The following is a 72,089-nucleotide window of genomic DNA, read 5'->3' as shown; positions in this document are numbered from 1 at the left end:
ATCCCACATGGTTTAATCGTGGTTATTTTGTTATAATGGATGTTGTTTTAATTATGTGTTTGGATCACGTGGGGACATGCCTTAGAAATATCAGCTTATCTTTTAAATCTAATACCTTCTAAATCAGTTCCTAAAACCCCCCTTAGAATTGTGGATCGGGAACAAATCGGGTCTAAGACACATTTGGATATGGGGTTGTCCAACATATGTGCTGAACAAGAACGCGACTAAGTTGGAATCTCATACAGAAGTAAGGTTGTTTGTAGGCTACCCCATGGGAATGAATGGTTATTTATTTTATAGTCCGAAGAATCGAGATGTCATTGTCAGCACAAATGTTAGATTCTTAGTGCAAGACTATATAATGAATCACAAACCCATGAGTAGTGTCATTTTAGAGGAACTAGTTGGAGGGACAGATAATACCCAGAAACCTATAGTACAAGTAGAATAGCCATAACAAAATGCACAACCTGTCACTAATACCGCATCAGTGCCTCGTCGTAGTGGGAGGGTTGTTCAACAGCCAGATAGATTCATATTTTTGGGAGAGTCTACAGGCTTGGTCTCTCATGAACATGATGATGATCCCAGGACATACGAAGATGCACTGGAAGACAAAGATGCAGATTTTTGGTAAAAGGCAATGGAATCTAAGATGAAATCAGTGTATTCTAATTAGTTCTAGGAGCTCGTGGAACCATCCAAAGGTATAAAACCTATTCGATGTAAGTGGATCTACAGGAAAATGAGGGGATCAGATAAAAAGGTGAAAGCCTGGAAAGCAAGACTTGTTGCGAAAGGGTATACTTAGAAAAAAGGTATCGATTATGAGCAAAACTTTTCGCCAGTGGTCATGCTTTAGTCAATATGTATTCTTTTATCTATAGCAGCTCATCTCGATTATGAGATTTGGAAAATGGATGTCAAGACAGCTTTCCTTAATGGAAGTATCTTTTATCTATAGCAGCTCATTTCGATTGTGAGATTTGGCAAATGGATGTCAACACAACTTTCCTTAATGGAAGTATTGAAGAAACCATGTATATGCAGCAACTAGAGGGATTCAATAAGGAAGGCCAAGAGCATCTTGTATGTAAGATTAAGAGGTCTATTTATGGACTTAACAAGCTTCTAGGTATTGGAACATTCATTTTGATCAGAAATTCCAGTCGTATGGATTTGATCAAAGTCCAAGTGAAGCATGCGTGTATAAGAGATGTGAGGGAAATGTAGTGGCTTTTCTAGTTCTATATGTTGATGACATTTCACTCATTGGAAAAAATATTAAGATGTTGTCTTTAATAAAGGCATGGTTGTTCAAACAATTTGAAATGAAGGACTTACGTGAAGCAGCATACATCCTTGGGATCAAAGTTATAAGGGTTCACAAGAAAGAGATGTTGGCTTTATCTCAGGAGCCCTACATAGATGACATATTAGATCGTTTTAACATGCAGGACTCCAATAAGGGTAATTTACCTTTCATACATGGAGTTTCTCTATCAAAGAGTCAGTGCCCTTCGACACCTAAGGAGATAGAGAACATGAAGGCAATTTCTTATGCTTCGGCATGTGGAGGCCTAATGTATGCTATGTTATGTACGAGGCCTAATATTTGTTTTTCCGTGGGCATGGTTAGTTGTTTTGGAGTTTACTCTTCCGAGTTTGAACCCTTCCTAAGTCCACTACTTTGATGGTCACCAGATATAGATGGAATATTTCACCTTGAATCTCTATCCATTTGGTGTAACCACACTCCATAGATGATGACTTGTCAAATGCTATGGTGATGATCTACGGCTTAAAGACGTTAATGGTCATGTCTCGATCCTGTTCATCGAATGCTTTAAGGAATAACCATTTTCTCTAAGTCCTCACAACTACATTCTCTTAGCTGGGCATCTCTAGAGATGAACTGCTACCATCTCGTCATAAAGGCTTGACCCCATTCAGAGTTCTTTAACTCTTTCCATACTTGCGGTGTTAGTATCTTAAAGGTTTATAGGGGATAGACTCCAGATACATAAGTATCAATCTAGTGTTATGGTACATCTGACTCACCGTTATGGCTTGTTATTACCATATTGAATACACTTAGAGGGATCTTCTCTCGAGTATAGTGGATTCCCTCCATAGATGAATCGTGTTGGGCTAATAGTCTCATCCCCAACCTAGAATTTAGCACTAAAACATCCTCAAGTTCTTTAGTCAAAGGATCAACTATATTATCTTGAGTAGCAGTGAACTCAATAGCAACGACCTTATGAGACAGTAAATCCCTTATAGACTTCAGTCTAACTTGGATGTGTCTTTTAGTTTTTGCGTTATACTTAGCAGTCCTGATTATGTCGATAGTTGTATGGCTATCACAATGAACAGAAATAACAGGAAGAGGTCTGCTTACTACAAGTAACACTGACAAAAGTCCATATAACCACTCAGCTTCCATCCTCTTGGCATCTAAAGCACACAACTCAGCCTCAAAAGTAGACCAAGTAATCATTGTTTGTCTAGAAGACTTGCTGGATACAGCACCACCCGCTAGGGTAAAAAATATAAAGTCAGTCCATTGTAACCGGATTTCTTAGCTATCCAACTTACATCACTGTAACCCTCAAGTACACCCAGAAATCTCCGATAATCCAAACCAAGGGAAATAGTTCCCTTAAGATATCTAACAACTCTATCTAGAGCCTCCCAATGAGTCTTGTGGATAGCTCGTGTATCTTAGAAACTTAGACACAGAACAAGTGATATCTGGTTTAGTCGCACTAGCAAGATATTGCAAACTTTCAATAATCTGAGAATACCTTAATTGAGACACAGCTATTTTGAGCAAGGCCAACTTTAGGATAGAACGGTGTACTAGAAATTTACAATTCGAATAACCATACTTCTCAAGTATAGATTTCTTGGTATAACGAGATTGTGACAAGGTTATTTCATTAGTTAATTGAGTCAACTTGATCCCAAGAATCACATTAGCTTCACTCATGTCCTTCATTTCAAAGTGTTTTTTTAAGAAATTTTTATTTCATTAACAATCTCAATATTATCCAAACAACAAAATATCATCCACATACAAGCACAACACAATACTTTCATTACCTCTAACTTTATAGTAGACACATTTGTCACTTTCATTGACTAAAAATTTGAAAGATAAAGTAGTTCATCAAACTTTTTGTGCCAGTTTACAGAAACTTATTTTAGGCCATGGATGGACTTGACTAACTTACATACTTTTCTTTTGTTATCAGAAGATAAAAATCCCTCAGGCTGATCCATATAAATCTCTTCCTCAAGGTGACCATGAATAAAAGCTGTCTTTACATCCATCCAATGTATGATAAGACCTTGTATAGAAGCCAATGCTATAAGAATTTGAATAGTAGTCATTCTAGCAACATGAGAGTATGTATCAAAGTAGTCAATGCCTTCTATTTGCCTAAATTTATTAACTACAAGCCTAGACTTATACTAATCTATTGAACCATCTAGGTTCAACTTTCTCTTGAAGATCCACTTACATCCTATATTAGAATACCCAGGAGGAAGATCAACTACCTCCCATGTTCGGTTAGAAACAATAGATTCCATCTCACTTTTCACAGCACCCTTCTACTGCCTTGACTCTGAAGAATCCATGGTCTGGAAAAAATTTAAAGGTTCATCCTCGACATTGTAAATGCTAAAATCACTTCCAAGGTCCTTAAAATCTTTGCGCGCTTACTCTTTCCAGGTTCCTCTGCATCGCTGGGAGTAGAGCTACTAGTAGGATCAAACCCCACATTTGTCATCCTTTCAACATGATCAGGAATAGAACTCGATGTGCGACTGAGATGATTATTAGAAATATTTTGAGGAATACTTCCTTCATAAGAAACACTTCCTCAAAGCAGGTTGCATCAATAAATTCAACTACAGTATTAATCACAATATTATATATGTCAGACTTTTTTACTAACAATCGCATAGCAGTTGTGGATTCACCATAACCTAAAAAGATAGTATCAACAGTCTTTGGTCATAGTTTATTCCTCTTTTGTTTAGAGACAAGTACCTTTGCAAGGCACCCCCATACTCGAAGATAAACTAGTTTTATTATTTCTACATTACTCATAAGGGGTCTATTCCATATGTTTTAAAGGGACTCTATTCAGAATATGGAAAGCTGTATTCAGAGTCTCTCCCCACAAGTACATAAGCAACCCGGAGTTAATAAGCATATTGTTGATCATATCTGAAAAGGTTCTATTATTTCATTCTGCCACTCAATTAGACTCAAGTGTGTATGGTGGACTAACCTCATGAACTATATAATTGCTTTTGCAAAATTCATCAAATGAAATACTCGTATACTCACCACCTCTATCGAATCTCAAACGTTTAAGTATTTTATCAGTTTGTTTTTCAACTTCATTCTTATACGTAATGAACTTATCTGGTGCTTCATCCTTATGTCTAAGCAAATAAACATATATGTATCTAGTACAATTATCAATAAAGGTATTTGAATATTAGGTATTATCTTTAGTCAATAAACCATTAAATGCACATATGTCTGTACGAACTAAATTCAATATTTCAGAATCTCTTACAACATTATGAAAAGGTTTTCTTATTGATTCAGAAGAGACACATACTTGACACATAGATTTCTTATCAATGGAATGCTTTTGGGATCAACTCTAAATTCATTTTATTCTTTAGAGCACCAAAATTTAAATGACCAAGACGACAGTGCCACAAATCAGATAATTCAACACAATTAATAGAAGAAGCAGCAATTTCATTAACTAAACCATCACACAAGTTCAATATTAATTAAAAATAAACCATCCGATAAATAACCTTTGCCAAAGAATACACCAGTATGAATAATAACTACATTATTACACATTAAACAAAGTTCAAAACCATCTTTAACTAAACAAGATCCACTAATAATATTTCTACGAATGTTAGAAACATGATGCACTCTAGTCAGGGATAGAACACGCCAAGAAGCAAACTTCAAGTCCACATTACCTATTCCTAGAACTTGTGCAACACTAGCGTTCCCCATCATCAATGTCCTTCCATGAGCCTATTGATAAGATATTATTAGAGTTTTTTCAGCACAAATGTGCACATTAGCTCTTGTATCAATCAACCAGATATTAGACAGATAAGTGGATAGTAGTGCAGGCTTATATGTAACATACCCCTCAATGGTTACAAAAGCATGTGCTTAACAAATAACCATATTAGCCATAGGCACAACAATGGTTCCATCCCCAAGCACAATATTTTCCTGAGCCACCACATCAGATTTCTTCTCTTTCTTTTTAGGATGGTCCTTACTCCAATGACCTACCTGTCCACAAGAACAACATGATTTTTTTTATCTTTGGTTTCTTAGCCTTATTATTTTTATTGTCAGGTTTACTGTTACTGTTATTACAAGCTAGTTTTCAATTCTGACCATCTAACACTACGTTTACCTTCGCACTCCCAATTTCAACCGTATCGCATGTCCTTGTTTGGACTTGTGCTACACAGAGATATCTGCCTCCTGTATTTTCAGGGAAAGAACAAACTTTTCCCAATACTGAGATAGTTTTTCAATCACTGACATCACCTAAAACTTTTCAGGCAGATCAATATTGAACTCCTTCAGAACATGGACAATCATCTCAACTTCGTGCACCTGCTCAGTCGGGGACTTAGACTCCATAATCTTGAAGTCAAGAAACTTAGAAACAGAATACTTTTTCAGACCTTGTGAGTCAGTAGTATGTGTCTGATCAAGCTTTTACCACAGTTTAGCATTATAGACATCTGATGAATAAACATCAAATAGAATATTCGATAATTCTATAAGAATAACATCCATTGTCACTCTATCTTTCTCTACCCATATAACATAAGATGGTATAGTCTCAGCATTACCTTGATCAACAACATGTGGGTTATACAGCACCACCAGCCATAGACCCTTAATCGTTAACCACGATTTCATCTTCTTCTACCACCGAGAAAAATCATAACCCCCATTGAACTTGTCAAGCATAACCAAAAGATCAATGAGCTGTGGAAATGATACGTTGTTAGATATATTTGAGATGTCATGTCTAATGTGTTTCATGTTTAGTTTTCAGATCTTAACAAACAGGAAATATCAGTATTTACTGAAATCAGCACTTACTGGAAGTCAGAACTTAAGGATATCAGTACTTAAATTATCATGAGATAATTATCTGAAGATGGATATCAGAACTTAAGTGCGGGAGGACGAATAGTTAAGGAAAGGCTGATTGAAAGAAAAGAAGATCAAGACTAAATAAAGAAGAGATATGCATGGAGAAGATTTCTATGGAAAATAGAAGACTTGGAAAAGAAGATATCTAATTGATATATTTTAGGATACAAAATCATATTCAATATCAATTAGAGATTATCTTATAATTGTGTAGTATATAAACACAGACATAGGGTTTACACTATAAGTGTTATCATAATCGAAGTTATTATTCATTGTAACCCTAGCAGCTCTCGTGATAAGTTGTTCATCATTGAGAGAGAACAATTCCATATTGTAACAGAGTTTATTGTGTTAAATAAAATATGTTTTTTGTGTTCTTATTTTCGATTTGATTGTGATAAATACTGTATTCAACCCCCTTCTACAGTGTGTGCGACCTAACAAGTGGTATTAGAGCAGATCTGTTAACATAAAAATAGTTTAAGATCCAAAAACAATCATGTCTGAAGAAGAACAAACTCCAATCAAGCCCACCAAAACTGAAGAACCTCCAAAGACTTAAATCCATAGTCGATAGGAGACTATTAGAGTTCCCATACTGAAACCATCTGAATATCCCATATGGAAGGTGAGGATTTCGATGTTTCTGGAAGCTACTGATCCAGAATACCTTGACAGAATCAATGAAGGACCACACAAGTCAACCAAACTATCTGTTGTAGTTGCAGGTGAACCAGCAAAGTCTGTACCAAAGGAGAAGAGTGATTACACTGCTGAAGATATCTCATCAATTGCTAAGGATGCTAAGGTACGACACTTGCTGCATAGTGCCATTGATAATGTAATGTCAAACAGGGTAATTAACTGCAAGACTGCAAAGGAGATATGGGATGCCTTAGAGAAAAGATGCCAGGGAACTGATTCAATTAAGAAGAACAGGAAGACTATACTTACTCAAGAGTATGAACACTTTGACTCAAAGCCTGATGAGTCATTAACTGGTTTGTATGACAGATTTGTCAAACTCTTGAATGATTTGTCACTAGTTGACAAAGAATATGATCTTGAAGATTCAAATCTTAAATTCCTATTAGCTATTCCTGAATTTTAGGATTTGAAGGCCACCACTATAAGGGACAACTATGCTCTTGAAGAAACAACTCTTGATGAAATTTATGGGATGCTCAAGACTCATGAACTTGGATGGAACAAAGAAGCAAGAGGAATGGAAGAAAGTCAAGGACTGTTGCTCTTAAGGCTGAGGAGGAATCCCCCAAAGCAGTTGCATCAAGGAAAGGCAAGGGAAAAGATCTCATTACTAAGTCTGATACTGAATCATCAAGTTCTGATATTGATGATGACTCAGAAATTGAAAGCTTACCTGAGATGGATCCTGATGAAGAGATATTGAAGCTGTGTGCTCTTATGGTAAAAGGAATCACAAGGATTGTATACAGGAAATTCAGAAAGGGAAAGAAGTCTTCCAGGAAAGGTGCAAGTTCTGATAAGAAGGGTTTCAGAAAATCTGAAGGCAAATGAGGAAAGTCTGACAGAGGAGAATACACAAATGTCAAATGCTACAACTGTGGTGAGAAAGGCCACATATCTCCTGATTGCAAGAAAGTGAGGAGTGACAAAGGCAAGGATCACAAAGAAGAAAAGCTGGATAGACACTTCAGATTCTGAAAGTGAGGTGAACTATGCCTTGATGGCAAATGCTGATAGCTGTTCTGATACTGCTGACTTAAGGTACCTCAAACTACTTATGTCTTTCATACTGATGATATTAATGAGTTGAGAAGATATCTTAAAACCATGTTCATTAGTTATAGAGATCAAACTTTAACATGTGAAAGATTAACTTCTGAAAATCTTGCTTATAAAAAGAGGAATGATTATTTAGAAAAAGAGTTAGTCATGTTCCATCAAACTCAGAAAGATAGAGATGATGCTTTCTATGTTAGGGATGAAGTACTTAAAATGAATGAATCTCTAAAAACTGAGTTAGAAAAGGAAAGAGAAATTATCAGGACTTGGACTAACTCCGGTAAAGCAACTCAGGATATTCTTAGTAGTGAAAACTGGAAAGAGGGCTTAGGTTATGGAGATGATAAGAATGATAAAGGAACTGTAGAGATTGAGCCTATAGTTGTTAAACAAACGCCAAAGGTAAATCCTGTTAAGTTTGTAGCTGTAAAGTCTGATATTGATAAATCAGAAGTTAAAGAGAAATTAACTTCTAACAAACCAAAACAGGATAAGCCAACTGAAGTTAACATAGCCTTAATGACTAAGAAGCAGCTTCAGCATAAGCTGAAAGATGTTAAGAATGTAAACAAGGTAAAGCCATCTAGGAAAAATAGGAATGGAAAGGAAGGTGTGAATAAAAGTAATGATTATAAGCCTGTTCCTAATGCTCCTAGAAAGAAATGTTACAACTGTGGAAATTCTAACCATATGGCTTCTTTTTGCAGGAAAAATAAGAACATAAACTCCTTACCTTCAAAGTCAGGAGTTAAGAGTCAGTCTGTTAGATATAGGCCACAAAATTCTTGTTTTCATTGTGGTAGTTTATGGCATTCCATTTATACTTGTAAGGAATATCATAGTTTGTACTATGATTATTATCAAATAAAACCTTCTTTAAAGAAAGTTAGCATTATTCCTTCTAGTGTAAGTTCTGATGCAAAGTCTGATACTGTAAATGCTGATAAGAAAACTGTTAACATAAATTCTAATGCTAAATCCGCTGCAAATGTTAACAAACTTAATAAGGCCAAAGGGTCCACGCAAGTTTGGATCCTTAAAACTAATCATTAGTGGTCTTTGTGATTGCAGGGCAACAGGAAAAACATCATAGTTCTGGACAGTGGATGTTCAGGACATATGACTGGAAATAAAGCCCTGCTATCAGACTTTGTGGAGAAAGCTGACCCAAGTGTTTCTTATGGAGATGGCAACATGGGAAAAACTTTGGGATATGGCAATATCAATCGGGGGAATGTTATCATTGAAAAAGTAGCTCTAGTCTCAGGACTTAAACACAATTTGCTGAGTGTTGGTCAAATATGTGACAGAGGTTATCATGTGGATTTCTTTGAAGAACACTGTGAAGTTATAAGCAAATCTACAGGCAAAGTTGTTCTGAAAGGATACGGGCATGGTAACATTTATGAAGCCAAGTTTTCAACAAGTACTGATGGTTCTACAATATGTTTGTTAAGTAGAGCATCAATTTAAGAAAGTTGGAATTGGCACAAGAAACTCTCTCATTTAAATTTCAACAATATAAATGAAGTAGTCAAGAAAGATCTTGTGAGAGGTTTGCCAAAATCAGTATTTGCTCCTGATGGCCTTTGTGATTCCTGTCAAAAGGCAAAATAAAGAAAATCTTCATTCAAGAGCAAGACTGAATCTTCAATTCTTGAGCCTTATCACCTATTACATGTTAATCTATTTGGTCCAGTGAATGTCATGTCTATTGTAAAGAAGAAATATGCTAAGGTCATAGTGGATGAGTTCACCAGATACACATGGGTGTATTTCTTGCACGCAAAAAGTGAAACTGCATCTATTTTGATCGATTATGTCAAGCAACTGGATAAATTGGTCAAAGATTCTGTGAAGATCATAAGAAGTGATAATGGCACTGAGTTCAAGAATTTGATCATGGAAGAGTTCTGTAAAGACCATGGAATAAAGCATGAATTTTCTGCTCCTGGAACTCCACAACAAAATGGATTTGTTGAAAGAAAGAATAGAACTCTTATTGAAGCTGCACGAACTATGCTTGATGAAGCAAAGTTGCCAACCTACTTTTGGGCTGATGCTGTGCAGACTGCTTGTTTTACTCAGAATGCAACACTCATTAACAAGCATGGAAAAACACCATATGAGATGGTGAAGAAAAAGAAGCCAAATCTGAAGTATTTTCATGTATTTGGATGCAAGTGTTTTGTTCCTAAGACTCATCCTGAATAGCTATCCAAATTTGATCTAAAAGCTTATTGTTGGATATCCACTTTCCACAAAAGCCTTCAGAGTCTACAATTTAAGAACAAAGGTTTTCATGGAATCTATCAATGTCTCTTTTGATGATAAGAAGATTACAGGACTTGAAGATTTCAATGATCATGATCAGCTGAGATTTAAGAATGAAGTTTTAAATTATGATACTGTAAATCCTGACAGTCTAAATCCTGACACTCTAAATCCTGATACTGCAAACTCAGATAGATTAAACTCTGATGTTATTGAAACTGTGGTGACTACGCCAAAGAAAGATGCACCTGTGCAGGGGGGTATACTGAAGATACAACCACATCTCAAGAAGCTTCAGAACCTACAACAGGCTCTTCAAGTTCTGATTCATCAAGTTCTGATGGGCCAAGTTCTGATAATTCTGGAAACTCAAGTGCTAATAATTCTGAAAACTCAAATTCTGAAGGATCCAACTCAGAGAGCATAATTTCAGGGGGAGCGTCAAAAAATGTTGATGAAGACAGCATGGATCATGGGGGAACATCCAGTTCTAGAGAAAATCTTCCATCTGCAAGGAAGTGGACTAAAGCACATACACCTGACTTAATTATTGGAAATCCTGATGCAGGTGTCAGAACTAGAACAACTACATCAAATGAATGTCTTTATCACTCTTTTATCTCTCAGACTGAACCAAAGAAGTAAGAAGCTCTTCAAGATGTTGATTGGGTGCAAGCAATGCATGAAGAGTTAAATGAATTTGAAAGAAATAAAGTCCGGACCCTAGTGCCAAGACCAAAAAACAGAGCTGTTGTTGGTACAAAGTGGGTGTTCAGAAACAAAACTGATAGTGATGGCATAATTACAAGGAATAAAACAAGGCTGGTTGCAAAAGGATATTCTCAACAGGTGGGAATTGATTATGATGAAACATTTGCACCAGTTGCTAGATTGGAAGCCATAAGGATATTTTTGGCTTATGCTACTCACAAAAAGTTTACAGTCTTTCAAATGGATGTGAAAAGTGCTTTTCTCAATGGAGAATTAGAAGAGGAAGTATATGTTGAACAACCTCCAGGTTTTGTAGATGTAAAATTTCCTAATCATGTCTACAGACTTGACAAAGCACTTTATGGCCTTAAGCAAGCTCCAAGAGCATGGTATGAGACACTAGCTCAGTTTCTTCTGGAAAGTGGATTTAAAGAGGGACTATTGACAAAACATTGTTTTATCTCAACCATGAAAAGGACTTACTTTTGGTGCAGATATATGTTGATGATATCATTTTTGGTTCTACCAATGACAAACTTTGTAAAAAGTTTGCCAAGCTGATACAGTCAAGATATCAAATGAGTATGATGGGAGAACTCGGCTATTTTCTGGGCCTTCAAGTCACGCAGAATGAAGAAGGAACTTTTATTTGTCAATCTAAGTACACCAGAAATTTGTTGAAGAAATTCGGAATGCAAGATTGTTCAAGTACATCCACTCCTATGGCCACTGCAATAAAATTGGATAAGGATAATGGTACATCAGTAGATATTACTTATTACAGAGGTATGATTGGCTCATTACTCTATCTAACTGCAAGTAGACCTGATATCATGTATGTTACCTGTCTTTGTGCAAGATTTCAAGCAGATCCAAGAGAACCTCACTTAACAGCTGTGAAAAGAATTTTCAAGTACCTTAAGGGTACAGCTGACCTGGGATTGTGGTATCCTAGAGAATCAGACTTTAAGCTAATAGGTTACTCAGATGCAGATTTTGCAGGATGCAAAATTGACAGGAAAAGCACAAGTGAAAGCTGCCAATTTCTTGGAGGCAGATTAGTTTCTTGGTTTAGCAAGAAACAGAAGTCAATTTCCACATCAACTGTAGAAGCAGAATACATTGTTGCAGGAAGTTGTTGTGCACAGATTCTTTGGATGAAGAATCAGTTACTGGATTATGGGTTAGAAGTTTCTAAAATTCCTATTTACTGTGATAATCAAAGTGCTATTGCTATGACAGATAATCCAGTTCAACACTCAATGACAAAGCAAATCAGCATTAGGTACCACTTCATAAGGGAACATGTGGATGAAGGTATAGTGGAATTGCATTTTATTCCAACAGATCAACAACTAGCAGATATCTTCACAAAATCACTGTGTGAAGCTACTTTTACAAGATTGGTAAATGAACTTGGAATGGTTTCAGGTTCTTTCTCTAAATCTGCTTAGTTTATGTTCTGATACATCAGACTTTATGATCAGTATTTTACAGATATTGCTATCTTTGTGTATTCTATGCTTAATTAGAAATTTTCTAAGTGTTGATTGTTGTCTGATGTGAATTTCTAAACTCTGATAGTGATATGACTATTTCTGTGACTATTCAATCCAATGAGGATAACTGTGCTAGATGCTGACCTAGTAGTCTTTAATATACTAAAGATCCCATATTTGAAGTAATTATTTATGTGGAAATCTTTTAACACAAGCAAATTCTGATATTGAGCTTAGTTAAAGTTTACTTTGTGTATCTTGTTACTAAGTCAAAAACTAGAATAGTGCTTCTTATCTGTTAAGTTCTGATGTTGGTAAATCTGATGGATGTACTAAGTGCTGATAAGCCTCACTTATCAAAAGAAAATGAAAAGAAAAGAAATAAAAATCAGGTACTCCTTTGAGATCTAGAGTAAAAATGTGGAATGGAAGACCCAAGTGCATTGCTGGTATTAAGTTATATGCATTAGAAAAGCAAAATAAAATTTTCTTGGTGACTTTTCACATTCTCTGATTACTGGAGAAATACTCTGATAATAGCATAAATTCTGATAAGCAGTCGTGACTCACTTACACTGAGAAGCCACTGTAAAATGGAATTTCAAAAGATGCATAAAATGAGCACAAAACAGTTGAGGTGGACTCATGCATGAACTCATTCTATGTAGACTTCAGAATAATGACAGATTTTGAGCAAAGTTCTTAGTTATGCCTTATTTCTAAGATATACTGAAGTGAATCAAACTTTAATCTTTATCTGATATTTAGCTTACTGCACACACATACACTCCATATAAATGATGACAATTACTGTGGTGATAAATGTTATTTTAGATGAACAGTTTCAGTGTCAGTTGCATAAATTTTTAGTACAAGTTCTGATGGAAGTTCTGATGGAAGTTCTGATGATTAAGTTTTGATGAAACCATATCAGTACTTGTGTGAAGAATTACAGGAATAAAACATTCACTTTTCGAGTTAAGGAGCCATATTCTGATGACTTTTAAATTCTGATAATAATCAAGTTCTGATGCTGACGTGGCAATATTTATTTACTTGGTTTATTTTTTGTCATTACTTGAACAGTCATATTTTACAGAATATTGGTTTATGAGAGATAAAGCAGTAATAATCATTTATTTAGTGGGAACCGTTTTTTTAAAACTGAACGTGCAAAGTCATAATTACTTGATTAATAGGATTACTTGGTTAGTGGGACGGTTTTTCTCCTTGAAAAACTGCATGTGATAAGTAATGATTACTGAATACCCGTGCCCATTAATTATTTTTTACTGCTGCATGCCTGACAGGTGTCCAAAGACCTTTCATATTTGTCTCAACGGTTTTCTTTTACCAAGTATAAGTAAAAGAGAGAAAAGATTGTAAAATCTTTTATTCACTTTTATACTCTATCTCTCTCTTTTTACTCTTATACTCTTACTATTTTCTGATGATTTATCACACAGGCATTTTCTCGAACACCTTTCAGCCACTCAAATTTTTCACTGATTTCTGAATGGCACCTAAAGATATTATCTTCAATGGAGCAAAGTTTGTTCCTAATAACTATGTTGCCATTCTTTCCACGCAAGAAGCTCCGTCAGAACTTCACTTTGTTCAGGACTTCTTAGCTAATAGTGAAATCGGATACGCTCTGACTCAACCATCAAGTTTTTCTGGATCACAAGTGCTGACATTTTGGAGAACAGGGGTTTATGATGATGGTGGTAGGCGTGTATGTCCTAGTATTGTCTTTACAGCAAATGAGGAGGATTATATTGTTACTCCAACAGTGGTTCGCAGGGCTCTCCATTTACCAGAAAATGTTCAATTTAGTGATGCTGTTGAGGAACTACTACTTCAGGAAATGATGGCTGATTTGGGCTATGAAGAAAGTTTAGCAAAAATGGGTCAACTCAAACATGCACACATGCGCCGAGAATGGAGCTTTTTCTTTGACTGCATCACAAAGCCATTCGGTAACAAATGTACAAATTTTGATGCCATTCCAATCTTGTCTCAACAAATTGGGTATGCTCTTCTCCATCAGTCTCATTTTGATTTTGCTAGAACTGTGTTATGCTTTATTGGTGACAGAATGAAAGAGGATAGGAATATTGTTTATTTTGCTAGATTCTGTCAATTAATTTATAGTCACTGTACAGAAGATGAATCTATCTTAGCCAGTGACCTGTTAGAATCCTTAAAGCTAGCCAAAAGGGCTTTTTTCTGATTTACTAAATGCTGATAAAAAAAGGCAACTTTGAGACCTCTTAGAACTCCCTTAGTTGTCAAACAAGCCCTGGTAAATGTTGATCCTGCCAAATACTCTATAACTTATCCTGATGTACCACAACCACAACCTCAACCACAACCATCAGAACCTACTCCTATCCCTCCTCAAACACAAACATCAGAATATGCACATATCCATCAGCACATACTATAGTGCAGCCTTCTTCTGCTAGAGCAACAACATCAAGATCTAAAAAGGTTTCACAGCAGAAATGAAGGAGGATCATCTTGAGAGATGAATCAGATGATGAGGCACAGGTTCAACCTATAGAACTTGTTGTTCCTGCAGCTGAGAAAGTCTCTTCTCAGAAATATCCAGAGACTGGGAGTTCTAGGTCCCTGAAAAGGCCTAGAACAATTAATTCTGATGATGCATCTCTTACAGTCTCTTCAAAAGCAAAAAGATTTAAAACATTAGCAAAAAGGTCTGCAGATTCTGGTAAAGGAATGGAAGCAGCAGCTAAGGACGGGTGTCATGAATCTCTGATCTCACACGACCCTGTTGAAGCTCACAATTCTCCAAGTGCTAATCCAAACCTTCATACAACTCATCACTCTCCACTTCATGAGCCAGAAATAACTCATATTCCCACACCTCCAATATTTCCAGTACATGCTGATAACCAGGGGCCAAGTGATGAAATTGACATCCATAACTTGGAAGTGCCTCAGGTTTTGTATCCGGAAGCTCCACCAACTACACAACTTTCTCAGCACACTCATCTAGCCACTCCAGTGCTAAATTCTGATGATCTTGGAGATGGATCTCCAATTGGTTCTCATACAGTCATTTTATCAGAAGATGATGATAGTGAAGATTATGCCACTTCTGTTGCACTGCCTGCTGCAAACTCTGATGTAGCTGATGTTAGTGTAGATGCTGATGTAGCTGGTCCTTCTGGACATGCTCCTCTACCACCAGCTTCTAAGGTTGCTTTTATCGAGAAGTTTGTAGAAAGGGCTCCTCCAGTTCCTTGGAGTGAGACTCAAAGAGGGCAATAATGGATCAAAGACTGGAATAATATTGAATTTGTCCCTAATGCAGCTGTTCTTTCTGAACATCTGACAAAGGCTGGTGAGATGTTTGCCAATGATGATTTCAAGACACATCTTAGAGTTACAACACTGAGTATTAGGCACCTTCAAGGCCAACACTCAGCAACTCACGACCAGCTGGACAAAATTCGAAATAAATTGCAAGAGGATGCGGAGAAGATCAAAGTAGAGAAGCAGAAGTTTTTCAAGCCTAACTTTGACCGTTTAGCAAATATTGAAAAGTCTCAAGACAAGAAGCAAGCTCAAATTTCTGATCTTTTACAAAATCAAGCTGCTCAACAAGTTCAGCTTAATGAACTTCAAAATTCTGTGGAATTGCTTGTCTCCCTGCTTCTTCCTGATGATGCCAAAAAGGGGGAGAAAGTAATTAAGTCCAAATGCAAGTCTACTAAATCACAGAAAGAAAACGATGATGAAAATGAAGATCAGGGAAACTCTGAAAAGGGTGGAGGTCAAAGAAAAAGCAAAGGCTCTTCATTACAGAAAGATAGAACTATAAGTCAAAGGCCAAGTTCTGATGCTGGCAAGAAATCAAGCTCAGGTAAACAAGTTCTAGTCAATCCTGAAGATCTTGATGAAGAGATCTCAAAGAAGCTGTTTCTTAAAGAAAATCCAGGGATGGATCTTGAAATGCTTGAAGAAGAAGAAGCTAGACTGAAAGCTGCAATTGATAAGTCACAATCTAGGTCTAAAGCTTCTGCAACAGTAAAGAAACCTCCATAGGCTAAAGGCATTGTGATTAAAGAAAGAACAAGTGATGAGGCATCTAAAGTCAAAATCACAAGTGGAGTATGATCCAAAGTTTAAGGGAAAAGGTAAAGTTGATGAACCTGTAGGGGTTTACATGCCAACTATGGATGAACAAATAGATGTTGATGAAGATACTGATCTGATTTTAAAGAACAAGAAAGATTCTCAAACAACCTCTGACAGAGCTCAAGTTGTTCAAAGTTAGGAGTTAGTAAATTCAGATGATACAAGGAAGCAAGAAACCTCTGACATAGCTCAAGTTAGCTTGACATCAGGAAATAAGGGAATAACCTCGGTCATTGCTCATGTTAAACCTTCAACTACTCTACCAGGATTCACCCAAGCTAAACAATCTGCTCAAACTCTGAAGAGTACATCAAGAGGTTTTCAGAGTAGATTGCTTCTAGGAAAGGAGGCAAGAGATAAAACTGGTTTGGGAAATGCTGATGAAAGAAGAGTAAGCAACACAACTCAAGATCCTACATCTCTGTCTGAACCAGGAATAGGCACAACTCCTGAAAGATTGGATCAATTAGAGTCTGTATAGATGGTTTACCACTCTGCACTGAAAGAACAGGTTATGTTATATTTCATGACAGATGGGAGGGTATTCCAGATTAGGCAAGATGCTATTAACTTGAAGTACTATGAAGAATTGGAACATGTGCTATATTTGCTTCAAGTAAAGAACAAGTCTACAGATGATGCTGCCAAATTCTTAAGGTCTAATATTGAGAGACAGAAGAAACTTTACAGGATAAAGTCTGACAGCTCATACTATCCTAAGTACAGAGCTCATGATGGAAAAATTATTGAAATGAAGCCTAACACTGCAAAGATTGTTACTACCTTTCTGGGTTATAGGGCTGTTGAATTCAACATAGAATCAGAAAAAGCCTATTATATCAGACTTAATGAGGATATAAGAAAGGCAAAGATCAATGATCTCAGAGCTGCTATCTTTCAGATAAGTGAAGATACAGCTGAGCTAAAAGAAGCCAAAAGGAGGATGTTGAATGAACTTGTATATGCTGAGAGATGTCTTTTGAAGAATTATCTCAGGACAACTCCTGATATTAAAGAGATCACATAATGAAGCCAAGTCAGGGACTGCAACTGTTAAATTCTAAAGAACATACAGGCTAAAGCTGATATAATAATTTAAGGATGGTAAACGCTACAAGTACTGTAAGTTGTAGTTTCTTAGTCAAATTCTCATGTGCATTTGTACTTAATGTTTTTGACATCATCAAATATATATTGAACTTGTATATTATGCTAATTTATAAGTTGGAGGAGATTGTTAGATATATTTGAGATGTCATGTCTAATGTGTTTCATGTTTAGTTTTCAGATCTTAACAAACAGGATATATCAGTACTTACTGAAATCAGCACTTACTGGAAGTCAGAACTTAAGGATATCAGTACTTAAATTATCAGGAGATAATTATCAGAAGATGGATATCAGAACTTAAGTGCGGGAGGACGAACAGTTAAGGAAAGGTTGATTGAAAGAAAAGAAGATCAAGACTAAATAAAGAAGAGATATGCATGGAGAAGATTTCTATGGAAAATAGAAGACTTGGAAAAGAAGATATCTAATTGATATATTTTAGGATACAGAATCATATTCAATATCAATTAGAGATTATCTTGTAACTGTGTAGTATATAAACACAGACATAGGGTTTACACTATAAGTGTTATCATAATCGAAGTTATTATTCATTGTAACCCTAGCAGCTCTCGTGATAAGTTGTTCATCACTGAGAGAGAATAGTTCCATATTGTAACAGAGTTTATTGTGTTAAATAAAATCTATTTTCTGTGTTGTTATATTCGATTTGATTATGATAAACACTGTATTCAACCCCCTTCTACAGTGTGTGTGACCTAACATACGTAGTCCAATTAATGATGGGTACAGTACCACCAGTACCAGAAGAAGGTTAACCATGTTAGATATATTTGATAATGTCATGGTTAATATAATTTATGTTTAGTTTTCAGATCTTACTTAAACAGGATAAATCAGTACTTACTGGAAGTCAGGACTTAAGGATATCAGTACTTATATTATCAGGAGATAATCATCAGAAGATGGATATCAGAACTTAAGTGCTGAAGGACGTTCAGATAAGGACAGTAGCTGATTAAAGGAAAGAAAATCGAGATAAATATAAGAAGAGATATGCATGAAGAAGGAATTCTATGAAGAATAGAATACTTGGAAGAAAAGATATCTGATTGATATATTTTAGAAAGCAGAATTATATTCCATATCAATTAGAGATTATCTTGTAACTGTGTAGTATATAAACACAGACATAGGGTTTACACTATAAGTGTTATCATATTCGAGAAGATTATTCATTGTAACCCTAGCACCTCTCATGATATTTGTTCATCACTGAGAGGTAACAGTTCCATACTGTAACAGAGTTTATTGTTTCAATAAAGTTTGTTTTCTATTACTTGAGATATTAAAGTTTGATTTGATTATACTTTACACTGTATTCACCCCCTCTACAGTGTGTGTGACCTAACAAGTGGTATCAGAGCCTATCTCTTAATGCACATACAGTTAAAGATCCAAACACAATCATGTCTGACATAGAAACTCCAACTAAGCCTACCAAAACTGAAGAACCTCCAAAGACACAAATTCAAAGTCGGTATGAAACCATCAGAGTTTCCATACTGAGACCATCTGAATATGCCATATGAAAGGTGAGGATGACCATGTTTCTGGAAGCTACAGATACAGAATATCTTGATAGGATCAAGGAAGGACCTCACAAACCAACCAAGCTCGCTGTTGCAGTTGCAGATGAAGCAGCAAAGACCGTACCAAAGGAGAAGAGTGATTATACTGCTGAAGATATCGCATTAATTGCTAAGGATGCTAAGGTACGACACTTACTGCATAGTGCCATTGATAATGTAATGTCAAACAGGGTAATTAACTGCAAGACTGGTAAGGAGATATGGGATGCTCTGGAAACAAGGTGTCAGGGAACTGATACAATTAAGAAGAACAGGAAGACAATACTCACTCAAGAGTATGAACACTTTGACTCAAATGCTAATGAGTCATTGACTGATTTATATGATAGATTTGTCAAACTCTTGAATGATTTGTCACTGGTTAATAAGGAGTATGATCTTGAAGATTCAAACCTTAAATTCATGTTAGCTCTTCCTGAATGTTGGGATTTGAAGGCAACAACAATAAGAGACAACTACAGTCTTGATGAAATAACTCTTGATGAAATTTATGGAATGCTCAAGACTCATGAACTTGAGATGGAACAAAGAAGCAAGAGGAAAGGAGGAAAGTCAAGGACAGTTGCTCTTAAGGCTGAAGAAGAATCCCCCAAGGCAGCTACCTCAAGGAAAGATAAGGGTAAAGCTCTTTTCACAAAGTCTGATACTGAGTCATTAAGTTCTGAAAGTGATGATGACTCAGATTCTGAAAGCTTGCCTGAGACTGATGCTGATGAGGAGATGATGAAGCTGTGTGCTCTTATGGTGAAAGGGATCACAAAGATTGCATACAAGAAGTTCAGGAAGGGAAAGAAGTTTTTCAGGAAAGGCACAAGTTCTGATAAGAAGAATTTCAGAAGATCTGAGGGCAGAGGAGGAAAGTCTGATAGAGGAGATTATACCAATGTCAAATGCTATAACTGTGGTGAGAAAGGCCACATATATCCTGATTGTAAGAAAGTGAAGGGTGACAAAGGCAAGGCTCTTGTCAGAAAGAAGAAAAGCTGGACAGACACCTCAGACTCTGAAAGTGAGGAGAACTATGCTTTGATGGAAAATGCTGATAAAGAGAGTGCTGAGAGCAGTTCTGAAGCTGCTGAAACAAAGGTACCTCAGACTACTTATGCTTTTCATATTGATGATATTAATGAGTTGAGAAGTGTTAGGTCCCAATGTGTTTGTAGAAGGGGGGGTTGAATACAAACAGTACCGAATAATCGAATTAAATGCGGAATAAAAAATGTGAAACAAAATTCAAGTTAAATAAAAATATTATTAAACTTGAAAGGTGTTACAACAACTGTATCGATTACAAGGAATTAATCTCAAATTAATTATCACAAATCTAGAATAAATTCGACATGAACTTTTTCTATTTTTGTAATAAAAAGATTCAAATGCTAAACGCAATTTGAGATTAAGTTCTAGGGATTTTGATCCGCTAGATTGTTACACAAGAACAAGATAAATAATTCTAGTGGTTTGGATTTAACATTAACAAACTAGAAATTGATCTTGAATTTCTGCAGATAAAGGATGATATTTTTCAGAGGCGGCTGCTTTCTTTTTGTTCTTGTCTTGATTGAGATGATTAAATGATATGCTGCTTCTCTGCTTCTATTTAATCAATCAGCTGAATCAATTGAATTGGAATGACAATCCTTTAAGCTTGCAAGACTTTCGGTAGGACAATTGAATGAACTAGCAAGACAATCTGAATGAACTAGCAAGACAATCAGAATGAACTAGCAAGACAATCAGAATGAACTAGCAAGACAATCACCCTCCTGATGTAACTTTCGGTATGACAATGTAAAATGGCCTAGCATGACAATCGGTATGACAATCCAGATTGTCATGCTAGTTCATTTTCATTTGTTTTGCTGATTTAAGCCTTAAATTTAATCCAATTAAACTTCTGAAAATTCCTAAAATTCCTAGAATTAAATCAGAATTAATTAATCAATTAATTCAATTAATAAATAAATTATTCTTCGCAGATATAATTTATTTTCTTAATTAAATTAGATGAATTAATTAATTAATAGAGAATTAATTCTAGTCTTGAGCAGCAACCATTCTTCTGCAAATCTTCTGAAAATCACTGAAAATTATGAATCAATTCCACCACTTCAACGTTGACACTCGATGTACTGTCTGGTTCATGAGTGACTAACTTCCGTGACGTTTCTTCATGTCTTGACTCTGACACTTTGATTTTCTTCAGATTAAATCCTTGTAATTAATTGATACCCTGACGAGATCTCTGTCACTTGATTAAATCCACGATCTTGATTTATATCACTGAGGCATGATCAACTTCTTGAACTTCTTCCAGTGAATTAACTTCTCAAGTCTGTAGATGAACCTTGTTTCTGAATCCTTTGACAGATATTACTTTGCGAGATCTCTCTGACGGTAGATCCACTATTTACTTATTACATTCTTATTTGAGTTGAGTTGAATCCTCGAATATACAAATAGGTCTATGACATATGACTTACAATCTCCCCCTATTTGTTTGTTAGACAATAACACACAAATACCTAGAGGATAACTCAACTAACAAATAAGAAAAAGATATAAACATACATGCAAAGTAAATAGTAGAAAAGTTCTGGATGAGATTTAACATTTTCCAGATTCCAAGTAGATGTTCCTCTAGACTGAACATATCTTCAAGTAGTTTCATCTTCATTTGTACAACCACATTTCCTGTTGAGAAGCCCATATCTCGTGCTTCTCCCCCTATGAGAATCAACTGATTAAAGAAGATCACCTTCGTTTTACCACCTCTCCCGTACAATAGGATCCGCAGATAAAAACCAATGGTACTCCCCTAACAGCTTCTTCCCTTACTAGGAAATCACCTTGTGTTTACCACCTCTCCCGTACAATAGGATCCGTAGTTAGAAACAACAATGGTGTGGTGTAGTGTACATTTAGGATCTTTTTCTTCCTCCTTGCTATTTCTCCCCCTTAGTTGAGGAATCCTCCAAACTATTACTTAAGCTTTTATCTCCCCCTTAAAGAAGGAATTTATGCCGTCGTCTGAAGGAGTTCTCATATTTCACTTGGATGGAAAAGAAATAACAAGTAGTTTCTCTTTCTTCCTCACTGTGAGTGTGTGATTGTGTTTTAGTGTACCTCACATGTGTTTCACTCTTCTCTCCACTCGTGTTTACACTCATTCTCACAAGTGTATCACTCTTCTCTCATAGCTCCATAATCCAGCTGTACCTGCAAGGAAAATCACCTTAGCCATCCTTAAGGAGGTCACAGGTGGTGCAATGGGAGTTCACAAATCCCCATCCTTGTTAAACTCGTCAGATGAATCTGAGTCATAATCTACAAGTTGCTAGTTTCCCTTTTAGGATTCCAGATTTGAATTCTGGGAAGGTAAACAATGATCCAACGAATTTAGCATAAAGATCAAAGTTCCCTTCTAATGTCTGTGAAGACATTTCCTTGTGACTTATCAGGTAATATTTGAATCATTGTCAACAAGTTGCCGATCTGCACCTATGTCAGATCCACTATCCGCAGATGCATCCAGGGGATTTAAGCCTGGGGAGGTAGACACTGACCATTGACATATGGCTTTTGGATCAGTATCCTCTCCTAACACCTGTAAAGGCAATTGGTCCACTAACGAACCTTGAACAATCGAATCTGACCTTAAAATGGTCGAAACTCTTGTTTCCGTCAACTCATCCTTTGTGTGTGTAACCTCTCCTTGTGCATCAAGAATTGATTATGTTTTGAAGTGGTGACACTACATCGGATACCTTGGCCGACAGGCAAAATTCAATAGACGCACCCTGTTGAGAGAATGAATCTAGTAACTGTTTTTGTGCCTTTTCAGCCATTACATCTTTTTGAGAAGATGTATGGGGGCTAGCAGTTGTCTCGGTTTAAATACTACTCATCTATGTAGGAGACAGAGCTACTGGGTTGACTACAGAACCTTCCTTATGTGGTGCACTAGGCACTATCTCCCTCACGCTCATTCATACTATATTTAGTGGTAAGAGAGTGTTGGTTGGTTCTGTTTTTGTGTTTGTCTTTACAGTCTGGGATAGACGTTGTGGGTTTTCAACCTCATGACTGTCAATGAAAGAAAGTCATTGGAGACTGAACCTGTAACACAGAATATATGGTAATAGAGAGAAAATGATTTACAATAGTGATTTCAAAAGATTTTACATGAAATAAGAAATCACTAATGTAGAAAGAAGTTTAATTTTGTTTTTCAATATGAATGAGTTTTTGATAAAACATTGATCACTTAGGGTAAAGTCTAAGTAATTCTCATTCATGTCAAAAGCTTATAAATATCTGCAACATAATGTTAACAACATATCATTGACCGATACTTGTCAAGTACTTTAGATACTAATTGTTATGTTGCATAATCAATATACCACTGCACATATAAAACAATATGATTGTGCTTAGTGATAAGATAGTTATTAATATGACGACTCTACTTATTCATATAAAATTATAACTTCTGTTAGAGTGTCATACCATGTCCTTGACGATTGCTTGAGCAGTATACTAGTTCATACCAACCTGAAGTGAGATTGTGAAGAAGAAATTGCATAGTCCAATAGATCTGCAGCTGCAAAGTCCATGAACTGTGGTACATTGACTTCCTCTTTTGACTTACCAACCAGGAGTACACTTGTACACATCTTACTAGAGTACAATTCCAAGTGTAATGTGCAGCAGGTGTCTGATATGTCGTAATATTCTCAAGTCTCGTCACTGGTGCTATATGTTAGATACTGCTTCCTGATAATAACCTAGCACAATATACAAAATTACAATGATAACATTCCCAGCTTGCAAACAGCCATATCCCTCAGATAAACCTTTGCTGTTATCTCCAAAGGTAATCAGGGGGCCAGCTTTCTCAACCACATTTGATAGCAGGGCTCTATCTCCGGTCATATGTCTTGATGATCCACTTGTCAAGAATCCACACTACCGGTTACACCTGTATACTGCCCTGCACTTCAAATGGATTAGACCTTCTTCGGAACCCAAACTTGGTTGGGCCCGGCATACTTGTAGAACTGTCCTTTGTCAGACAAAACAACATTTTTAATTTTAGTTGTCTCAACTTTCTCAATGACTGAACATTTGACCTTGTAAACAGCCTTAACAAATTTCTGTTTAAGCTTAGGCACAAATGTCTCCTTTCTAGCCTTAGAAGGACTAGCAGTCTTAGACCTATCATGCTTCTTGTTATTCACATGCTGACGAGGAGTAGTCTTATCATTAGACACATGCTTACCATTAAAATAAGCATACATCATATTAAAAGCACAAGACATACAATTAGCAACACCACATGCTTTATGAGAGTGATTAACAGCAGGCAATTTATGCATGGTAGACATGGCATTATTGTTATCCAACTCATGTGTGTCTGAGTTAGTCTCAGTTGCTTTCACAACTTTGACTGGAACTTTCGACTCACTTGACTTGGAAACAATCTTCTCATAAGCATGATCCTCAGCACGTATTTCTTCTTGAATAACAGAAGAGGTCGCATCAAATGGTTCAGCAATTGATGCTTTATAGAGGGGTTCATTAACACCCTTAAGCACATGTGGTACTTCCCTCCCTTTAGCACAGACATGGGGAGGGGAGTTTATGCCTAATTCTCCAATAGCAGCATTGTAATCATAACCTATTCCAGATGTTTGATTAACAGCTTGCTTACTGTAGAACTCTTTAGCCTTCGAACAAGAATTGAAGTAGGCTCTAACCTTAGTCTCAAGACCGGTGATCTTGTCTTTGAGAATAGTTTCGAGTTTTCTATAACAGTCAACTCTATTCTCTAGAAAAGATACCTGTTCTTTTAATTTGTCTTGATTAATGTGCACAAGTCTTAATTCATTGACCTCTTTCTCAAGGTCTGTGATCTGTAAACTTAACAGTTCATTATCACGACGTGCACAATCTAAGTTACCTCTTAGATGATAAACCATTTCAGCATCAGAAAGTTTTACCTCTATTCTTGACGATGAAGCTTTTCCATCAATAGCCATAAGAGCAAGATTTCCTTCATCTTCATCTTCACTGTCAGTATCATCCCAGCTTCTTCCCTTTGCCAGATAAGCCCTTTCAGAGTTCTTTCTTACTTGCTTTGGCTTCCTACATTCTGTGGCAAAGTGTCCCAACTCATTGCAGTTATAGCATCTAATGGTGCCCCGATCAACCATCCCTGTTTGGTATCCACCACTGCTGGTGTTAGAGGATGAAGATCCACCTTTCTGGAATTTGTTGTAGTTGGACTTGTACTTCAGCTTGGGATTCCTCTTGAATCTGACATGGGAGAATCTCTTGACAATTTGGGCCATTGACTCGTCTTCCAATTGCTCCAGCTCTTCCAAGGAATAAAAATCATCACTTGATTGATTTGTAGTAGGAGGATCATATTCTGCTACTAACATATTTTCCTCAGCCTTGGAATACTGTACCATTCTCTCCAATTGTTGAGATTGCTGTTGTTGTTGACCTTCAGCTACAAGTGCAGTAGATGTGCTGACCATTCTATCCTTCCCGTAGACTTCCTTCTGTTGAATCTGCTCCAACTCATAAGTTTTTAACACTCCATAGAGCCTGTCCAACGAAATCTCACTCAGATCTCTAGCTTCTCTAATGGCAGTGATTCTATGTTCAAGATGAGCTGGCAGTGTTAAAAGGAACTTTTTGTTGACCTCCCTGATTGAATAATACTTTCCATTGATGTTCAGGTTGTTGATCAACGCATTGTACCTCTCAAACACTTCAGTAATTCCTTCTCCTGGATTTGATTTGAAATGTTCATATTCAGAGGTTAGGATTTCCAACTTGTTCTCCCTAACTTCCTCTGTGCCTTCATTAATCACCTCAATAGTTTCCCACATGTGTTTGGAATTTTTACAGTTCATCACATGTCTGTTCATCAAGGGATCAAGGGAATCAATTAATATTAATTGAAGGCTGGCATCCAAGGAGGCTTCTTCCTTCTCAGCAGGAGTAAAATCTTCAGGCTCTTTTGGATAGGTTTTAGCTTCAGTAGTCACCACACCATCTATTATTACCTCCGGTTCAATAACCATCGGAGTTTTTATACCCTTCTTTAACAAGTTTGAATATTTGGGATTTGCAACTTGTAAAAATAATAGCATCTTCTTCTTCCACATGATATAATTCTCTTTATCAAATTGTGGAATTTTAACGGTTCCAACTTTATGTGAAGTCATTATGAATTTTTGAATAAATAAAAATTCAAGGAGTTGAAAAATCACAAAAGTCTAGGATCTTGATTAGTTCGTTAATCAGAAGGCTCTGATACCAATTGTTAGGTCCCAATGTGTTTGTAGAAGGGGGGGTTGAATACAAACAGTACCGAATAATCGAATTAAATGCGGAATAAAAAATGTGAAACAAAATTCAAGTTAAATAAAAATATTATTAAACTTGAAAGGTGTTACAACAACTGTATCGATTACAAGGAATTAATCTCAAATTAATTATCACAAATCTAGAATAAATTCGACATGAACTTTTTCTATTTTTGTAATAAAAAGATTCAAATGCTAAACGCAATTTGAGATTAAGTTCTAGGGATTTTGATCCGCTAGATTGTTACACAAGAACAAGATAAATAATTCTAGTGGTTTGGATTTAACATTAACAAACTAGAAATTGATCTTGAATTTCTGCAGATAAAGGATGATATTTTTCAGAGGCGGCTGCTTTCTTTTTGTTCTTGTCTTGATTGAGATGATTAAATGATATGCTGCTTCTCTGCTTCTATTTAATCAATCAGCTGAATCAATTGAATTGGAATGACAATCCTTTAAGCTTGCAAGACTTTCGGTAGGACAATTGAATGAACTAGCAAGACAATCTGAATGAACTAGCAAGACAATCAGAATGAACTAGCAAGACAATCAGAATGAACTAGCAAGACAATCACCCTCCTGATGTAACTTTCGGTATGACAATGTAAAATGGCCTAGCATGACAATCGGTATGACAATCCAGATTGTCATGCTAGTTCATTTTCATTTGTTTTGCTGATTTAAGCCTTAAATTTAATCCAATTAAACTTCTGAAAATTCCTAAAATTCCTAGAATTAAATCAGAATTAATTAATCAATTAATTCAATTAATAAATAAATTATTCTTCGCAGATATAATTTATTTTCTTAATTAAATTAGATGAATTAATTAATTAATAGAGAATTAATTCTAGTCTTGAGCAGCAACCATTCTTCTGCAAATCTTCTGAAAATCACTGAAAATTATGAATCAATTCCACCACTTCAACGTTGACACTCGATGTACTGTCTGGTTCATGAGTGACTAACTTCCGTGACGTTTCTTCATGTCTTGACTCTGACACTTTGATTTTCTTCAGATTAAATCCTTGTAATTAATTGATACCCTGACGAGATCTCTGTCACTTGATTAAATCCACGATCTTGATTTATATCACTGAGGCATGATCAACTTCTTGAACTTCTTCCAGTGAATTAACTTCTCAAGTCTGTAGATGAACCTTGTTTCTGAATCCTTTGACAGATATTACTTTGCGAGATCTCTCTGACAGTAGATCCACTATTTACTTATTACATTCTTATTTGAGTTGAGTTGAATCCTCGAATATACAAATAGGTCTATGACATATGACTTACAAGAAGATATCTTAAAACCATGTTTGTTAGTTATAGAGATTAAACTTTAACATGTGAAAGATTAACTTCTGAAAATCTTGCTTTTAAGAAAAGAAATGATTTCTTAGAAAAAGAGTTAGTTATGTTCTATCAAACTCAGAAGGATAGAGATGATGCTTTTTATGTTAGGGATGAAGTGCTAAAAATGAATGAATCTCTAAAAACTGAGTTAGAAAAGGAAAGAGAGATAATCAGGACTTGGACTAACTCTGGCAGAACAACTCAAAATTTGCTAAGTAGTGAAAATTGGAAAGAGGGCTTAGGTTATGGAGAAGATAAGAATGATAAAGGAACTGTAGAAATTAAGCCTGTTGTTAAGCAAAAGCCAAAATTAAAACCTGTTAAGTTTGTAACTGTAAAGTCTGATAATGAGAAATCAGAAGTTAAAGAGGGATTAACTTCTGACAAACTAAAAAAGGAAAAGACAGCTGAAGTAAACATAGGCTTAATGACTAAGAAGCAGCTTAAGCATAAGCTGAAAGATGTTAAGAATACAAACAAGGTAAAATCACCTAGGAAAAATAGGAATGGAAAGGAAGGTGTGAATAAAAGCAATGATTATAAGCCTGTTCCTGAAGCTCCTAGGAAAATGTCATAACCGTGGAAGTTTTAACCATCTGGCTTCTTTTTGCAGGAAGAATAAGAACATAAACTCCTTACTTTCAAAGTCATGAGTTAAGAGTCAGTATGTTAGATATAAGCCACAAAATCCTTGTTTTCATTATGGTATTTTATGGCATTCTATTTATACTTGTAAGGAATATCATAGTTTGTACTATGATTATTATCAAATAAAACCTTCTTTAAAGAAAGTTTCCATTGTTCCTTCTAGTGTAAATTCTGATACAAAGTCTGATAGTGTAAATTCTGATAAGAAAAATGTTAACATAAACTCTGATGCTAAATCCGCTGTAAATGTTAACAAACTTGATAAGGCCAAATGATCCAAGCAAGTCTGGGTCCTTAAAACTAATCATTAGTGGTCTTTATGATTGCAGGGCAACAGGAAATATATCCTAGTTCTGGATAGTGGGTGTTTAGGACATATGACTGGAAATAAAGCCCTGCTATCAGACTTTGTGGAGAAAGCTGGCCCAAGTGTTTCTTATGGAGATGGCAACATTGGAAAAACTTTGGGATATGGCAATATCAATCGGGGGAATGTCATCATTGAAGAAGTAGCTCTGGTCTCAGGACTTAAACACAATCTGCTGAGTATAAGTCAAATCTGTGACAGAGATTATCATGTTGATTTCTTTGAAGAACACTGTGAAGTTGTGAGTGAATCTAAAGGTAAAGTTGTTCTGAAAGGATACAGGTGTGGTAACATTTATGAAGCTAAGCTTTCAACAAGTACTGATGGTTCTGCAATCTGTCTGATGAGTAGAGCATCAATTGAAGAAAGCTGGAATTGGCACAAGAAACTCTCTCATTTAAATTTTAACAATATAAATGAGCTGATCAAGAATGATCTTGTGAGAGGACTGCCAAAGTCAGTATTTGCTCCTGATGGCCTTTGTGATTCTTGTCAGAAGGCCAAACAAAGAAAATCTTCATTCAAGAGCAAGACTGAATCATCAATTCTTGAGCCTTGTCATCTACTACATGTTGATCTATTTGGTCCAGTGAATGTCATGTCTATTGCAAAGAAGAAATATGCGTTGGTCACAGTGGATGAGTTCACCAGATACACATGGGTGTATTTCTTGCACACAAAAAGTAAAACTGCATCTATCTTGATTGATCATGTCAAACATTTGGATAAATTGGTCAAAGATTCTGTGAAAACCATAAGGAGTGATAATGGCACTGAGTTCAAGAATTTGATAATGGAAGAGTTCTGCAAAAACCATGGAATTAAGCAGGAATTTTCTGCTCCTGGAACTCCACAGCAAAATGGAGTTGTTGAAAGGAAGAATAGAACTCTCATTGAAGATGCACGTACAATGCTTGAAGAAGCAAAGCTTCCAACCTATTTCTGGGCTGAAGCTGTGCAGACTGCTTGTTTTACTCAAAATGCAACACTCATTAACAAGCAAGGAAAGACACCATATGAGATGGTGAAGAAAAAGAAGCCAAATCTGAAGTATTTTCATATATTTGGATGCAAGTGTTTTATTCTCAAGACTCATCCTGAACAGCTATCCAAATTTGATCTAAAAGCTGATGAAGGAATCTTTGTTGGATATCCACTTTCCACAAAAGCCTTCAGAGTCTATAATCTGAGAACAAGAGTGGTCATGGAATCTATCAATGTCTCTTTTGATGACAAGAAGATTACTGGACTTGAAGATTTTATTGATCATAAACAGCTGAGATTTGCAAATGAAGACTCAAATTCTGATACTGAAAATCCTGACAATCTAAGTCCTGATACTGTAAACTCTGATGAATTAAACTCTGATGTTATTGAAACTGTTGGGACTACGCCAAAGGAAGATGCACCTATGCAGGGGGAGCATACTCAAGATCTTACCACATCTCAAGAAGCATCAGAACATACATCTGGCTCTTCAAGTTCTGATTCGTCAAGTTCTGATAAGCCAAGTTCTGATAGTTCAGAAAATCTAAATTCTGAAGAATCCAACTCAGAGAGCATAGTTTCAGGGGGAGCATCTGAAAATGAAGTTGAAGACAGCATGAATCATGGGGGAGCATCCAGTTCTAGAGAAAACCTTCCATCTGCAAGGAAGTGGACTAAATCACATACACCTGATTTGATAATTGGAAATCCTGATGCAAGTGTCAGAACTAGAACAGGTACTTCAAACGAATGTCTTTACAATTCTTTTCTTTCTCAGACTGAGCCAAAGAAAGTGGAAGAAGCTCTTCAAGATGCTGATTGGGTGCAAGCAATGCAGGAAGAGTTAAATGAATTTGAAAGAAACAAAGTCTGGACCCTAGTGCCAAGACCAAAGAATAGACCTGCTGTTGGTACAAAGTGGGTGTTCAGAAACAAAACTGACAGTGATGGCATAATTACAAGGAATAAGGCAAGGCTGGTTGCAAAATGATATTCTCAATAGGAGGGAATTGATTATGATGAAACATTTGCACCAGTTGCTAGGTTAGAAGCCATAAGAATATTTTAGGCTTATGCTGCTCACAAAAAGTTTACTGTCTTTCAAATGGATGTGAAAAGTGCTTTTCTCAATGGAGAATTGGAGGAGGAAGTATATGTTGAACAACCTCCAGGCTTTGTAGATTCCAAACATCCAGATTATGTCTACAGGCTTGATAAAGCACTTTATGGACTTAAGCAAGCTCCTAGAGCATGGTATGAGACTTTAGCTCAGTTTCTTGTGGAAAATGGATTTAACAAAGGAACTATAGACAAAACACTGTTCTACCTCGACCATGGAAAGGACTTACTTCTGGTCCAGATTTATGTTGATGATATCATTTTTGGGTCTACAAATGACAGACTTTGCAAGAAGGTATCAGATGAGTATGATTGGGGAACTTAGCTATTATTTGGGCCTTCAAGTCAAGCAGAATGAAGAAGGCACTTTTATTTGTCAAACTAAGTACACCAGAAACTTGCTGAAGAAATTTGGAATGCAGGATTGTTCAAGTGCATCCACTCCCATGGCCACTGCAACAAAACTGGACAAGGATACTGGTAAATCAGTAGATATTACTGATTACAGAGGTATGATTGGCTCTCTACTCTATCTAACTGCTAGTAGACCTGATATCATGTATGCTACCTGTCTTTGTGCAAGATTTCAAGCAGATCCAAGAGAACCTCACTTAATAGCTATAAAAAGAATATTCAAGTATCTTAAGGGAACAGCTGATCTGGGATTGTGGTATCCCAGAGAATCAGATTTTAATCTAATAGGTTACTCAGATGCAGATTTTGCAGGTTGCAAAATTGACTGGAAAAGCACAAGTGGAAGCTGCCAATTTCTTGGAGGCAGGTTGGTTTCTTGGTTTAGCAAGAAACAAAAGTCAATTTCCACATCAACTGCAGAAGCAGAATATATTGCTGCAGGAAGCTGTTGTGCACAGATTCTTTGGATGAAGAATCAGTTACTGGATTATGGGTTAACATATTTCAAAATCCCTATATACTGTGATAATCAAAGTGCTATTGCTATGACAGGTAATCCAGTTCAACACTCTATGACAAAGCACATCAGCATCAGGTATCACTTCATCAGGGAACATGTGGATGAAGGTACAGTGGAATTGCACTTTGTTCCAACAGATCAACAACTAGAAGATATCTTCACAAAACCATTGTGTGAAGCTACTTTTACAAGATTGGTAAATGAACTTGGAATGGTTTCAGGTTCTTTCTCTAAATCTGCTTAGTTTTGTTCTGATGCATCAGACTTTATGATCAGTATTTACAGAATTTATTCTCTTTGTGTATTCTGTGCTTAATTGAAAAATGTGCTTAAGTACTGACTGTTGTCTGTTTGTGCTTAAGGACTGTAAGTTGTAGTTATCTAGTCTAATTCTCATGCATTTGTACTTAATGTTTTTGACATCATCAAATTTTTGTTAAACTTGTATATTATGCTAATTTACAAGTTGGGGGAGATTGTTAGATATATTTGATAATGTCATGGTTAATATGATTTATGTTTAGTTTTCAGAATCTTACTTAAACAAGATAAATCAGTACTTACGGGAAGTCAGGACTTAAGGATATTAGTACTTATATTATCAGGAGATAATCATCAGAAGATGGATATCAGAACTTAAGTGCTGAAGGACGTTCAGATAAGGACAGTAGCTGATTAAAGGAAAGAAGATCGAGATAAACATAAGAAGAGATATGCATGAAGAAGGAATTCTATGAAGAATAGAATACTTGGAAGAAAAGATATCTGATTGATATATTTTAGGAAGCAGAATTATATTCCATATCAATTAGAGATTATCTTGTAACTGTGTAGTATATAAACACAGACATAGGGTTTACACTATAAGTGTTATCATATTCGAGAAGATTATTCATTGTAACCCTAGCAGCTCTCGTGATATTTGTTCATCACTGAGAGGTAACAGTTCCATACTATAACAGAGTTTATTGTTTCAATAAAGTTTATTTTCTGTTACTTGAGATATTAAAGTTCGATTTGATTGTACTTTACACTGTATTCACCCCCTCTACAGTGTGTGTGACCTAACAAACTACTAGGAGTAATCACAGTTTCGTTCACCATCTTGAATTATACGATTAATAAAATATAATAAATATCTCTTCAAGATTGTTCGAAATTTTCTAACACATGCAACAATAGGGAAATTACATTCAAATCAAATCAGAATTCAAGAACAGGCAATCAAAACCAATTAACAAAATAAATCACGAAGGTCAAATTAATTTGATAATCATAAACAACAATATTAAACAATAACGAGAAAGAAAGCTTATCTATATTGTAACTTTAATATTGTATAATTGTTGAGTCACCAAATCTTGTAAAAGACACGACTGTTTTTAAATAGATATTTGTCCTACTTATGCCGTGTTGAGATACCGCGAATTCACTTACTAGATAAAATAACAACAGAGCAATCCGTCACAGGCCGGCAAAGCTCAACAACGACGACGCCTAAATTTGCCCGAAAAATCTATGTATACAAATGTATATTTGGGAGATAGAAAAAGAGAGGCTAGCCATGATTCTAGTTCTTATCCTTCATCTTTTTCTTTTTCTTTCAAGGAGAATATATTGTTATATAGAACTTGACTATATATATATATTAGAGCCTAATTATTATTAATTAAATAATAATAATCCTTACTCTTATTTATATATTAATATAAATATATGTATATGTCTATTCAGGGCAAGACTTTGACTCAAAACACAGATCATTTCTGTTAAGACCTTGATTCTGACGGTCAACGCCTTTAAAACGCTTCCGTTTGTATCAAGGCCTTGAGGCAGAATCTCAAGCCTTGATCCCGACTTAGACAATACACAACACATGTACTCCAAACAAAGAAATATTTTTGTACTTATTTATCAGAATTACACTAAGTAAATTACTTAAACTCACATATAAAATTTCTAAAAAATACGTGACGAACCTTCCATATTAAAACTCCAAATTTTCAATTTTCTAACATGTACTTGATTAATTTTTAAAATGTGAATACAAATATCCTAGATGTGGGTCGGTACATATTTGGAACCGAACATTCAATATTTATATTTTGGACAATGTAATCCAAAAATGGGTTTTCGGATACAACATCCAAATAACTAGTATCATTATCCATACTTAATTTTTACGAAAGTACTTGAATACGATAAATTCTAACTGTAATTTTTGAAAATAAAATTTAAAATCAAGGATGTTAAAAAATTCTCACGTTTGTGTGTATAATGTTAGGTAACCCAAACGTCCCCAACCCCAGCTCCTTCCAATATATGAAATTATGATTAGACAACAGAGCAGTGGAAACACTATTTTTTTTTAATCTTCGTGACTTCATGCATACCCGTATCGATATTTATACTCCCTCCGTCTCTCCCAATTGTTATCGCTTATAAGAGAGTGTTCGACACGCATTTTAAGATGAATAGAAATTATAGTTCTATAACCTTTTTTAATTTTTTTTTTCTGAATAAAAGTTTAAATATTCTATTTTTATTCAGAAAAAAAAAATTTAAAAAATTATAAAACTATATTTTATATTCATCTTAAAATACGTACCGAGTACTCTCTTAAAAACGATAATAATTGATTGGGACTGAGGGAGTATATAGAACTTTATAGTGACATGATAATGGAAAGAGAACGTACGTGGAAAATGTGAGAACATAGAGAGTGGAGGTAGTTTATTCTTTTAACTATTCTTGTGATTTAGACTCCACTCATAAAAATATTATTTTAATAAGTTTATTATTCTATTAAGACTAAAAATATATTATAAGAAGAAAATTAATTTATCAATTATTACTTTATCGATTTTTAACTATACTATTTTTTGTTATGTTAACATTAATGATAGCTGTATTGATTTGTTTATTTATTGAAATCAAACAAAGATCTGTTACCTGATCATGTACTCCCTCCGTCTTCCGAAATGTTTTTACATTTGGGTTGAATAAGGAGTTTAAGAAAAATGGTAAAATTATGAAGGAAAATTAAAAAAGTAAGTAAAATAGTGAAACTGATTAATATTATATATATAATGAGTATAGTGGAGAAAAGTAACAGATGTATTATTTTAAAAATTATAAAAACTTTACTATTTTTGGAAAAATTTGGAATATAAACAATTGTAAGAGATATCTAAAAGAAAATTGTAAACAAATGATAGGGATATAGAGATGACTTACTTTAGTACTTAATATAATAAGATATTTTATCATTAATATAATTTTATTTTCCAATTTTATCTTTTATTTATCTAGCACTACTATCATTTAATACTAATACTTAGGAATTGTGTAAATATAATACTCATATTTAATAAACAGGGGTATTGAGGTAGAAACAAACCTACTCATATTTAATAAGATAGAGGAATTTTAAACGAGGGTCAACGTCCGAACGAACATTAACAGTGGCAAAGTTAAGTTGATCGTATATTTAAATGACCAAATTAACTTGCAAATTGCAAACATGTATGCATATAGTTTTTCTGAAAATTGAATATAAATTATGCATAGTCGTTGTGACTTGTGTGTGATTACTCCTTAAGAATAAAGTAATGAAAGGTTAAATTATGAAATGTCAGTTGTTGGAATTTGATTTGGCCGTGTGTTTTATTGGTTTTTGTTTTGTCACAAGGAAAAAATAATTACATGGATATATATAATACACATTGTTCGGTTTTTTTTTGCCAGAACACATTGTTCGGTTTGGTTGACTTTTATTAACCTAAATTGACCGACCCTAAAATAAATTGACAGACCCTAATTACAGTTAATGTGGTAAAAAGAAATATAATCGGACTTAATCAGTAGTGGAGACATCATTGAGTGATTAATTGAATAATTGAGAATTAATCATCAGATCAATAATTGAAACTAATTTAATATAATTTTTATTTACAAACAATAATATATGTAATTATTTTACTATTTTGACTATATATAATTATTATAAATATTCATACAAATAAATGTAAAATATTTAATATTATTAAGATAAATGTAATTCGTAAAATCTAACTTATCAATTCAGGTCAATATGAGATGAAAAAATAAAAAAATTATTATATAACCATTTAAAATAATAATTATGTAAACAAAAATAATATATTTCTTTATTTTTAACAATTGTTTTATATTATTTTTTAAAAAAATTAATAATGAGACCAATTTTTAAGCGATAAATCCGATTTTATCCTGGTTTTGACCGATTTTCGTTTAATCGTTTCATTTTTTTACTGAATACCAATTAATTGACAATTTTTACTAACACTATTACATTTAAATTTATAATTTATGATTTCATACTATTTTAAAATTTGCAAAACATTAGTTGCAAATAGAATGGAGACACGTATTAATTACTAATAATAAAATTAAATTTCTATCGGTAAAACATACTAAATAGACAATAACGCAACAAGTGATTATCAATAGATTGAATCGACTGCAGGCAAATGATTTCTACAATTATATCTAAGTCGAGAGTCAGACAGAGTATACAGAGAGATAATTTGTTTTGTTAGGTTATTTTGTGTTTTAGTTGTCTGTTGCTTTAATAAATAACTATTAAATATTATTATAACTTATTTTTTATTAAATATTATTATATTAACTAAATTTTGTTATAAATATAAATAACTTTTGAATTTATCAATATATTTTTAGTAACTTAGGATTATTAAAAATGGGATACATAAATAGGGCTGAGTTCTATGGAGTCCACCTTTTTATCGGAGTCTTCGGAGTCCATCTACGTTCTGCAAATAAAATATATTGTAAAACGTGTTATTTTGCAAAACATGTTACACAAATAGCATAACTTCAACAAAATCATGCAAATCTCATATATTTACGGTACAATATGTATGTTCTGCAATATGTTCTGCAACATGAACATTTATGTTCTGCAAACTAAACATGTTTTGTAGAATATATATTTTTGCAATGTTTTGCTTGTAAAATGTATGCAATCTACAAGATTTTTGATAGAATAGTGATGTTTGTCGAAAAATAATATGTTTTGCAATATTTTAAGCTATATTTTACTTGCAGAACATATATGGACTCCGAGGACTTCAATTAAAGGTGGACTCCATAGAACTTTACTCTACATAAATATAGCATTCTTAGAAAAAGTCAAATAAAGGGACTATTGTCACCCCAATAAATACTAATAGATTTGCTAAATCTGTTTTGTGAATCAGTGTGTGTATAGAAATGTTTGATAGCACTGACTAGATGTATCAAATATATTTCATGGTGTTTACATTATTCAAAGTTCCGAACATGAACAAGTATTTGTAGTAGACAACAGAATGTCTAAAATCATAACATAATTACAAAATATTCAGCTGTCATTTTGCAACAATTACAATTCTGTAAAATTTAAATTTTGATGAATGAGATTCCAAAGCATACGTACTAGAAGCTTTATAAGCATACTTAATAGACGCTTTTGTTGAGGCTTCAAGCTAACAAGAGCCGTTGATTAATAAACCCTATAAACTAGAGAGACAAAAGGATTGTACAAACTTAGTTTGGAACAAAAATACTAATGTGATGTACTTTTCAAAACTTTAGTAAAAATGTCTGCTACTTGATTCTTAGGAGAAATATTATGTGGACTTATGAAGTTTGAACCTTTTCTCGAACGAAATGACAATTTAATTCAATGTGTTTGGTGCAAGCATGTTAAACAAGATTATTACCAATATGAACTGCAGCCTGGTTATCACAATACACATGAACAACATTGGTAACAGGAATAGGAAGATCAGCAAGTAAGTATTTGAGTCACATGATTTCAGTAGTAACAGATACCCACGTACGATACTCTGCTCCAGCCGTGCTTTGAGATGTAACAGACTATTTCTCGGCTTGCCAGAGATAGTATAACCCCCAATCACTATCACAGTATCCAGTCAAGATTAGAGGATTATTGACAGGAAAAAACAATCATAAACCAGAGGTGCACTTGAGATAACAAAGAACCTGAATCAAGGCATCAAAATATTTTTTGTCGGGGAGCATGCAAGAACTGACTTAACAGATGGACAGATGGACTGAATAACTAATACCTGGTTTAGTAAAAGTTAAATACAACATTTTACCAACCAGACTCCGGTACACGGAAAGATTTGAAATCAAAAATCCCAACTGAATGTTATCAAATAACTTGATATTCTGTTCTAGAGGAATGGATAAAGGCTTAAAGTTGATTAAATTGGTGACAGCCAAAATGTCGAGAATAAATTTTTGATGACTTAAAACTAGGCGCGTCTCATTTCTAGAGATCTCCAAACCCAAGTAATATTTGGCCTGCCCTAGATCCTTGATATTGAATTTGAAATTTAAAGCTAAAAGAAGGAAAAGAATCTAAAACGGGAAGTGGCTGAAACTCTAGTTGAAATAATCCATTAATAGAATTTACAGTAGCCAAAAATTCTTTACAACAATTTGTACTTAACTCACAATGATAAAAAAAAACATTGCCACCCGAATAAGATATCATTTTGAGACACAAAGAAGGTTGTAATTGAATTAAGGAACAAAAAGCACATTATGCAGAACCAAATATGGATTAATGGTAAAAGTCCCAGTCTTGGTCACAAAAATAGTAGCTCCAATGGGTAAAGCAAGATTAATAGGAACAGCTAATGGCTTGATATCAGTAAGAAGTGATAAGGAGCAACACATATGATCTGTTGTTCCTGTATCTATGAGCCATGCATAGGTAGAACGAGAGTTTACAACTAGATTAGCAATAGAAGTGACCATACCTGCAAGATGATCTTCTGGACTGTTTAAACCTTTTCCAACAAAATAACTCATCATTTGACTAAGCTGGTTAATTTGTTGATGCATTTGTGTGAACTGATCAGAAGAAGTTGTAGTGGCCACATTTGCCGCATTGATTTGATTGCCTTTAGGTAAAGACCTAAATTGTACAACATGTTTGGACCAACAATATTTGGAGCAATGGAACTAGAATTTCCAGAAGTTATACCAGAAAAAACATTACCATAAAAACTTGATTTGTCTTTCGTCTTCCAGTTTGGTGGATAGTCGATCAGTTTATAGCAGTTTTCTTTGATGTGCCCATTAAAATTAAAATAAGAACATTTAATGGTAGTCTGGCTGATCGAATGGCATTCGTGGATAGTTTCTTAAAACCAGAGCTAAGGTTTGCAGCTGCTGCAACATTAGCAGAATTATTGAATAAGGCATTGGCATAAAATTACGCACAGCAACAACACTTTGATATCATTGTCTTGCCTTCTCAACTTGTTTGACATAGGCATAGGCTTTAGAAACAGAGGGTAAAGGACTCATCATGAGTATCTGACCACATATAGTAGCATTACTATCATGTAATCGCATCAAAAACTGAAGTAGCTTCCTCTTTTGTTCCTTGTCAACTTGAGTCTTCTGTGCACCACAAACACAGCTAACAATAGGTTCCAATACCGAATGTTCATCCCATAAGCCTTTCAACTTATGGAAATATACTTCAACAGACTTATTACCCTATTCTAGACTGTGTCATTAACACCTAAAAATCTCTCATGTGATTCCTTCTAAACTTCACTAGCAGTAGTTACGTAATTCAATCCATCACTAATTTCCTCTGGTATTGAATTAAGAATCCAAGTGACGATTAAACCATTCACTCTTTCCCATTGTGCATATATAGGAGAATTCATATTTGGATTACTGTAAGAGCCATTAACCAAAACAAACTTATTTCTAGCATGAAGAGTAATCTACATAGATCTACTCTAAAGGAGCGTAATTATACGGTATGACTAATTTCTTCACAATCAAAACCAAACCGGGATGATCAATGTTATGAATGAATAAAGAATGAGAATTGTTATCAACTATATTAGGATTATACACATGAACATGAGTTTGTGTATTAGTTTGATGATTGTTTTCACTAACATCATTTTCAACATGTTCGTCATTATGGACATTATGTAAAGTATTACTAATCTCAACTTCTTGTACTGAATTAGCATATGTATAACACATCGTGACTGAAAAACTAGGGTTTCAAAATGATAAAATTAAAATTGAACTAAGCGAGAATTCTCGGAGAACAACAACGAATGAACATAATAGCAATCACAATTATCTAATTAAAGAAAAGTACCAAAAATGAAAAAAAAATCAAAAAATAAAATCTGAAATCAAGGTTCCAAAATGATCAAAAAAGGTAAAAACTCTGACTGTACGGAAATGAAGCTAATCGCCGGTGAATATGTCATCGTCGTTGCACAGCAAGTAGTCGAAACAGTCATTAAAGCTCTCATACCATAGTAGATTTGCTAAATCTATTTTTTGAATCTTTATGTGTATAAAAATGCTTGAGAGTAGTTACTAGATGTATTGAATATATCTCATGGTGTTTACATTACTAAAAGTTCGAGAACATGAACATCTTGTTAAGTATTTATAGTATACTACAGAATGCCTAAAGTCATACAAGAATTACAAAATATCCAGCTGTCATTTAGAACCAAGTAAACTCTGTAAAGTTTTGTTGACTTGAGAATCCAAAGCAAACGTAATAAAAGCTTTATATATGTTGAGGTTTCAAGCTAACAAGAGCAGCTGGATGTTTATTACTCGCATCATTACTCGTAATAAAAACACTATAATTGCCTCTGCATACAAATGTAGTACCATACAAGACTTCTTATTTCTTATCATGATTACATATTTCGGTAATCAATGGTTTATATACCGATTTGTGATTTATTGAGCGAGTTTTGAAAAATTGAATAATTTTTTTAAAACAATAATTTAGCAAATTGGTCAATTTATCAGCGATTTATCTGGTAAATACAGTATCTTCAAAACCATTATCCAAGCCTGCTTCACATACGAGTACATTATCAACGAAACCAGCTTACATTTCCAGCTTTTCAAATTCTTCGGCAGACCTCTCTTTCCCTCCTTCAAATTGAAGAAGCATGCCTACATCCATCTAAAATGTGTTCTTTGATATAACGTCTTCATTTTCTGTCAGTTCTTCAAGTATCATCTCTATTATCACCACTTTTCTGATAAATGGAAAAGCTTCGTGATATTTCTTTAAAATCTTTACACTTTCTTCGTTATTCCAGTCATGAAGTTAACCCAGTATAATTTGGATTTATTAATTATTGATAATTTATTAATATTTTTAATTAAAAAATACTAGAGCTAACTTCGCACATACGTGCAACAATATGGCTTTTCCGGAACAGATTGAAACATCTCTCCTCTAATTTGAGTCACACTTTATAATTAGAAATATATTTCTATTAAGTTGGAAACTTAGTAATTAATCCTAGAAGGTTTGTTTCAGGTAAATTAACATAAATATATAACCAAATAAATAATGCAAAACACATACACATTATATGACGTGAAAACCCACATCCAAACTTATATTATTAATCCAAACAATTATCAATAATGTAATAAATCTCACCAAACGATATGTACTCACACGATACTTATTCCAAACAATACTTAAGCATACATCAAAATAATAATATGACTATGTTATATAGCCATCATAAATTTAACCACCAAGACTAAGAACCTAATCTCATTATAATAATAATTATCTACCCATATAATTATTATTTAATCCAATTATGATAATAATTATCTACCCATAAAATAATTGATCAGTCAAATTATATTTTCTATCAACAAGCCCTTACTACCTATTGAGTTTAACTCTAACAATCCTCCCTTTTAACCCAATACGGCTTCATGCACAACCGAATTAACGGTCACCATCAAGCCACAGACGTCGATCCACCAGTGCCTCCCCTCGAACAATAACCGCTCTTTCTAGCACAAAAAGATTTCTCTTATCTTTTCGACCTTTGAGTATCATAAAATCCTTTTTAGCTAGTGAACTCCAACATACTGTTCTTCATCATAATAGTATATCCCGAATAAAATAATTTATCTCATGAAATTGGATTTTAATTTAACTCCAGTATGCAGAAATGACTTGTTGATATCTCTGAGATCTCTATATACAGAAATGACTTGTCGATATATCTGAGATCTCTATATGCAAAAATGACTTGTCGATATCTCTGAGATCTTTACATGCACATTTTGACTTGTCGATATCTCTGAGATCCTTACATGCAGAAATGACTTGTCGATATCTCTTGGGATTTTTCTACAAGTCATTTTGGAGTTCTTGACAGACTTCTCGATATCCCTTGATCTGTGACTTGTCAATATCTGACTTAGAACACTTTTTCTAGAACAGTATTATTCAAATCCAAGCTGCTACACTTCTCTCTGAGGCATGATCAGGATTTGATCTTCTTCCATAGTTTATTCCCTAGCTTGAAGGCTATTCACAGATAAATCCCACAGTCTAATCCACTAAACATTTTTACAGACTCAAGGATTACAATTACAGAATACAAATATAGGTTATCATACAACTTATTCTCAGTATTGTCAATTTGAAATAGTCTTGTTATGTACATGCATGTCTTGCACAACAATCTCCCCCAATTTGTGAGAAGATTGCTTATCACAAATTTATGCCTGATAACAAGACTAACCCCAAGCTAAAATCAATGATAATAAGACTGTCAGATTGACAAAATACACTTTTTATACATTTATCAGTTACATCAGTTCAAAATTACAAAAATTAGGTAAATTTCTCATAACCAGGTTCTTTTTTAATGAGGTTCTTGATTCTGACTAGTACTTCAAGTTCTTCTCAGTCCCTCTTAGAGCTTCCACTAGTTTGAGCCATTCTTCTAATGAGTAACTATTAAGAAGATGAATTATAAATCTTGAAACTCTCACAACCTTAAATTCTCTATTCAGCAAAATAAAGGTGCCATATATGTAGTAAATTATGACTTCTCCCAGTAAAACAACACAAACTTTGACTATCTACTCATCTAATTGTTGATGACATTCATTATCTGTTATGCTCTTAGAAATCGGTAGAAAGTCATCTTGATTGAAGCAGTTCCAAATAACACCAGCATCAACTTGAATTTATTTTGCTTTTCTTCCAGCTATCTTGAAGTGAGTTTTAGTTGAAGGTTTGAATGAAGGTGGTTTAGATATTTTCTTAAGTGAGGTTTGGCTAGTTTTGATAGGTATTTTGAGTAGGGAATTTACAATTGGCCTGTATAGGTACTTGGGCTTTGAGGTTAGGATAGGTTGCGTGTTTTTTGGCTAGGTTTAGGGGTTTGAGTTGGTAGCGTTTTTGATACTTGAGCTTCTTGGAAATTCTATTTCTTTTCTCCCCTTCTCCATCATTCCTCCTTTTTTCCCATCATCCTGCCCTTTCTTGTCATCCTTTCCTTTCTTCTTATCATTCACCTTGCTTCCAGTTGCTTTGCTAGATTGACTTGGATTTGAGCTAGAAGATTTCTGATCATCTTTCTTCTGCTCATCATCATCCAAGTTATCTTTTGTATTAATTTGAGCTCTTGGAAACATGGATTCAACATTTTTCAAATATTTAGCAATAATCTTCAAGGATTCTACATATTCAAAAGTCTTATTTTTCTTTGACTTTAGATCTATCTCTACGATCATCAACAATTTCTTGTTCCCCATGACACAGTGCTTTGGAATCTGAAAATGTTTGCACTATTTAGTGTTAGGACAGATGTAGGAAAATTCTTTGCTTGATTGAAGGAAGGCTTCTGGAAATGCAGCCATTTGACCCTTCTTAAGTTTATTGAGCAAGAGAGAGTCCTCTAGAATCACCCTGTTCACCTTGTTGATAAAGATGTTCAGCTTAGATGCTCTTCATGATCGGAGATAAGAAAGAGACACCTTATGCATCTGTCCATACCTGAGTTATTCACATTTGTAACAATCCTCTTCTCCTTGAAATTTTCATTAATCACCATCACTACCCTCAGAAAATTCAGGTTCTTATCCAAAGCCTTCTTATATATGAAATGATTATTATTTAGATAGATTCTGAGGGCTTTGAGGAGTTCATCAAATTCCTTATTAAAAAAGGTCCTTCAGTTGCCTTCATTAGTCTGTTCATTCCAACATCATCTTTCTTTTAAATTATAGCTTGGCTTGATTTTAGCTCTAACTGAGACTCCATCTACCCCTTAGTCTTGATAACAGGCACAGTAGGTGTAGATATAGGGATTTGGGTTCTTACAGTTTGAGAGGTTTCCTGAAGAGGGATGTTTAATACACCCATAATAGCTCCCAAAGATACTAAATTCTATTTCTGTAGATATTTGTGGGAGTCTATTAAGGACTTGATATCCTGTTGCTGGCTTTGTATAAGAGGAGTTATCTGAGATTTGAGACTTGTATTTGTATATTTTGGATTCGAAGGTTGGTTGAGGTAGAAGGTATAGGTTGTGAACTTGATGCAGATAAAGTGCCAAAAGAATTATGAACAACATTCTTGATCTCCTCCATTACCAAAGCTGATGGTTCATACCTAGCCTTGTACAAATGATCGAGCTTGACCTTGGAGTCATTATTTTGAGTTATTTGCTTCTGGATCAACCCATGCAAGGCTATGAAATATTCCCTCAGTTTTGTAACATTTTCGTCAACTGGTGCAAGAGAGAGAGAGCTTGAAGCTTATCTAAAAACTTGTTGAACTTTGACTTCATATCTGAGAAGGTAGGCATAAATTCATCAATTCTTTGATTTATCAATTTCTTCACAGTAAATTGATGACCATCAAAAGTTTTCTTTATTGCTCTGCCAATGTGATGAAAGGGGTTGAGCTTTGTACATTTCAGTGATGACATCATAAACTTCTTAAGGAGTGGGGACCTTGGAGTTGCTTCCCAAAATGGTGATGTACTCTTCTCTAAACTTAGCCAACGCCTCCTTCATGCTCACCGTGTAATTTGTTAGGCCCTTAATCAACTATAGAGGGGGGGTGAATACAGTTAATACAATCAATTGGACAAAGCTTCAACAGAATCAAAAGTTTTTATATTAACTCATAAAAACTTATTACAATCGTACTCTCTCAAAAAGGGTGAACAAATTTCCTTGAGAGATGCTAGGTTATGCAAAAGATATAACAATATCACAATGCTTATATCATTAATCTAATCTGTGCTTTATATAGAGCACAACTACCAATGTATAAGGAATCATATTCTATTAACAACAAGAAAATCTATACAATTTCTTCTGAGATAAATTCCTTCACCGACTTGAGTTGTTGTTTCCTTTTCCTCCTCAAAGATCAACTGATGTGACAAATTATAATTTCATCATTTGTTGACATCATCATCCGTTGATATTATTAACTGTCGAATATCAACATCCTTCGATGTCATCATCATCATCCATCGATGCTTATAATCATCATCCATCGATGCTTGTAATCATCATCCGTCGATGCTTGTAATCATCATCATCGATGCTTCTAATCATCCATCGATGCTTGTAATTATCATCCTTCAATGCTTCTGATAGTTTCTGTTTGATATCATCAATTGTTCCTAACAATCTCCCCCAACTTGTTCATTATGGAATTATGGACAAGTTCCAATTGATGATATCAAAACTATCTAAATGCCGGAATCAAGTATGCATATTCAATCTTGCTTCAGTGAATATCAGACTTTACTCTTCATCCCGAACTACTTCTTTAACTTGAGCAATGTTAGAGGTTAATTCTACTTCCTCAGCTCAGAATGCTTCAATAATCTTTCTTTTTCTTCTTTTCAACAACTTTGCCTTCAAACTCTGAAAACTTTGACTTCTATCCTATCTTCTCTTTTCTTTTATACTTCAAGTCAGCAGTTACTGTAATTTGTGATCTGAAATCTTCTACTTGACTGATTTCCCTTATAACTATACCTCTGGTTGTTTAGTTAGAAGGATCATCTTCATAAAGTACTTGAGAAATTACATCAATTTCAGCATTTGCTTTCTTCATGGAATTCTTGAAGTCTTCCTCCATTTGCCTTAGTTGTTGTCTTCCAGAGATTGAGAAATTTAACTTTCTTCAGCACCAGCTTCTATCTCTAGAATACCTTGGTCTTTGTCGGCAACAATTAAATATTCAACTCTTCATTTGATTCCTCCTTTGTCTATCCTTATGTCCCCCTTATTACCTCTATCAGAATTTTCAGCATCAGTACTTTACAATGACAACTGTTTGCATTTAGATTTAACAATTTCTCCCCCTTTTTGGCATCATCACCAAGCAGTAGAGAAAGTATCAGCTCCGTTGAATTCTGTACTTCTGTAAGTTGATAAGACATTTGATCTTGTTTAGCTTCCAATCTAGCTTGACTGGATTCAATTGAAATTTTTCTGGCAACTATTGGTGAAACTTATTTCTGAATTTCCTGATGAGTAGTCAGCTTTGAAGCAATCAAAGATTCTTTAATCTGATTGATTTGATTAGTAGTTGCTTCATGAGCTGTGTGTAAGGATCTGACAACTAAAGTTGATATCTTCAGATAATTCAGCATATCAAGATTTGTAATCTTTTATTTTGTTATTTCCAGATGTGCAACAGCCCGTGTTTAGGAAATAGGATATGTATTATCTTTCCAATAAGCATTCCAGAGATTATCAGAATAATCCTTTTCTTTTGTAGCATCTAACTCTTTCAGTTTCTGTTGTCTCACATGCATAGGCATATCTTTAGGGAAGAATAGATCATCCTTAGGATCTATAATAGTATTGGAAACATTAGCTTCTTCACCATCGTTAGATTCTTCAACGACAACCGGATTTTGCACTAATGGCTGAACTTTATCACCAGCTTCAACATGAAGATTTGAATGAGAAATTGGTGCAATATATGATCCAGTAGTTTCAGAGGCTTCCACACCTTTAGCAATTATCTCCACATCTTCAAGTATTGTAGATAAATGAATTGGAGCTTCAAGATTATCTTCCAGAATTTCGGTTCCTGTAATATGCTGTGGTGATTCTGAAATGGATGAAAGTTTATAAAAGGACTGTTGTGCTACTACATCTTCAACAATAACAGGCATTTCCTCCGATGATGGTAAAGTAGAGTAAATGGACTATTTTTCAACAAAAATAGGGATTATCTCATATGGTGGAATAGTAGAATGTATGGACTGCAACAAAGTATCAGTACTTAGACTTGCAGGGAGATTAATAGCCTTTGATACATCAAAGTTTCCCTGAGATTCAACAGACTGTTGTTCAACATCTAATCCTTTAGTAATCTGAGCATCTGTAAACTTATAGCATATAAAACTTAATCTCTCTATTCTTTTACAGTATTCTCACCACTCATCACACCACACATCTCATGACTTTCAATAGTCAGAGCTTCCTCACAAGGATTACTAAATCATATCTCTCATCTACCTCTCCTTTTTCCAGGAAGGATCCTACCTCTCTTAAATTCTATTATTCTCTTAATCTTTTCACACATCTCACAAAAAGGCTCATAAAGATTGTCCTCCATAAATAAGAGTGGCTAAAGAAGGGTGATCTGTGGTCATACAACTAGAGGTAGTCCTTAAATAAGGTCTAGTAGTAATCATGCCAACATGATTTATATTATGAAAAATATACTATAAATGCTGAAAGAACTAAATCAGTATTTAAAATAAATGTTGATAAAGTAATAATAGTATTTATACCTTGTGAATACACAATTTAGCTCACAGTTAATACTGTGGTTATGACAGTTATTGTTCATCAATAATGAGAACCTCCATTTGAATTGGAGAGGATTTGATCAGGTTACTGTTGTAACGCCCTCCAGACCCGGGGTATAAGTCTGGGGGTTACTAGCTAATCTCCAATTCTGTACAACCTGTACAAAAAATTAAGCATAGATATATCTAAACCCCTTTAATACTAATCAGGATCTTTTTAGGTTAAAGTATGAAAACAAGAACCACTATCTAACTTTATTACAAACCAAATTTAAAGTCTCATAAACTCTCTTTATTATAATCCATTGTCTAATAAGTTTTAAACTACTTTTCTCATTTATACGAACATACTCATTAACTATCTACACTACACCTTCAAGCAACTCAAAGCTTTATTCCTGGATTGGGATCAACACCTTTGGTATGAGAGGGTCCCGCGGCTTGACTCACTTCTTTACCACTCGAAACCTGATAAGTTTCATATTCCTTCTTAACTGAAAATAATAAGGTGAATAACAACAAGAAGAGGGGTGAGCCATAAGTTGCTCAACAAGTTCGCAATATATCAACAGTGTTATAGTAAGTTAAAAGAACTGGTAACTTGATTATATCTGCAAAGACATAAGCTCGCAAGAAAAGAATGAAGACCATTATTGGCAAATACAAATAAACTAAACTGGACACAAGTTCGCACCTATATCCTACTGATCAGCCAGGATACAGTGCAGATCTATATCTCACTATATAGATCCATTCGGGTACCCAGGCTCTACGACCCAACTCAAGGATCCGGTTAAGTCCTGGTACTTAAGATCAAGTGTATACTTAATCACAATCGTCACTATCTAGTCCATAGAGGAGCAACCGGAACAATCAGTATACTTTGATATATTCCAACACCATAATATATCTATATATATGTATAGTTATTGGAATATGAATAGAGGATTCAACGAATTAGGAGAAATCATGAATCGAAATGAAATATGAACTAAGGAATAACAATTGTGTATTAGTGTTTGTGAACATGAATCAAAAGTGTGCAAGTGCGATAAGAATCTGAAGCAATTTCACTATTCTGAAATTAGAATAGGGGAAAAACTTTCTTTTCACGCCATCTACTCTAAGTACTTCACCGTCGTCTATCTCCAACTCGACTCGCCTTGTTGGTTTCGCTTCTATCATAGAAATAGACTTATTTAGTCATCCTGTATCTCAATCGCGTCTCAAACCGACTTCACATAGCCCTTATCGTCTACCCATACGGGTATTACTAACCCGTATATCAAGTAGTAACAGATAAGATTCGATTAACCACGTAATACACATAAGCACATAGCCATGCTAGGTTTAAAATAATTTTTGGAATCGAAATCAACTCGATATTCGCTTAACTGATCATTATTTGACTCATTTCCTATTTTCAGAATTTATCGGACTCGTCTTTATACGCGATACGGCTTACAAGTAATGAAATATCAAAATTCAACAAGTTTCTAAAAGAAACTAAAATTTAAAACTGTTTTCAATAAAAATATGTCATTCTTCTGAGTCGACGGGCTTTCGTTACGCTCGAATCGGATAAACAGTTTAATTATTATTCGATAAATACAGATAAATCAATTTATTATTCAATATAAATAATTATTACTAATTATTGAACCCTAAAAATATTTTTAAATAATTATTTGGGAAAAATCAGAATTAAAAATGATTTTTCCATAATTTTTGGAATTAAAATAAATTTATTATGATTTATTGAAATTATTTGATTAATTATAAAAATAATTAATCATTTTTAAATAATTAATAAATAATAAATAAATAATAAATAATTAAAGAAATAAATAAATCTGATTTTTAGAAAATATTTTAGAAATATTTATAATAAAAATCAATTAATTAAATAATTAATTAATCAATTTATAAAATAAATAAAAACTGATTTTTTAATTAATAAAAATGAAAATAAAAATAACAATCCAGAAACACTTGTCAGAAAATTGTTTCCGACATAAACATATCAAAAGCGGGTAAAAAACAGGTTGGGGAAGAACATCCCGGGTCGAGATGAACTTGCTGGAATCAGCCCAGAATCCGGCGAGTCCCCGTACTCCGGTGATGCTCCGAAATCGATCAAACAAGTACCGTTTGATAGTATTTTCGATGCCAAATCATTCATTATCACTTCACCAATCTATTTATGGCAAAAAATGATCGTAATCATCCTAGAATCAAACTCTCCGACCAAACTTCAAAGTTTTCCGATCAAAAGTCGAAATCACAGATTTGTACAAAGAAAATTATGATTTATAGCTTAAAATAAAGCTTGTGACATGCGAAATCAAACCCCTATATCCATATACACCTCAACTATCTTTAAAATCAAAAAAATGACTAACTGAAAATTAATCATAAACCCTAGAAATCGAATTCATCTATTCAGGTATCGTTTGTTAAATTAGTTGGTATGAATCGATTGCTTACAACACAGAGAAGCTATATCATACATCAAAATCATTCAATAACCCCCAGAACTAAAAACCCCAAATCTCAGTTAAGAACCCTAGAATCGAAATAAGAGATATACTAATCAAAACATGAAATTGATGATATCAACCGAAAGAACAAATCACTAGCTTCATTTGAGTACTTACATGACTATAATTGATGCTAGAAATCGATCAAAATCACTGCTTGAATTCTTGACCCGAATCGCAAAACCTAACCCGACTGCAGAGAATTTTCTGATTTTCTGATTTTTAATTAATTAATAATTAAATACAAATTAGGCTATTTATAGTTTAATATTAATACTCCTAATTAAAATTAAGGCCCTAATTATACATCTTTTAAAATTAATTGGTCCTTAATTTTATAATTTTTGAGTATTAAAATTTAATTTTTAAATATTTTATATAAACAATATATATGCCAAAAATTCTCAAATTTTTTGAATAATTCAAAAATGAAAAGAAATGGTATAAATGAAAGTTTTATAAATTAATAAAAATAAAAATATGATTTTTGTGGGGGTTTTGACACCCAGTGAGGCCCGGAAAAGTCATTTTCGCGAAACGAGAAATTTTATAAAATATCTAGATGTTTAGAATAACGCGATGGTACAAGCCGTTTTATGAAAAATAAGGCTAGTTATTTTATTTGAAATATCAGCTATAAAATCATAGTTCGGGTCGTATAACTTTTGATACGAAGGCTTTAAATACGAAATAATATATCCGAAAAATATCCTGAAAATACCCGGACAATACGGAATACATATAGCACGTAACAATTAGGGTTTTATAGCTAATTGCACATAAATGATATATTAAACACATAATTTATCATTAATATGATATAATAAAAGCGTAATTTTCCAAGTATTACAACTGTCATGTACCATGATCTCAAACCTTTGTTCTTCTTGCAAAGAACTAACCCCTGAATGTGTTTATTAAAAGCTATCACAGAGTCTTCTGTAAAAACTGATGAAACCTCTGTGTCTCTGTTAGTATCATCAAGATCCACCTCAGCAAGTAGTCTCTAACCAACTTAATGTTGTTTCTGAGTGGTGAACATAATTCAAGAATTATGTCACTTGATTTTTGACAACATTTGAGAAAAGAATTCAAGTGTTTCAGTTGCGAGAAGAAATTTAAGATATAAGATATATGAAATTTGAGATTGAGTGTGGACAACTTTCTTGATCAGAAAAAGAAAGTTTCAACAGATCTTGAATTGTAAGCAACACTCAAAGATTATAATTCTGAATGAATAAGAATTAAATCTTCCTTAGATTTTTCTCTTTAACAACATTTACTTCCTGTAGTGCTCAATCTATACTGAAGTGATCACATGAACTTAAACAGAGATTAGTTTATGCACATGCACTATTATAAACATTCAAAATTTAGCATGCAGTACTGATTTGAATTTAACAATTAAGAACATTCAAGCACATATAAGAAAGCAAACAAGAAGTCATTTAATGAAGCAAAAGAAGATAATTTATATTCATTCATTCATTAAGAAGTAGAATACAAGATTTCCATAGAATTTTAAAATAAAACCCTAAACAATCTAACTGTCCTAATTTCTTCTTCTTTTCTTCTCCCAACTTCTTCAATGTCCTTCGATGGAAGATTTGTGACATTGAATTTGCAAGAGAAATAATATTCTTTTGTAATGCCAGCCATACGAGACAGCGTTGTTCTTCCTCAAGAGGGCGTTGTGTAGCCACTTCAGCTCATCTCATCTCTTTAAAATAAACGTCTAGTCTAAAGAGATGAAAGGACTCAGTATCATTTGAGTTCAGTCGATCAAGAATCGACTGAGGAATCACAAAGTGATGATAATCTTGGCCGTGGAAGACTACTCTGAGCCGACCAATGTCGAAATACAATCTCCCGTAATCAGGATTTGGTACTGGACGGTAGACCCCGTGAGAAAGGGAATAGACGGTGGCCATAGATTAAGAATAAAGAAATTGAGTGTAATTGGTATTTGTGAGTGAAAGAGTAGTGAGAAGTTTTGAGAGTGGAGGGTTGTATTTATAGAAAAGAAAGTAGAAACTGAAAAGACTCTTTGATTGACCATGCAATAATTAGACATAATAAATTTACACGATTACGCGTATCTAGGCAAGCAAAAAGTAATCTCTCTCTTCATATTCCTATTTCCAATGTAAATACTCAAGTATTATAAGATACTTGCATGAGAACTAACCCATTTAAGCAACTAAAAGATATTCCACTATCTCACTGATTAATTAAAAATACTGCTTAACAATCTATTTCGAACAAGTTCAAAATAATCAATAAAGTATAACAATCAATCAACTCTTGATCATTATCAGCATTTTAATTATAATTATAAGGACTTATTAACTACTGACATAAACTATCAGTCAAAGCAAGTTTAACTAATAACATAATATGTAAGAATAATCAGTAGTTCAACATGAAATTTTCACATAAGATCATTTAGCACAATTTGCATGTTATCATGGCATCAAGCATTTAGCATAAGAATCAGTATCTAACAAGTACTGACAAATAATAAGATACCATGATTCAAAAATATCAGCAGACTTAATTATCATAGTTTGAGAACTATCCTGAAATCATTCCCAATTTATTCACTAATCTTATGAATGTAGTTTCACAGAGAGGCTTGGTGAATATATCTGCTACTTGCTGATCTGTGGAACAAAGACCAATTCCACTGTACCAGCTTCCACATGTTCCCTTATGAAATGGTATCTGATACTGATGTGCTTAGTCATTGAATGCTGCACTGGATTTCCTATAATTACAATAACACTTTGATTATCACAATATAGAGGAATAGAAGAATAGTCTAACCCATAATCCAGTAGCTAATTCTTCATCCAAAGAATCTGAGCACAACAGCTACCTACAACAATGTATTCTGCTTCTGCAGTTGAAATGAAAATTAATTTTTATTTCTTGCTATACACAGAAACCAATCGGCCTCCAATAAATTGGCAACTTTTAGAAGTGTTTTTCCTGTCTATTTTGCATCCTGCAAAATCAGCATCTGAATATCCAATTAGCTTAAAGTATGAATCTCTAGGATACCATAATCCCAGATTCATGGTGCCTTTGAGATACTTAAAAAACATTCACAGCTAATAGATGAGGTTCTCTAGGGTCAGCTTGGAATCTTGCACAGAGATAAGTAGCATACATGATATTAGGTCCATTAGCAGTCAAATATAGGAGTGAGCCAATCATACCTCTTTAGTTAGTTATATCTACTGAAAAACCAGTATTTAAATCTAACTTGTTTGCAGTGGCCATAAGAGTTGATGCAGTTGAGCAGTTTTGCATTCCAAATCTTTTGAGTAAATTGCTGGTGTATTTGGATTGATTTATGAAGATTCCTTCATTAGTCTGTTTGACTTGTAACCTAAGAAAGTAACTCAATTCTTCCATCATACTCATCTGATACTTGGACTGCATTAGCTTTGCAAATCTCTCACAACGTTTATCATTAGTAGTACCAAAAATGATATCATCAACATATATCTGTACTAGTAGCAAGTCCTTACCATGGTATTTATATAAGAGAGTTTTATCAATTTTACCTCTTGTGAAACCACTCTCTAGCAGAAATAGAGCAAGTGTTTCATACCAGGCCCTTGGATCTTGCTTCAGTCCAGAGAGTGCTTTATACAGTAAGTAGACATGATCTGGATACCTTGGATCAATGAACCCTGGAGGCTGTTCAACATAAACTTCCTCCTTGAGTTCTCCATTTAAGAATGCACTCTTCACATCCATTTGGAACACCTTAAACTTCTTGAGAGCAGCATAGACAAGAAAAATTCTTATTGCCTCTAGCCTTGTAACTGGAGTAAATGTCTCATCATAATTAATGCCTTCTTGTTGTGAGTAACCATTTGCAACCAGTATTGTTTTGTTCCTTGTAACAATGCCCTCACTGTCAGTTTTGTTTCTGAACACCCACTTTGTGCCAACTACAGATCTGTTCTTTGGTCTTGGCACAAGAGTCCAGACTTTGTTCCTTTCAAATTCATTGAGCTCTTCTTGCATTGTTGTGACCCAGTCATCATCTTATAGAGCTTCTTCGACCTTTTTAAGTTTAGTTTGACATAGAAAAGAATGGTAGATACATTCATTCTGAGTGGCTTTTCTTTTTTATACACCACTGTCAGGGTTTGTTCTTACACCACTGTCAGGGTTTCCAATGATTAAGTCAGGTGTGTGTGACTTAGACCATTTTCTTGCAGATGGAAGTTGACTCCTAGAAGACGAACCTCCCCCTTGATCCATGAGTTCTATGTTATTTCTTTAAGTAGTACCACTGTTGTTTCCCGATGCTCCCCCTGAATCAGTGTTCCCAAGGTTATCTGTACTTGACTCATCAGAATTTAAAGAAGTTGAGTCTGATGATCTTTCTACTGATGTCTCTTAAGATGAATCACTTGTTGTAGTCTCTGGATATGAGTTATGTTTCTCCCCTTCAACATATGCTTCAGTATCAGAATAATTTCCACTTTCTTGTGGACTCTCAGAGCTTTGAGTAATATCAGGACTTACTACATCAGAGTAAGGATTTAAAGTTCAGCATAAGGTACTTCAATTTCAAATCTCAAATTGTCATGGTCATCTGCATCTTCTAGACCTGTTATCTTCTTGTCATCAAAAGATACATATGTATAGATTCCATGACTGTTCTTGTTCTTGGATTGTAAACTCTTAAGGATTTTGTAGTCAACGGATAACCTACAAATATTCCTTCATAAGCTTTCAGATCAAACTTGGTCAGCGGCTCCAGATGAGTTTTGAGAACAAAACAGTTACAACCAAAAATATGAAAGAACTTCAAATTTGGCTTCTTTCCCTTCACCATCTCAAATGGTTTTTTTACCATGCTTCTCAATCAATGTTGCATTTTATGTAAAGTAAGCAGTTTGCACAACCTCATCCCAGAAATAGGTAGGCAATCTTGCTTCCTCTAACATGGTTCTTGCAGCTTCTATCAGGGTTCTATTCTTTCTTTCAACAACTCCATTTTGTTGTGGAGTTTCAGGAGCAGAAAACTCTTGTTTTATCCCCTGGAGTCTGCAGAACTCTTCCATAGAGATATTCTTGAATTCAGTTCTGTTATCACTTCTGATGATCTTTACTTTGTATGTTAATCATTTACCCAGCTCCCTCACATGATCAAGAAGAATGGATGGAGATTTATCCTTGGTGTGCTGAAAATACACCCATGTGTATCTTGTGTATTCATCAACAATTATGAGTGCATACCTCTTTTTGGAAATAGACATAACATTCAATGGACCAAAGAGATCAACATGAAGTAGATGATATGGTTCAAAAATTAAGGATTCAGTTTTACTCTTGAATTTTTTTTCCTTTGCTTGGCTTTCTGGCATGAATCACATAAGCCATCTGGAGTAAACACTGTATTGGGAAATCCTCTTACAAGATCTTTCCTCATAAGTTCATTGATATTGTTAAAGTTCAGGTGAGAAAGTATTTTATGCCAGTTCCAGCTGTCTTCCATAAATGCTCTACTCAGTAGACAAACTTTTGAATTATCAAAACTTATGGAAACCTTGGCTTCATACAAACTACCATGTCTCACACCAGTCAATGTGATATTGCCATCATACTTACTGACAATTTCACAATGCTACTGCAACTAGAGCTATATTTTCAATGATGACATTCCCAACTTTAATTTTTCCATATCCCAAGATTTTTCCTAAGTTGCCATCTCCATAAGAAACGCTTGGGCCAGCCTTCTCCTCAAATTATGATAGGAAGGATTAATAACCAGTCATATGTCCTGAGCATCCACTGTCCAAGACTAGAGCATTCCTCTTGTCACCCTGCAATCAGCAATTTGAATCAGCTAGTGTTTTTAAGGACCCATACTTTCTTGGATCCTTTGGCCTTTTTAAGTTTGTTAACATATGCAGTAGAGAACTTTTTATCAGAATTTATGTTAACATCATTACTATCAGTATTTATACATGCAGAATCAGATTTTTCTTTAATTAAAGAGGGTTTCAGTTTATAATAATCATAATACAAACTGTGATACTCTTTACATGTATAAATAGAATTCCAAACACTTCCATAAAGAAAATAAGGATTCTGTGGTTTATATCTAACTATTTTATTCCTAAACTCTAATTTGGAAAAAACAATATTTATCTTTTTATTCTTCTTACAAGAATTATCAAGATGATTAGTGCTACCCCAGTTTGAACATGTCTTTCTAGGTGCATTAGGTGGGGTTACATAATTTCCATTCTTATTAACACCTACCTTGCCATTCCTATTTTCCTAGATCTTTTCCTCTTATCTTTCAAGTGTAGATCCTTCAGCTTTTGCTTAAGCTATTTTTGAGTCATTGAACCAATATTTACTGAGTTTGTGTGAACTTGTTCACTCTTTTCAGTAATTAAGTTCGATCTAGATGCTGAGGTAGTACCTTCCTCATGAATTGACTTAACCGAATTAACACTAGAATTAAACTTAATGGTCTTTGTTTGAACCTTGTTCAATTTGACCTTGCTATCAGTTTTTATTGGTTCTATTGTCTTAGTTTCTTTTCCTCTTTCCTTATCAGAATTAGATCTATTTCAGTATCCTAATCCTGATTCCCAACAACCATTCTCTAGAATTTCCTAAGTTGATTTTCCAGAGTTAGTCCAAAGTTTAATGACTTCTCTTTCTTTAGCTAACTCCTTTTCTATATAAGCATGTTTTTCTAATAGTTTTTCTTTAATATAAACAACATTATCTCTTTCTTTTTGAATTTATAGCATGGAAAGCAACTCAGTTTCTAGATAATCATTCCTTTTCTTTAACATAGAGTTTTAACTTTTAATTCTATTGTACTCTAAGGGTCGATCCCTAAAACTAACATGCAGAGACTTAAGAAATAAACTTAACTCATAGATATTATCATTATCAAAAGCAAGAGTAGACTGAGGTACCTTTAATTTAACATTATCATTCTCAGCATCAGCTTTTTCCATGAGCGTATAATTAACTCCATCATCTGAATATGATGAATCATCCCAGTTTCTCTTCCTTGAGATCAAGGCTTGTTTCTTCTCACCTCTAGGTTTTCTGCAGTCAGCTGCAAAGTGTCTAATTGTATCACAGTTGTAACATCTCTCTTTTGACTTGTCAAGTTTTCCAGATCCCGATTCCTTATTTGTAACAACCCAAATCCGGGGTCAAGATTTGGTGTCACTAAACAATATTTACATAAAATAAAAGGATATTCAATTAACCCCTTGAATCCGGATCGTTTACAGGTTATGGTATGAAACAAGAATTTAACCTTCTACAATTCACAACAACTACAATACGAGTGTAAATACCTTTATGCTAACGTTCTTATCATATTTTTCTAACGTCTTCATACTCTCGCAGCGGAGATCTCTCTAACTCCTGCTGTCTAAGGAAAACTATTCACTTTAATCCTTATCTGCTTCTGAAAGAAATAAGAATTTACAAAGCAAGAGTGAGCCAAAAATGCCCAGCAAGTATATAATTTGAGTTTCAAGCATCAGTTTCAAAGAAAAATTTCCGGACAAAAGCTTTAAACAATTTTAACAATTCTATTTATTTGAAGGATTTGAGCGAATAAATATTGGCTGTTACTAGCCTTTAATTTAAATCCAAAAGTGACAAGCGATTCCCCAATCCATCTCCTGAATCAGGGTTTTGTCCGGTTTTGGAATCATAAAACCTTTTGAAAGAGAATGTCGTTAATGGCGATCAATAACAAATTAGACTGGACACTAATTCACACCTATATCCTGCTGATCAGCCAGGATACAGTGCATATCTATATCTCCCTATATAGATCCAGTCGGGTACCCAGTCTCTACGGCCCATCTCAAGGATCCGGTTATATCTCGGTCCTTAGGATTAAGAACACTTAATCCCACACATCACTATCCAGCCCATGGAGTATTTTGATGTCAAAATCGCAAATAACCCGAAAGAATGGGTATTTGCTCAAGAGAGCAATCGAATTATAGGAACAATAATGAAAAGAACATGCATAATAAGAGTAATTGCAGCGAAATGTAAAACATTTAACTATTTAGAACTTAGAATAGGAACGAAGAAATAATTGCAGTATTTTAAAAGAAAGTTCAGGAATACTTTCCTCAATAAGCTTTAATCGTTATTACTGGTTGACTTTGGTTCGAATTGAACGTTCGGCTTTAACGTCAAACTACTATCCCACTTTGGATACGATCCTAACTCTAAGGCCCTTCGATTGGAACTTCGTTGATCTCGACGTCTAATCACTAGATCATTCCTAGTCCAACGTCAAATCTCGGGTCTTCCGACTAGGACCTGCATAGTTAAAATACCCTAATTCAGATAATCGTTTCACTTAACATCACACCACTATCCTAATCTATCCATACGATTTCATAACCCAACTCATATTTATATGTATTATTGGAATACACATATCAATTATGGTTCACATCTTCGAAACTCGGTTCGGTGTTTATTTTCGGAAAGTATGAATATTCGTTGTTTTGAAAATAATAGGGTGATTATAAAATATTTTGTTACCACACATAACTAGATTCGTATAACATAATTATATACCTTCGTTCGACGTCTCCGATAATTATAGGTTACGTTCCCGTATTTTCGGAATTAATTTCCCGAAAACCGGGAAGCGTCTCCTTTGTTTATCGGCCTACGTGTCAAAGCAATTCGACTTCAATCCAATCAAAACGACAACATCCATTCACAATTCACAATTCCCAGTCACCGGTACAACTCAATTATTAATTATTATTATCATTCGTGTTTTTATGTTTTTATTCATATTTTTCATTTCGCAATTTATTTTATCAACTAATTTTATTTAATTATAATTTAGGACTCAGAATTAATCATCATTGTCCACCGTTGGCTCACCGAGGCTCATCGCCGACAGCTGTAAAATTCGCGGGTTTTCGTTTATCGGACATCCTACGCGAATTTCCCCGATTAATACCACTCATTTCCGCACGAATAAACATTTATATCACGCATATATATATATATATTATATTTCTTTTTTTTCAATAATTCCTGCAGAAATATAAAATAATAATAAAAATTCAGTCAAAACAACTGAACAGAGCACAGAGACACAGAAACATATTCACAAACGCGCGCCATGCCCGCCAATCGGATAAGGAAAGGAAAATAAGCACAACCAGGAGCTTAACCATGGCAACACACACAAACCACACACAGATAAAACACACACACACACTCACACATACACATATACACACACACGCTTGTGTATATACAGTCGAAGGGGAGCCACCAGGCCTCACCGGAATCAGGCGGCGGCTTGACCGGAATGACAGCCATGGATGGGGAGGAACACAGAACATCCGAGAAGAAACGGGAAGGAGGGAAAGGTAACAGAGAGAGAAACGGAGAGAGAGGTTGATTGAGAGAGAATTAAGAGTAATCGAGAAAGGAGAGTTTAAGAGAAATTGATGTCGAGAGAGAGATAAGATCGATGTTGCTGCAAATGGAAAAAGGGAGATAAAGAAAAATAAAAGAGAATAAATAGCCTATATTAATATGCCACATTTCTGTCTGGTTTGTAAGGATTAAACACATGTCCTGACTGCCCGAACAAATATGATTTGGTTCCGAATTTGCAATTTAATGAACCAAAATGCGTGCAAATAAAATTCCAACAATTATCAAAATAATTCTAAAATTTTTGGAATATTTGAAAACTAATAAAATAAAATTTTCATAATTTTTAAATCATTTTTAAAACACAACTCATACCCGCATTTAACGATCTAACGAACAAATGTGCAGGTGAATTTGACTCTAAAAATTTCTGAAATAATTTTAAAATTCTCGAAATATTCTAAACTTAATAAAATATGAATTTCATAATTTTTGAAACATCATGAAATTAAATATTGAATTTACACTTAAATGCAATCAGAAAATCATTTTGGAATAAATAATCAATAAAATATTGATTTCTAAATTATATAAATTCCCAAAAATAATAAATAAAATTATAAAATAACAAAAATAATTTTAGAAACAATTTTAGCATCTATGAGAGTAAATATTTAATAAAAATCATTTTAAACACTACGCCATAAGTGCACATAGGCAACGGTTTTTAGCCAACGTTGCACAAAAAGCGTTGCATTATCTACAAAGTTATCATTCTATTGCAACACAATGGAGAAAGCGTTATAATACATTGTAGCTACCGTTGCTCAAAGATGTTAGTGTTGCGCAGCATGCAACAATAGAGTTCCTAGTGTTGCATTAATTTTTTTTTTAATTTAATAAATTTAAAAAAGCTGACATGTCACGCTGACCAGGCATGGGGACCCACTTTTGCTGACATGACATGATGACGTGGCATATGGGTCCCCTAAAAGTGGGTCATATCTGTTGACGCGTCATGCCACATGACATACTGACGTGTCATGCTGACATGACATGTATGGGCCCAACAGTTGACCCCTATTTGCTGACGTGGCATGCTGACGTGGCACTGCCAGTGTTGCATTTGCTCTGCAGTGTTGCAATAGGTTATTTAGTGTTGCCTTAGTAGATTGGACTAATTTTAACAATATTAGTTATATTGAGGTTTCAATTTTTTTTAAATTCTTGTTCGACGATCCAACCGTACGGATGATGTTATCTACTAATTTTACAGATGTGTAATTTTTTTAAAAAAAAAATAGATTTTATATCATGTATTTTTTTAATAGTCAAATTACGGTGAACACGGGTTCCCTTTACCAAGTCCTATCCCGTGTGCTGATTCTATTTTTTTAAAATTCTTCTTCGATGATCCAACCTTACGGATGATGTTACCTACTAATTTTAGAGATTTGTAAAATTTTTTAAAAAACATTTAGATTTTATATCATCTGTTTTTTTAATAGTCAAACTACGGTCAACACGGGTTCCTATTACCAAATCTTGTCCCAAGTAGTGATTCAATTTTTTTAAAATTCATGTTCGACAATCCAACCATACGGATGATATTACCTACTAATTATAGAGATGTGTTAATTTTTTCAAAAAAAACATTAGATTTTAAATCATGTGTTTTTATAATAGTCAAATTACGGTCCACACGGGTTTCCATTGCCAAGTCTTGTCTCGGGTGATAATTCTATTTTTATAAAATTCTTGTTTGATGATCCAACTATACGGATGATGTTACCTACTAATTTTAGAGATGTGTAATTTTTTTAAAAAAAATAGATTTTATGTCTTGTGTTTTTATAATACTCAAATTACGGTCAACACGGGTTCCTTGTAGATTCTTATCCCGAATAATTTCTATTTTTTTAAAAAAATTCTTCTTCGACGATCTAATTATACGAATAATTGTTCCAATTGATTTTATCATTTTCGTGTTATTTTTTACATATATTTTACATTAGATATACAATTTTCTTAAAATATTTAAAATTGTAAATGTTTAATAAAAAACTGAAAAAATATTTTCAAGAAATTGAAACACAGATCTGCACACTTCCCCATGCAAAATGTTTTGGCGGCTATTTTCCCCCCTTCACTTTCGTTTCCTTTTTAACTCACTTCACTTTACTTTATTTTCTCACTCTCTCCTTCTCAAATTGTATCTGTAAATCTAGGCGGCCAAATATCTTTGCACAGGAAGGCTGTTCTTTGGATTCTCATTCATTTTCAAGGTGGTTGATTCTCATTCATTTTAAAGCTTTGATTTGTAATTCTGGGCTTCGTTTGATAAATATAGAGTTGTCTATGTTATCTTCCTGCATCTCGTACACCTTACAATATAAAAGAATTTGAAAGTTATAGGAATTAGAGTATTATTGGCTCTCTTCTCTTCCATGTTTTTTAAAACTCTACTGTGTTTTTTATGAAAACCACATATTTGATAAAATGTCCATGACAATTTTTTTGGATTTCTGAGTTTACAAGCTATACTCAAATGATAATTATCAGTTTTGATGAGATTCAGGAATTGGGTTTGTATTTTGCTAGGGTATCTGGAGAAATTTTAGTTTCGAAGTGCGAAGATGAAGAGGAAAATAGTTCATATAACAATAGTTTTATCGATGACATGATTTACCCAACAACAGGATGTACTATAGCTGAAGATTGTGGAGATTTTCAGGTTTTTGACGAGCTTTAACTGCAATCTGTACTCTTTCTTTGTTCATGTAAAACATTTCTTCCTTTTTCTTCAAATCTCTATTTCTTTATAATATTATGTTCTGTTGTAGCAAAATATGGCTTCCTAGTAGTGATATAGAGCTTGTCTATATGCATAGGTGGGTGATGCAAACAAGGACCATGTTTGCTGGGAGATACCTGAATATATGGACACTGAAAGAACGGTGTTGAAGATTGACGATTATTTTTGTCAATCTTTCTGACCAAAAGCTGCAGAGAGAGATAACATAGATGAAAAATCCATTATTATTAGTGATTTTTCTAAAGAACTCAAGAGTGTATTCTTCGACTTCGTATTGTGTCAAGGAGAGAAGAGCTTGTGTTGGTTAGGTTGATGAATATTTCAAAGACTGTTTGGGTGACACCAGAGACAAACTCTCATTTGCTTCTGGTATGCTGAGTTTAATCAGCTGGGGAGTTGCTGAAATCCCACAGATTATCACCAACTTTCGCTCTAAATCTAGCCATGGTGTCTCTCTCTTTTGTTCCTCCTCACTTGGATTGTCACCAACACAGTACTACACTGCCCTGGTATTAATCTAAATTTGTTTTAATATTTTCTATTGCAATTTACTGAGTACAATTTTCAGCAAAAGTTTGAGTACTTATTCAAATTTACTAGAGACTAAAAAGGCATTAGTAGCTATTTAAGAGTCCGTTTAGCAAAAAAAACTTGCTTTGATTCGGAACTATAATGTATCTGGTTTCAACTTGATGAAAAGATAATGTATTTATTAATTTCTGTCATGATATTTTTAATTGTTTAGCTCTATACAACAAGTTCAACCAATTCCTTATTTTCATATCTTATCTTAATGGTCCTTGTAGTCTTGTTTTTACATTTTGATAATATAAATTTTGTATGTTGTTTAACAGATTGAAGATGCCAAGAAACCTCTAAAGCCAACAAAGGAAAATTATGATGATGGCTCTGCAATTTCAATAAATGATGAACGCAGAATTCCCACCAACTTCTATTTCACGTATGTGGTAACGTTTTTGATTGTTGTTTTGAAATGATCAATTGCGGACATTTTATTAGTTCAATTTGAATACTCACCCACTGGTAAATTTTAAATGATATACTGTAGTTCTACTCTAGTAATGCAGATTGTGGATAATAATTTTACAGATCAGCAACATCTATGGTGGGAAGTGCTACACCGCCTACTCGATCTTATTTATAGACTTCAAAAAGTGGTCCTTCAGCATTGACACTTGATGCCTACTTTTCGTCTGATGACGAGGCTGATACTTCTGCAACAGCCAACAAGAAATCCAAAACACAATCCAAGCAAATCTCGCGTTCTCTGAGTACCTAAATATTACATTCTAATTATAAAATCATTATATCTAGCTCGACATTGGGTCTTCATGTACCTTGTTGTGAATTGTGATTAATGATCATGTGTCTAATACCTTTACAATTGTTAAAAAATTTAGTTGAATGTTTAAGTGTGTCTTTAGACAACTAGCATTGTGGTATCAGCTAGAATTTCAAAGTTGTTATAAACTCATTGTAGTGTGTGTATATGTATGTGGGATCATTATCAATGTACATTTACTTGGTGAGTGCCTAGACGGTCTGCATATCACAACTTAAAATGTAACTTTTAATGTGAGCAATTGTTTTATTGTTTCTTTTATGTTGCCTTTCCTGACACATATTTTTGATAAATTTTCAGATTAAAAGAGGAAGCGTTGAGGTGAAAAACTTAACCCCTAGACATGATATATATTATACCAAGGGAATACCATTGAGGAGTTCATATATGACTTGTAGACTTGGAACAATGTGAAGCAGAAACTAGAGGTCCATTATCCTATGAGTCTATTCTTGGGGTTTTGCTTACAGCATTATTGAGATGCTGACTGGTACATATCTTAATAATCGTTTCATGTTTCTTTATATAATCTATTGAGGATATTGTGTGCTTTTGAGTTTGTTTAAGTACCAAATCATGGGCTTGAATCAAATTATGCATGTCAAATACTTGTCAGTTTTTGAATCATAGCAATAAATCTTGGCATAACATACCTTTTGATTCTACAGTTCCAGTCTCATATTTCCTCTAGGTTCCATAATGCACAACCTGAGCCTGTACATACTATGTGTAAGAAGTTTGGGGTTTTTAAAAAATGTGATCCACTTGTCTATGGTAACGTACTCACAAACACTATGCAACTTAGCTTGTAGGTGTCTTGTGTAATCATAGTTATGGTCTTAAGCTATTTGTAATTAAAGTTATGGCTTGGCCACTAACAAAATGTTCATGCTTGCAAATATCAGCCTTTGCAGACAGTGTCTATGTTTTTTCTAAAATTGGTTCCTTTAGTTTATATATATACTGACACACTCGCATTTCAATTGCTGAGAAAATATTGGGAAATTTGATAAATCTTCCTTGTCTAGCGTGATCCATTGCATTTAGATAATCTGGTACTTAAAAGACGAATTACAGTTTTCCATAGAAGTATAAACAGGCAATTTTAAATGTCTAATGCAAATATTGTTTTGTTATTGCTGTGTATCTATGGTGTCTTTCAGGGAAGATCACAAATCTGGCTAGCAAAATCTGTAAAATTTATTATATTTAAAAGCTTTTTTTTGGAAAGGAAAAAGGTATATAATAATTTTACACAATTGTTGAATATAAGATATTAAATTGCAGCTGTACTGGGAAAAAAAGAGGTTAAAGTTCATTAGGTTTTGAATGTGAAGTTGGTAGACTATATTCAATTCATATAAGCTACCTATAAATTAAAATTTGACAACTAGTGCTTTATAAAATTGTCTAAATTAGTATCATTAATATTAATCACAAGAATCTGGTTTTTGGACCTATGGGGAAAACTAATTTTCTGCTGATTAGTCTTGCATGTTTTTAATTTTTTGTTTTCAGAAGTTGAATCTTGTTATTCTTATTCTGTTCATTTTTATTTTATAGGCTAAAGTTCCATTTAGCTTCCTTGCATCAATATCGCCTCGGGGTCTGTTTTTAAAAGGTTTTCATTCCAAGATGTACCACGGTTTCCAGTGATCAAGAGGAAAACGGTACTACAGTCATTCAAGGCACTTAAGGCGCAACTTTTTAGTGACTTAGTTCTTTGGTATCTTTGTTCGTTTGGAGAAAGATTTGATGTACTTTTGGTGTTTTAAATATAGAATTGAGTGTATGTATTTTAGTATTTTTTGTATGTTTAAAACTTGTTGGATGCCTGATATGACTATTTTGTTGGATGCCACTTATGTCAGGTATCATGTAAAAACAGACCAATTATGGCCAAATTTTTATGTTTTCTAGTGTTGCATATTCCATAGTATGATGTTGCATATTGCTTTTCTCTGTGTTACATTTGATTATAATACTGTTGCAATTTAAAAAATGGTGTTGCATAATGTGGTATATACTGTTTCAATTGAATGAAAATAGTGTTGCATATGCATCAAAATGGTGTTGCATAAACAATGTGGGCCTCACATATGACGTGGCAAAAAAGGTCTCACTGCTGATGTGGCATTGTGGGCCCCCACATGCTGACGTGGCATTATATTCCTCAAAGCTGACATGGTAGGATGGGACCCAGCTGACGTGGCGTGCTGACGTGGCATGCTGATGTGGCTCTAGGGACCCCCTGTTGCTGAAGTGGCATTTGATGTGTTAGTTGCCATGTAGGACCAAGTGTACTATCATGTCAGGTCTAATGCAACACTTTTTATTGTTGCCAATAGGTGATTTACTGTTGCAAAATCCACCTGATGCAATATTTTCAAGTGTTGCACAAAGTGTTGCATTATGTGTCTATGGCCCCTTCCACATTGGCAACCCCCCTTGGTGTTGCCTATTACCTTATGCAATACCATTTGGGCCTTATGCAACTGTATAGTAGGGGTTGCCTATGTGCACTTATGGCGTAGTGAAAAAACAAAATAATGCCATACAGTTCAATAATTAATGATACAAATAAGGTTCGTATCCAACAATTACCCAAAATTAACAATAAGGTAACACACAGCTAACAGACTCATCACATATTTTATTTATTTAATAGTTCGATAATTACATTTACATATCGGATCCGAAAATAGATTACCTAGCCACTAAGTAACTATATAACGATACAATTTTAATATCAGACTCAAATAATTATCAAAACAGAGCTTCCTATAAAACACTTTATACGAAAATAAGGTAGTAATATCTCGCCTTCTGAGAATACGAATTTTTATCGATCTATAAAATGATTAGCGTATCGAAAATTTCACACCGGGACTCGTACAGGTCAAACTGTACCCCGGATCGAGAAACTCAAAACACAGAAAGTGTTCAGAATTATCATATTAGGTTAAAAAGGAGTTTTTGGAAGAGTTTCGGGTTGTAATAATGCAAAAACGGTTGAAGTGGGACGATTCCTGATTACAAAAAGTAATTTTATAATTACGTAAAAATAATCATTATTAATTCTTTAAATTCTTATAAAATCACATAACACTCCAAAAATTCTCAGAAAATACCAAAATTATCTAAATCTTATTCTGGACAATTAAAAATTTAAAATATCCTAATTTTATCAAAGATCAACATTTAAATATTAATATCAATCACAAATAATTCACCAAAAATTCACATAAAAATTACATAATAATTATTTATTAATAGAAATAATTACATAATATTTCCCGGACGTTACATCATTTCTCTTGTTGTTCCTCTTATCAGAGTTTGGGGAACTAGAGCTTTTTCTGGAAAATCTCCTCCCTTTCCTAATGTTCTTGTAGACCGTCTTCTGGAAGCTTTTAACCAGTAGGGCAACCATTTGGTCCATATCTTCATTGTTATTATGATCACTATCAGTATCTGATTCAGTATCAGGATTTGAGTCATCATCAGAATTTGATGATTCAGTATCTGAATTAGCAATCATGGCTTTCCCTTTGGAGTAGCTTTTCCTCCTAGCTTTCTCCTCTGGCTTATCTTCAACTTTGAGTGCAACTAGTCTAGCTTTTGATCCTTTCCTCTTGCTTCTTTGAACCATCTCTAGTTCATGAGTTTTCAAAATTATGTAGATCTCATCTAGAGGAGTTTCGTCAAGTTCATAGTTATTCCTTATTGATGTGACCTTATAGTCCCACTTTTCAGGGAGAGCAAGTAGGAACTTCAGGTTTGAATACTCCTAATCATATTCTTTGTTGAAAAGGGATAAGGCATTCAGCAACTTCTGAAATTGGTCATAGATCTCAGTTAAGGACTCATTGTCCCTTGAGTCAAAGTGCTCATATTCTTGAGTAAGTACTGTCCTCCTGTTCTTCTTGATATTAGTTGTACCTTGACACTTTACTTCTAAAGCATCCCATATCTCTTTTCATGTCTTATATCCAATGACTCTATTGGACATAACACTATCAAGACTGCTGTGCAAGATGTGTCTGACCTTATCATCCTTCATGATAAATGAGATATCTTCAGGAGAGTAGTCCTTCCTGTCTTTGTCTATCATCTTCTCTGGTTCTCCTGCAACTGAAACAGCTACCTTCATTGGTTTGTGAGGACCATCATAGATCTTGTTCAGATATTCAGGATCTGTGGCTTCCAAGCACATGACCATCCTAACTTTCCAGATTGGATATTCAAGCACTTTCAGGATGGGCATCTTGCTTGCTTCTTACCTACTCATGTTGCTGCTTATCTGTGATGTGGCTGGGGTAGTGGCTTTGGATCCATATTTTGTGTTTCTTCTTTTTCCTTATCTAACATGCTTGATTGATCTTCATATCTTAAACTATTTGTACGTTAATAGCAAGCTCTGATACCAATTTTTAGGCCCTTAATCAACTGTAAAAGGGGGTGAATACAGTTAATACAATCAATTCGACAAAGCTTCAACAGAATCAACAGTTTTTATATTAACTTATAAAAATTTATTACAGCCGTACTCTCTCAAAAAGGATGAACAAATATCCTTGAGAGCTGTTAGGTTATGCGATAGATATAACAATGTCACAATGCTTATAACATGGACCTAATTTGTGCTTTATATAGGGCACAACTACCAATGCATAAGGAATCCTATTCTATTAACAAGGAAACCTATACAATTGCTTCTGAGAAAAAGTCCTTCACCAACTTTAGTTCCTGTTTCCTTTTCCTCCTCAAAGATTAACTGATGTGACAAATACTGATTTCATCATCCGTTGACATCATCATCCATTGATATTATTATCCGTCGAATATCAACATCCGTCAATGTCATCATCATCCGTCGATGCTTATAATCATCATCCGTCGATGCTTCAAATCTTACGTCGATGCTTGTAATCATCATCCGTCGATGTTTCTAATCATCCGTCGATGCTTGTAATCATCATCCATCGATGCTTTTGATAGTTTTTGTTTGATATCATCAATTGCTCCTAACATAATCTTTAGACGGCCATGCATCCACATTCCCATCTGCTTCATCTGCAATTTTAGCTTGTTGTTCTTTAACATCCTCCTTGTATGAAAATAAAACTTGTTGATAGTCTTGATTAGACATATCAATTGTGAGGAACTGTTGGGTAATATTTTCCAGGCCTGCAAGCTGATCGATCAACTTGAAGGTCATATATTGTAGTAGGTTGAGCTTAAACATCTTGCAGCCATTGAGAGATGAGATTGGGTTGTTGTGATGAGGTTGAAGGTTGATTGAGATCTGTTGAGGTTGATGGGATGGAAGTTGTAGTGTTTGAGCTTGATGGAAGGGTTAGTGAGACTATTTCCGTGACAGGTATCATAATTTGACTCAGAATATGAGCTGTGGTTGTGATAGTATGTTGTTCACTAGTAGAGTGAACCACCATTTGTATTGGAGGGGATTTGTCCAGATTACTATCATGTACCATGGCCTCATACCCTTGTTCATCTTACAAAGAACTGGCATTTAAATTGCTAAATTTGCCACCTCAATGACTGGATCATTGATAATTGTACGTCCAGCTTCAATTGACAAAGCAATTTCAGCCAGGGTTGTGAGGGGAGTTATTCCTGCTTGAGAAACCTCCAATTGAATTGGACAGGATTTGAGTTGATCCCCCTCAAGAGTAATACCCTAAAATCTAGCAGTCTGTGAAGACTGTGGGGCACATGAAGGTGCAATAGGAACCTGCACAGGGTGTTCAGTAAAAACTGATGAAACCCTTGTGTTTTTTGTGGTGTCATCAACGTCTACCTCATCATGTATCCTTTCACCATCTTATGATTGTTTCTGAGTGGTGACCACAGTTTCTTGAACTCTGTCACATGATGTTGGCAAGGCTTGAGAAGTGGATTCAAGCCTTTTATTAGATGAAGAAATTTGTGAAATAAGATTAGAGATTTCATAATTGATTTTTGGCAACTCCTCATGAATGGATGAGGGAGTTTCAATTGATATGCTCTCATTGTATGTACCATCCAAATGTCTTCTTTCAACCTCTTGAGGTGCATACTATATACATGATGCATTGGGGAGAATACTTTGTTCAATAGTGACACCTTGTTGAGAAGGTGCCCCTAGAGTCTGTTGATGCCCATTTGTTACACACTATGCCATAAGTCGTCTATTGTAATGCCTAAATACTGTTACAATAGGCCCGAAAAATGTCAATTACGTCTTTATAACACGAGAGGGAGTTACATTTACGAGCATTATAATTGATACCCTAATATAAGACTTCTTTGATCTACATGTAACAATGATAAAAATGTTACAAGAGGCAACTAATGTAACAATGTAATGCCCAAATGTAACACAAAATGAGTGATGCATTAATCAAGATTGCAGAAGTGGCCTCGCACATAGGGCCCACATAGCCTATTGTAACAGTCTATTTTATCTTTTGTAACACCATTTTTTTAAGTAAATAACATTAGCATTTGTAATGCAACAGTATACATAAACATAAATTTCACTAGAAAAGGCAAATGTAATAGGTAATTTTAAAAAAATTGAAATACATGTTTTGTGTAAAGAAAAATCTCATTAGCAATAAAATATCAAAGTTGCCATACATAACAGTCTCAATTTCCAAACCTTAATAAAACATAAGAGTCTCATCTTCAAACCATACTAATCAATACACTCTTTACACACGCACACAAATACACAAATATTGGTTCATGTTCAGAAGTCAGTACTAACATGAGTCACTTTAGAAGAATGACAAAGCCACACTTATGGTTGCATGCTTCTGAATAATCTGATTTCTTTCGCCTTTTGGACTCCTTATTGATATCGCTAAAAGAACAAGGCATTACTGAGGACTTTGATTTCATTTGGTCCATGTCGATTTTCTGAACTGCAATGTCGACTAGATTCTTATTTATCAGCTTATCAGGAGGCTTGGACTGTGTTGACCTATCCGCTTGTACACCACATGGATCTCCTTTCTGTCCAATACTTGTATTCATTTCACAACCATTCACAAAACACAGAGGTTGTCCGCTTATGGAATTTCCCCCTGTAGAATAGGCTCAAGATATGTTATAGCCAAAAAAGTACACAACCCTGACATTTTTTCAAGATCTTAGACGAGTAAACATAAAAAGGTGGTTAAAGCTACAGAATATCTAAACGACACACATATTCCAATAATCATACAATGTCTTACCAGAAGCAAGTGGATGAAATAAGTCAGCTAGGGGAATCAAACACAAGCATTTATAGACTGATATCACACTTTCCATATGACGTGCAGATTGTGTCTCTTCTTCATTTAGACAAAATATAAACAACAAATAATTGAATTTTAACTTAATCTCAAATACTTTTACGCATTTGCAATAATAGCAAAGAGAGAAGATTTGTTAGCTTGTCTGGTTTTAAAGTAAAACTCGTCCAAGCCCTACATTAGCAACAAAAAGTCCTAACATTTATCCATTAGTATGTTACGTACATCATTTCTAGAGTAAAAGTTTGAAACATATAACAGCTCTGTAATATTGTAACAGATAACGAATGTGTTCAATAGTTTGAGACGCACGATGCCTCTATATTAACTGCTCACAAATACGTTTTCGCTTCAACACAATATTGTTATAAACATATGTATTTGGCCATACACTGCAATGGCTAACATATGAGATTCAAGATTCAACCATATTTGTAAAAAAATATTACAAATTCTAATACTAAAAATACAATAGACACATAACTAGAATGCAGTTAAAATTCACAGATTATAGATAACAACACAAAGCACAACCGTAACCAAGTAATTAAGTCCTTGTACCTCTAGCAATATATTGCCTATTGCAAGAAGGACATCTGGAACCATTTCCTGTCTGATCATAAATGCATGAACTACACACACATTCAAACAAAAAACCCAGTTGACAAAACAAAAATTACAAAAAACTAGATAGAACGATTTAATAAAATCAAGAAAAATATAAGTACC

At 34.3% G+C, this 72,089-nt stretch overlaps 1 long non-coding RNA gene across 2 annotated transcripts in view; it reads right to left on the bottom strand.

The window, feature by feature from the left end:
- Nucleotides 1–70,650: 70,650 nt before the first annotated feature.
- The window catches only part of LOC141692503 (uncharacterized), a 3,080-nt gene continuing 1,641 nt past the window's right edge, over nucleotides 70,651–72,089 (bottom strand). For both annotated transcript variants that reach the window (XR_012562836.1, XR_012562837.1), the window contains 3 exons: nucleotide 72,089; nucleotides 71,922–71,992; nucleotides 70,651–71,150 (listed from right to left, as the gene is read on the bottom strand). The exon at nucleotide 72,089 is cut by the window's right edge. This is a non-coding gene — a long non-coding RNA (uncharacterized LOC141692503). The remainder of the gene's footprint in view (nucleotides 71,151–71,921; nucleotides 71,993–72,088) is intronic.

Source organism: Apium graveolens, chromosome 10, assembly GCF_009905375.1.
Source record: "Apium graveolens cultivar Ventura chromosome 10, ASM990537v1, whole genome shotgun sequence".
In the NCBI taxonomy this organism is placed as follows: Eukaryota; Viridiplantae; Streptophyta; class Magnoliopsida; order Apiales; family Apiaceae; genus Apium; species Apium graveolens.
Note: the sequence above shows the minus strand (reverse complement) of the source record. Positions and strands in the feature narration are given on the sequence as shown.